This window comes from Quercus suber, unplaced genomic scaffold (genome assembly GCF_002906115.3).
Source record: "Quercus suber isolate HL8 unplaced genomic scaffold, Cork oak 2.0 scaffold_141, whole genome shotgun sequence".
Classification (NCBI taxonomy): Eukaryota; Viridiplantae; Streptophyta; class Magnoliopsida; order Fagales; family Fagaceae; genus Quercus; species Quercus suber.
This window is the reverse complement of record NW_027069602.1, coordinates 685707-757588: the sequence shown is the minus strand read 5'-3', so window position 1 is coordinate 757588 and position 71882 is coordinate 685707. Positions and strand designations below refer to the sequence as shown.

At 32.9% G+C, this 71882-nt stretch overlaps 3 protein-coding genes and 1 pseudogene across 3 annotated transcripts in view; all 4 read right to left on the bottom strand.

Moving 5' to 3' along the window:
• Positions 1 to 2385, bottom strand: part of LOC112015752 (chorismate mutase 3, chloroplastic) — a 6163-nt gene extending 3778 nt beyond the window's left edge. Inside the window, exon 1 of the mRNA XM_065776741.1 lies at positions 1995 to 2385. Within this exon, the coding sequence (XP_065632813.1) occupies positions 1995 to 2213 (219 nt within the window). The 5' untranslated portion in view covers positions 2214 to 2385. The remainder of the gene's footprint in view (positions 1 to 1994) is intronic.
• Positions 2386 to 15433: 13048 nt separating this feature from the next.
• LOC136068909 (xylan glycosyltransferase MUCI21-like) lies at positions 15434 to 19264 on the bottom strand. Its single transcript, XM_065776740.1, has 5 exons — positions 19231 to 19264; positions 18812 to 19000; positions 18298 to 18489; positions 17151 to 17450; positions 15434 to 16056 (listed from the first exon to the last, which is right to left on the bottom strand). The coding sequence occupies exons 1-5, from the start codon at positions 19262 to 19264 to the stop codon at positions 15434 to 15436; spliced, it is 1338 nt and encodes a 445-aa protein (XP_065632812.1).
• Positions 19265 to 39906: 20642 nt separating this feature from the next.
• On the bottom strand, positions 39907 to 40867 carry LOC112012238 (xylan glycosyltransferase MUCI21-like; annotated as a pseudogene).
• A 1718-nt stretch (positions 40868 to 42585) lies between these two features.
• LOC112024382 (receptor-like protein 18) lies at positions 42586 to 45104 on the bottom strand. Its single transcript, XM_065776764.1, has one exon. The coding sequence runs from the start codon at positions 43721 to 43723 to the stop codon at positions 42707 to 42709; it is 1017 nt and encodes a 338-aa protein (XP_065632836.1). The 5' UTR covers positions 43724 to 45104; the 3' UTR covers positions 42586 to 42706.
• Between the last annotated feature and the right edge of the window lie 26778 nt (positions 45105 to 71882).

The window sequence follows — 71882 nt, the reverse complement described above, 5'->3', positions numbered from 1 at the left end:
TGGGGGGGGGGGTGTTGATGTTGCAATTTGTTTTACAAAATTCTTCCACACAATTGATAGATTTGAAACTATTTTCCACACCCAGTAATTATTAGATCAAGATATATCACAGCAAACATTAGCAAATGGAGGTTGATGTTGCAATTTGTTTACAAAATTCTTCCACACAATTGATAGATTTGAAACTATTTTCCACACCCAGTAACTATTAGATCAAGATATATCACATCAAACATTAGCAAATGGACATGGTAGTTCCTTCTATTGCCTACTAGCTTAAGGCATCATGCTTTAAGAATTAAGATTAGACATTCCATCAAACCAGCTGGTGAGGCTTATTAAAAACAACTTTAACAAAAAATGAAAAACTAAAACATATAAAGTAATGTTCTATTAGTGTAGAAAGAATTTTCACAAAATCTAATCCTTGGAAAAGTATACATAAATACAAACGAGTGTGTACTCACACTGAAGCACAAGGGCAGAAGACCTTGGGGAACCACCCAACATCCTAAAGAAAGGTTCAAATGAGTTTTGGGATTTCACAAAATGAGATTATTTTCAAAAAGTTTAATAGTGGCATTCTCCAAGGTGGGGCCTTGATACAATGGCAAATGCTTTCCACAAAAGCGACAAGTAGAGGGTTTGAGTTTGGTTGCAGCCTCTCCAAAAAAAAAAAAAAAAAAAAGATAGATTTCTTATCAATCACCTCTTCCAAATTCCACAAAAGGGAAAACTTTGGGCACTGGGTACAACTTTTTTTTTTTCCCCCCAATAGTGGCACCCCCAAAATTAAATACATGGCCTCCTAAAAACAGTGGCTTTCATGTTTGATTCTTGATCAAATGTGGAACATTGTGAGAAGGGAAAAGGCAGGCTTCACTGACCAAGTTAGACATGCATTTTCTGATTCACATACTTTTCCCATACATAGTGGTGCCAAAATCACTATTCCCTTTGTTTACATACTATCCCTCCACTAATTTAACCAAAAAAAAAAAAAAAAAAAAACTAAATACACTTGACCCAGAAAGTTTTGGGTCATTTTTTTTTGGTCCCTTAAAGTTTGAGATTTTATAATTTGGTCCATCAAATTTGATTTTTTTTTTTCAAAATGGTTCTTCCATCCATGTCCATGACTAATCTAGTTGTAATGAGAGAGAGAGAGAGAGAGAGAGAGAGAACAACATTGTTTTGTAGTAGTTAATGACCAAATTAGTCTTGGACTCAAAGATGGACAAAATGACTATTTTGAAAACGAAATCAAATTTGTTGAGCCAAAATGAAAAATCTCAAACTTAAGGGACTAAAATGAAGACAACTTCAGACTTTTGAACCCTTTAAGGTTCAAAAGTGTAATTTAACCACTTTTTTTTTTTTTTTTTTTTTTTTTTTTTTTTTTGTGAATTGCATATTCAATCCTTAATTACCTTCATTTCAAAATTTTTGTTACACTTTAGTCCCTATAGTTTCAATCCTTACCGTGATTTGATGGATTGGATTATACTAACATGACAAAAAGAACTCATGCCACATCATAGACTCCACATCATCATAGTGACGTTAAGCTGAAATATTTTTTGCTTTAAAAAAAATGGGCTATTTGAAAAAGTCATATATAGAAAAAGTGAGCTTTTAAAAAAAAGCTATAGTTTGAAATATTTATTGTTTCAAATCGGGACGCTAAATAGACACCACTTTATTACGCCAACATTTTTCATCCTTTACATAATGTCCGATGGTATCATGGTAAGGACTTTTAGATACATTTTAAAGTATACCAAACACAAGGTTTAAAAGGAAAAAAAAAATCACTTTTTCAAGCAATCAATTCATTCCACTGGATAATGCTTATCAATCTTTATTCCCCAATGTCAATTACTCACCATGTATAGTTTGCAATCATACAATAAATTTAATGAGAAAAAAAGCAATTATAAGTGATAATGAGAAGAGCTTGGTGAAATAAAGAGCATGCAAGAAATTTAAGATAGAAAGACACAATTTTTATCGCACCTGATTGGAAAGGAAGAAGAAGAAGAAGTGGCAGAAGAAAAAGAAGCCTGAATAGGGCGATGCCCATTTGCAACAAAATTTGATTTAGGGGATATAAAGGTGGCTTTGGAGACAAAATGCAAAGTGGGTCTTGAAGATTTGAAGGTAATATGGGCTGGAGTGCCTGTTATGGCAACTTCTAATAGCTTGGACTCCATTGCTGCTGTTAAGAACAGAGAGAGATAAAGAGAGAGGGAGAGGGAGAGGGAGACAAGGGGTTTGAAGTTTAAAAAGAAAGACAATTGGGATAGACCAAACTAGGAAGATTTTATAGATCCTGATTTACAAGGAAAGGTAAGAGAGCAGATCAGTGTTCTGCATAATTACCATAAATAAATAGATTTTTTGCCCAAAAATAAACCATAGTTACCAAACCAAGGAAAATTTTCATTTCTTTGAGGTAAAAAAAAAAAAACTTTTTTTGTGGAAGACTTTATCTACACAGTCCACATCCAATTAGCGTCATGCTTAGTTGTCAACTTAGTGCAATCAAAATTCATCTTTTCACCAACCACACATGGTGGTTTCACGTGCGACTATACTAGTGATATTATTTAATTATAAATTTACACCCAAATATTCAGTGAAATTGGGTGTGCATTTAGGTGTCCGCAAGAAAACTATACATTTTTTTTTTTTAGTAATCTTGAGAAATTACTATGATGATGTGGCCCTTAACTTCATTTATTAAATTACATATTAAGTTATCAATCTCGTACCTCTTAAATTGTCATTTGATTAATAGAGAATAATGATGTAGCATAAGAAAATAATGAAACTAATGTCATTCTAAAGTAATTATTTAGTAATAATCAATATGACATCATACTTTCTCATCTCATATGAATGAGTATGACGGTTTCTACTAATTAAATTCATGGTAGAATATATTATTCATATGAAATGGAGTAAAAAGTCAATATATTTAGATAATACTAAATAATTTTTCATCATTTTGATAATGCAGAGCCTATAATGTGGCATTAATTTTGTTTGTCACGTCACAATTTCTCATTCGTCAAATGACAATGTTGACCTTATTAAAATATTTTTAAAATTATTAAGACTAAAGTGGAAAATTTTAAAGTATACAAATGATTTTGAAACAGATGTCAAATGTTAAATATAAAATATACAATGTAACCTTAGTTAATGATATGACAAAATTCAATAAAATCATTTCAATATGAATGAATAATGTAAAGTTGTAATTTACAACTATGTGTTTTGTTGGTTTTAATTCCCTGCCAAATTTGATTGTATTTTTATTCAATCTTTTGTACTTGTATTTATTGTGGGATTTAATTGTAAGAGTTGTGTGTTAGAGAGAGAGAGAGAGTGTGTGTGTGTGTAAAGACTCAAGCTATTGAAGAAATAAGATTTCTCGCGGGTAGCTCGCTACTAAGCATCTCGCGAAGTAATGCAAGTGCCTTGCACATGATTGGAATGCAAAGAGTTAGTACAGATGGAGACAACTGTGTTTCATGATTAGCTCGTGGCCTTCCTGCGAGATACTCGTGAAACATTCTGTTTTATCAGGCTGTGCTATTTGATACACACTTTCTATACCCATACTATATATACCCACATTACCCACAAATGTTAAGGAGTGCTTCTGAGAGAAAACTCTAGCCACAAAACTTGAGAGTTAGAGATTGTCATACTCACATTTCTTTACATAATTGCTTGTGAATTTTTTTCAACTCCTACCTCTCTATTTTCATACCATTGAGAGGTTGATAGTCCAGACACTTACCACACCCTTTCAGAGTGTCAAGTAAGGTTTTTGTGCTACTGGAAAATATTGGAAGAAGCCAAGGATGGCAGATGCAACATGGAGCTTGTTGCGGGATCCGGAGAGCTAGACAAGACACAGTTCCGAGAAGCCTTGTTGGAGTAAGAGTTTGGAGGGCTTAGGTACATCAGGTAGATTAGGCTTAGAGGGTCTCTTGTTAACCCATATATTTCAACTGATTGTCTAGTAGATCGATTACCGCTTAAAGGGCGGCGGAAAGGTTTTTTGCTGAGTTCTTAGGTTTCCTCTTCGATAACACATCGATGTGTTATCTTGTGTTTACATATGTGTTATCTTGTGTTTACATCTCTCTTCCCTACTCTTTTACATTCCATTTTACTGTTGTGTTGTCTTGATTATGGATTAAATTAGCTTGTTTGTTTATTCACTCGCATTTACACTATTCTGCACTAAGTATTAAGTTAGTGTAAAATCTATTGAGCTGTAACTTTAATTTGGAGGGTCTAAACAGCTCTTGTGTTTTCAACATATTTTCAAACTTTCAATTGGTATCAGAACTTGTGCACTAGCTGTGGTTTAATTACCTTAGTGCGATCTTTAACCCCGTTTGAGATGGACCGGTTTCAATCTTTAAATGTTTCATCATATTTTGATGGTAGTAACTATGCCTTTTGGAAAGTCTGAATGAGGGCATTCTTGTGTTCAATTGATGATACTGTTTGGGATGCAGTAGAAGTAGGATGGATTAGGCCGGAGGCCGCTAAATCCACTTAGGATAAGGCAGCACTTGTAGCAGCTAATGCTAACAGTAAAGTTTTGAATGCAATTTTTTGTGGTGTTTCTCCAGATGAGTTTCACAAGATTTCTCACATAATAGTTGCCAATGAAGTTTGGGAGATATTGGAGACCACGTATGAAGGCACGAAGAAGGTGAAAGATACTAAATTTCAGATGCTAACCACTTGGTTTGAAGAGTCGAAAATGAGTGAAGAAGAGTCATTCGACTCATTCTATAGTAAGCTGAATGAGGTGGTTATTGGCAAGTTCAATTTGGGTGAGAAAACGGAGGACTTAAAGATAGTGAGGAAAATTCTTCGATCATTGCCAGAGAGCTTCTGAGCAAAAGTCATAACTATAGAGGAAAGTAAAGATTTGGATGAGATCAAAATCCAAGAGCTTATTGGATCTTTTCAAACATATGAGTTGAGATTGCCTTCTCATAAGTTGAGTAAATCTTTTGCTCTTAAAACTATCACTGAGAGAATGGATGTTTCATCCGAAAGAGATAATGTGGAGAAGGAGGTAGCATCCCTAGCAAAGAACTTCCAAAAATTTCTGAAGATGAAAAAAAGTGGGAAACCGTTCAGCAAAAGGAAGTTTTCATCCTCTAAAGGTGATAGGAAGGAGTTTAAGAAGAAAGATGGGAAGGATACTCAATCCCCTCAAGACATTGTGTGTTATAAATGTAATGGCCATGGACATCTTAAGAAGGAGTGTCCCAATTATCTAAGAGGAAAGGGCAAGGCGTATGCGACAACACTTAGTGATTTGGATTCTTCCAATTCAGATTCAGAAGAGAGTTGTGATGGAGAAGGGAATTACTCTACTTTTATGACTACTGCTTATGTTAAGTCCTCGAAGGACTTGAGTTTGCTAGTGAAAGAGCTCAGTGAACATAGTGAAGTGGAGTCAATGGGAGTAGTAGAAGAATCTGATGCTGAAGAAGATGAAAGTGCAGTGAAACTTCAAGAAAACTATAATTCTCTCCTTGAGAAGTCAGGAGAATATACAAGGGTGGCCAAGGTAGCCGTTAAAAAGATGAAGAAGGTAGAGGAGGACTATAGAAGTCTCTTAGTGAAATATAAGGAAGCCAAATGTGAAATAGAGACACTGAATGGAGAGCTGACCGAAGCCTACTCAAAGATAAAATTCCTTGAGCTTGAGGTGGTTCAAGCCAATGCTAAAGTAGAGTGAGTTTCCTACAAGAAACTTGATGAAGTCCTCTCTCATAAAAAACCTTTCTTCGACAAAACCGGATTTAGATATACTGGAGAGAGTAGTTCAGCTGTCAATATATCCAAGGAAGTGAAGTTTGTAAAAGCCAAAGAACCGATGGTAACTACCACAAAGGCTAAGAAAGTGAAGGGGGAGAAGAATAGAAATGTGGCTAACCAACGGGTGTTGAATAAGCCTCATAACCAATCAGTGGTTAGATTTGAAGCCAAAGGAAAATCACTTCCAAAATTACAAAGAGGTCCGAGAATTCAACATTTTTGTCATCACTGTGGACTTCAAGGACACACCAGACCAAATTGTCATAAGCTAAGGGCATTGAAGAATGCAAGTGATCAGAGGTTAAGAGGACTAAGAAATGACAAATGGAATTGGGCTGTTGAGCAATCAAGAGGTCAAGATGGTGATTCTGGTGTGGTGGATGTGATGAAAATAATTGATGCATTCACCACTTGTTTGGCAAGCTTCTTTAGAAGGTTTGAAGGCCACAAAACTCGTACCCAATCCTATAGGGATATCATCCTAAACACACGTGCCGTGTGGGTGAAAAGGGTACTCATGTATAAGCATTACAACATGCTCATGCATTAATACTTCCGATATTTCCGATATTTAGGGGCATATGTTCATACATCATGACATGCATAATTCACTTTGTGTCAATTGCTTATGGTTTATAGCATGTTTCTTTTACTTGTTTTGGTTTGTATATGTTTTTGTTGATCTTACTTTATTTGGTTTGTTTTTAAGTGTGTTCAAAAATTCCAAAACCCATAAAAATTGAAAAATCTTCAAAAAAAGTTTGATTGCTTGTGTTGTGTGTATCACATGTGAGTTTGGCCTAGTACCTTCGTACTAATTGCGTAGTGCATTTTTGAACTTAGCTTGTTCTATATGCACATATATCTGTGCGGGAGAAATCTTGAAAACTATGTGTGATTGTTGTAAATAGATTTTCAAGCTTGTCATGAATGATTGGTTAATAGTCTTGATGGTCTTGATACTTGCATAGACTTGTGTCTATATATCTTCCCACATTTTCTTTTTTGTTTTTGCAGTAGAGCTCACTAAATGTTAATCTCCAAATAAAAAGAGATATTGAACTGCAAAAGCCTATCGCACATATTAGTATTTGACTACGAAAAAGCGAAAATGACTTTTCTAATGAAATGTATAGTGCTCAAAAAGCCAAAGGCTAACTCTCAATGTTTAAATATCAAAAATTTCAAGCACCGATCTTAAAAAGAGATGTATTATCCAAAAATGATCAAATATTATGATTTATGCGGAAGTCAAATGAAAAGCTTCTATGTCTTGTAATCAATTTCTTGTGGGAGATCATATATGCTCATTTCTATAATTGAGATAATCCGCTTGATTTTGTTCCAGTTGTATATGACTTGATTGAGTTGATCATTAAAGTTTCACTCTGGTCTAAGGACTATTCCACATTTGATACTCACACACAACACACAAGACTTTGTTCAAGTAATGCTTATCTTATTTGTGTGATTGTACATGTTCAAATGCGATGTGTATGCTCAATTATTTGTCGATCAATCCCAAAAATATTTTTGAGTGTTTTATATGTTTTTGAAAGTGTTTTTATACTTTCATGTCTTTAGTTTTTGATCAAAATGCATTTTTGTGTTTTTCTTCAAAAACTAGTTCAGAGGTTGTTTCACGAGAAGCTCGTGACTTAGAGCTTCTTGCGAAATATGCTTAAGGGAAATTAAAAAGTCACATTTTCATATAGAGAGTCTCGCTACTGCCTCTCGAGTATTTCGCGATTAAACACTTCTCGCGAAACGTTTTTAGGAAAAAATTGGAATTTTTTCAATTCATACAGAGACTATCGTGACTTATTCGTGACTAAAAGTTTCTCGTGAAAGTTTTTGAGCTTTAGTGGCCATTTTCGTGATTGTCTGTCGACTATCACACTACTGCCTAACCCGCGAAAAACGCGTATTTTTAGTTTTTATATAGCAGATGTGACATGTTTTCAAATACTCTTAACTTCCCTTGCACTACCTCTCTTGAACCTTTTTCAACCCAAATCTTATTTTCACTAAAATCTCACCATTTTCAAGCAAAAATCTCTGCAAAATCACTTCAAGGTATGTTTTCCTAAACATTTTTTTCATTTTTGTCTCAAATTTTACAAATTTTAGCTTAGGGTTTTAAAAAATTGGGGATTTTCGAAAATTGGGTTGGGATTCTTAATTTTGTGAAATTTTTTTCAATATTTTGATTGGGCCGAGTCCCATTTGCTGTGTTTGTGTCTGTGTTGGCCCCATGTGGCATTCTAAGCTTGTATTGAGGCAGTTTTCACCATGTTCATGCGTTGTTCATAGTTGTAGTGCATTATTGCATGTTAGGTGTTTGACAAAATGTCCTAGTGACACTCTTGTGTTAAATTAGACTCAACTGAGTTCCGATGCTTGGGTTTACTCTTGATTGAACATGTGTCACATGTTTTGGTCAAAGGGTATGTGTTTTTACACATTTTCCCAATTTGTGCCTCAATGCCATGCCATGCACACACTAGGCACGCACTAGGCATCCTCTAGGCACACCCAATGCATCACCTGTTGCACTCATATGCATCAGCACATGTACAACCCAGACACAATTACTTAATTCAGGCATTGTGCTTTTGTTTACATGTTTTAACATCCATAGCATGCTGTTTTAAGGTCATTTGCTTTGTTTTGAGTTGGTTATGCTCTGTTTAGGTTGTTTTACCTCTGTTTTGAACTAACATGTATCTAATCATGTTTTTGTGTTCTGTTTTGTGTTTTTGCACTTGTTTCTTTTCTATTCTTTGTTCCTTTGTGCAGATGTCTCCTACTAAGCATGCAGCTCCTAAGAGATCATCCTCCAAACGTGCATGCGCTGATTCTGATAACTTTAGGTCTGTTGAGGCTGATATGAAGTATAATGACTTTTATAAGGATAAAACGATCATCATGGAAAAGGTCGTACAAATGGAATCACTTGAGGACACTTTCATACTTGAAGTGTTCAAAGACAGGACATGGACAAAGCTCTTGAACCCGACTGAAGTTGTGCACTTGGAGATCATCAAAGAATTCTTCGCCAATGCCAGTGTAGAAGAAAATCACATAGACTGCTGGGTGAGACACAAAGAGTTTGTCATTACTAGAGAAAGTATTCAGGATTTCTTAGAAGTTCATCCTCCCTCACAGCCAATTACAGTGCAATATAAGGATAGATTGGGTTCTATTGAGGAGATGATAAGGATACTTGGTGGTACACCGAAGAAATCATCCATGAATACAATACCATTCTTTTTGGAGATGATGGCACTTGCTTATGTGATGATCCATAATCTATATTTGATCACCAACCTTACCACATTGTCTGCTCTAAGAACAATCTTCCTGTATGATCTCTTTACCCATAAAGAGATAGATATTTGTAGCCACATTTTCCACATTTTGAAGAGGAGCTTTGAGAAGCAAAATTCCAGAACAATTATGCCTTTTCTTTCACTGATTATGGGCCATATTACATAGACAAGGCTCAAAATTCCTAGTGGCCTCACAGTGGTTTAGAGGGACTATCCTATTGTCCATACCGCAGGGATCAGATAGAGTTTGATCAGTTCTAACCTTTTTGGCCATTCCAGTCAAAAATGGGGAGAAATTTTTGAGGGGGAGCTTGCACAGTTGAGGGGGAGCATAGCTAGCATAGCTTAGACCTTAGATACATTTTTTCATTACAGGCGGTTTAGTTTTATTTATGTTTTGATTTAAACTGTTTCAGCATCTATAACTCTTGGACAGTTGTCTTTACTACTTTTAGCTTTAGTACATTGTTATTTATTTCAGTTTAATGTTCAATGTTTGTGATCATCTCAATGTTTTGTAGCATTTTTTTATAAAACTTTTAAGATATTGCTAATATGTCTTAAGTACATAACTCTTGTGCCCTAGTAGGATCTTGTTTCCTAGATGCAAATACTTCGTGTATTTTGCATTGGTTGAGTGTTGAACATGCAATTAATCCTTGGGATTGTTCTTAATTGCATTGCGTGTCCGAATGAGCATTTACTTGCTAAATGTTCATTGTAGTCATTCTTTAATGAATGTTCTTGTATGATCAAGATATGCTTACATGTTTATAATATCTACAAACTTGATCGCATTTTACTTGTTCATATATGTACCTTGTGTTCAACTTGTCATAAGCTTAATGAAAGTTTTGTTTGTGTGCAAGTGTTTAAAGTTATAGGTATGTATAGACAAGTGCTTCACAGCTTCTAGATTAGGTGTTAGTGAGTTTTACCACTGTTCCTAAACTCACGTTTAAGTTTAGAGTCTGTTTTAGGGGTTTTGTCACAGAATAGCTAAAGTGGGAGATTGTAAAGTTGTAATTTACAACTATGTGTTTTGTTGGCTTTAATTCCCTGCCAAATTTGATTTTATTTTTATTCAATCTTTTGTACCCTGTATTTATTGTGGGATTTAATTGTAAGGGTTGTGTGTTAGAGAGAGAGAGAATGTGAAGACTCAAGCTATTGAAGAAAGAAGATTTCTCATGGGTAGCTCGCTACTAAGTATCTTGCGAAGTGATGCATGTGCCCTGCACATGACTGGAATGCGAAGAGTCAGTACAGATGGAGACAACTATGTTTTGTGATTAGCTCGCAGGTAAGGCCTTCTCACAAGACACTCGCAAAACATTCTATTTTGCCAGGATGTGCTATCTGATACACACTTTTTGTACCCACATTATATATACCCACATTACCCACAAATGTTGAGGAGTACTTTTGAGAGAAAACCTTAGCCACAAAACTTGAGAGTTAGAGGTTGCAATACCCACATTTCTCTACACAATTGCTTGTGAATTTTCCTCAACTCCTATCTCTCCATTTCCATACCATTGAGAGGTTGATAGCCCAAACACTTACCACACCCTTTTAGAGTGTCAAATGAGGTTTTGGTGCTGCTGGGAAGCATTGGAAGAAGCCAAGGATGGCAGATGCAACATGGAGCTTGTTGCGGGATTCGAAGAGTTAGACAAGACACGGTTCTGAGAGGCCTTGTTGGAGTAGGAGCTTGGAGGGCTTAGGTACATCTGGTAGATTAGGCTTGGAGGGTCTCTTGCTAACCCATGTATCCTAACTGATTGTTTAGTGGATCGATTACCGCTTGGAGGGCGGTAGAGAGGTTTTTCACCGAGTTCTTCAGTTTCCTCTTCGATAACACATCGGTGTGTTATCTTGTGTTTGCATCTCTCTTCCCTACTCTTTTATATTCCATTTTACTGTTGTGTTGTCTTGATTATGTATTAGAGTAGCTTGTTTGTTTATTCGCTCGCATTTACACTATTTCGCACTTAGTATTAAGTTAGTGTAAAATCTATCGAGCCGTAACTTTAATTTGGGGGTCTAAACAACTTTTGTATTTTCAATACATTTTTGAGCTTTCAAATAAGATTTTAGAATTTTACAATAAAGTTACACTAAAGAACTTAAAAAGGTCTTTAGAAATTCGCAACATCACTATCACATAGGTTTATGAGTAACACTATTTTAATTAATTGAATCTTAACACATAGTTGTGTGTGAAATTGGGTGGGTTAGACTTATTGTAAAATCATAATTTAATCTTTTAAATAATAAGAATAATAAATGAGGCCTAATAAATATAATTTAAAGTATCCTTACATTCTTCTCATCAATTACAAAGTTTTGTTTTGTTTTTTGTCTTTTCTTTTAATGGGAATCAATTAAAGCTTTGGCATTTAATGGCATGAAAGTTATGGGACTAGATGACTATTAATATGAAATTAGACATTAATGATTTTTTTAAGAGACAAACAGACTTTAATATTATATTACCATCTATTTGGTTTTCAAGTAAAAAAATGTGATAAGTTTGAAATTCCCAATGAATTTTAGTCTTTATAGTTTTTTAGTTGAATGAAAGTCTTAACATTTTAATTGTAATTGATTATTATTATTATTATTATTAAAGAAAAGGGTGGTAACACACATCCTATTATACACATTCAAACTGTACATAAATTGTGACTTGAAATTATGGTTTTCAAGTTGGAAACTGTTACTAATTATGTACAGTTTGAGCAAGTGTGTGATAGTGTGTATAAAACAGAATGTGTAAACCAGTTTTTACTCTAAAGAAAATGTGATGGAAGAATTTGGAATATCCTTTCCACGAATTTCCCATATGGAAAGGTATTCAATCCTTATCTAATCATTGAGATTCACGAGATGGATAGCTATCGTTACAACATATTATTTATAATGGGGAAAGAACGCATGCCATGATTCAATTTTCAAACCCCAAACCTGGATCACGGAGTAAATCTCTCCCATGACAAGCGTAAAAGAAGGACTACCAAGACAAATGTATGAACAATATTATCCACTCATACAAAATATTCCCTTAATAAATTAAATCCAAAGAGAAACTTATTAATTCTATCATCAAAGAGTCTCTTGTCGGCTCATTCTTGATGGCATTTTAGGCCTTAAGGGGGGGGGGGGGGGAGGGGGGGGCGGGGGTGGTTGGGGGTAACCCCTCACTTTTGAAGTCCTCCCCCACCCTCATTCAATTTTTACATAAATGAAATTAAATGTCATACCTAACTCATTAAATCAAAGTATATTTAAGGTATATGTTTCTAAGAATAGATAGTTAGTGTGAACTAATGCATTTTCTTCTTCTTCTTATCACTCTTATATTATAGGTAATTAACAAATGTGAGTTTCAGTTAGCTTAATTGGTAAAGTATCTGATAGTTGAATAAAAGATTTGGGGTCTTATACCAAAAATTGATTGGTGTTTTGGTTTGATGATAAAGAATTATCAAGAACGAACGTCATAAGTTGAAATATATTTAAAAAAAAAATTTATAGGTAACACATTAAACCAAAATATATTAATGACATATATTCCTAAAAATAGATAAGTAAGTCTCATTAAAAAATATATTTTTTGGTATTTGTAGAATTATACACATGGACACTATATTTTTATTCTCTAATTTTTAGAAGAAAAATCAATTTCAAATTTTGTGGTCAGGAGTTAGAAATCATTATTGCTTTTTTTCATCTATAAAAAATAAGGTTTTCTGTTAGTTTCTATTATTATTTTTATATTTTTCTTATATTTTTGTTTGAAGGGATATTTTTCTTAGGGTAAATTGAAAATTACATCCCTAAAGTTTGAGAGTGATTGAATTTTACACCCTGAAATTTTAGAATTTGGATTTTACCCCCTATATTTAGGAGTGTTTGGATTTTACTCCCTAAATGTTTGGGTTGTTTGGATTTTATACCCTAAAGTTTCATAATTTGGGGGTGTAAAATCTAAACAACCCTAAATTTTAGGAGGTAAAATCTAAGTTCTGAAAGGTCAGGGTGTAAAATGCAAATACTTCAAACTTCAGGGGGTAAAATCCAAATTCTGAAACTTTAGGGTGTAAAATCCAATCATCCCCAAACTTTAGGGGTGTAATTTGCAATTTACCATTTTTCTAATATTGACTTGTATAGAATTAGACATGTAAATTGTAAAGTGATGTTTTTGACTTTTTTCTTTAAATTATTTAAAATTGAGTAAAATTTTATATGTTTTGTAAATTTTAAAACTATTAGTTTTATCTATTTTTGCAACTCTAATTTATTTAACAAAAGATACTAATTTAGAATGTTTAAAGAATATTCACTTTGTGGGTTACAGTTAAGTCAACTGGTAAAGTCCCTTATTGTTGAATAAGAGATCTGAGATTTAATCCTCACCTACACCAAAAATTGATTAATGTATTGGTTTGATGATAAAGAGCTATTATCAGGAGTGAGCGCCATAGGTTCAAAAAAAAAAAAAATCACTTTGATTAACACTATTTAGAAAGTAGTTCATAATTTACAAACTTGCTATATAAAAAACAATTAACCAACGTAAATATACAATTATACTATCTTAACCAAAGGTTGCCAATAACATGACTGAAAAATAACTCATGACCGGAGATGAATTTAATGCATGAATTGGCAAGTGGAGTTTAGTAAATTGTGATGTGTAAACAAAATGATAGGTCAACAATAGAGCGGATGATAATTGGCCACAATATCTCTCACTTTAAATGATTGTTCAATTAAACCAATGTTGATTATTATTATTATTATTATTTATTTATTTTTATTTTTATAAAAAAACACCGATGTTTGAAGCCTTGATATTATTGAAGTCTGTCAGTCATTAGGGTAAGCCATTGAAAGAAAAGGTTAATAATGGGGCTAAATGAGTAAAATGGAAATCTAAGAAACTACTTCCTAGATTTATTTTCCATTAAAAAATAAATAATTTCCATATGGACATTTTTTTTTAGATTGATTGTAATTAGGTGCGTGCGTTGATCAAATTGGATTATGAATTTCTTAACATGACAATGCCTTAATATTAGTGAAGCTCGTTAGTTATTAGGGTGAGCCCTTAAAGAAAAAGAATAAAAGAAGGTTACTAATGGGTTAAGATAGTCAAAATGGAAATCCAGGAAATTACTTCCTAGATTTATTGTCCTTAAAAAAAAAAAAAAAAAAATCCATGCTGACATCTTTCCTAGTTTGATTGTAGATTGCAATTTTTTCTTTCAATTTTATTTTTCTTTCTTCATTGGATAATTTGATAACTATAATAGGAGATGAGGGCTTTGAACTGTGAAAATATTGGAAATATTAAAAAGTGTTAACTAATTGAGATACAAGATTCTTGACTTTTTAAAGCGAATTTGTTTTAAAATGCACGACAAATTCTCAATGATTTTCTTCATAAGATAACAAATTGGATCCATGCATTGCTGATTATCATTGCAAATAATACATGTAAAAAAAATGTTGATAAAGTGTAGGAAATGCGAGTAGGCTACTATATTTGAAAGATCTATACTCCTTTTTCACAGTTTCACCTGTTATTTAATTTTATTTTTCCTCTAGACAATGATAATAAGGAACAAAAGTTAATTATTGGATATTCAATAATTAATTAAACAAAATTCAATAATTAAGCATATGCTTCAATCTAAACGCATTGAACATGTGATTTCCTAGACCACATATCATAAATAATGAATTGCACACAGCCTAGGGTAGAACGGAAAATATAGTTGACATAATTTTCCCATTTCCTTGGTGGCTCAACTATATATATTTGGGGAGAACTTATTTAACAAAAATATAGTTGTAGTACCATCAAGAAAGATATATATATATATATATATATATATATATATTTTTTTTTTTGTAAAGTTGAACATAAATGAAATTAGCTGAATAAGCTAGAACAAAGCTGAATTCTGTACGTCTTGGTCCCCCAAATAAAAACGATAGCTAATTTTCCATGTCCATAAATTTCTTAGCCTTCTTGTGTACCTTCACCAAGTATCTCTTAAACCTCACAATATCAAGCTTCAAATTTTGGGTCCTCATGTATACTATAAGCATCTGGATTCTTTAGCACCAAGTCGTTAGCCCCATATATTTCTACTAAGCTGCTTTCTTTTGTTTTTACCTTGTACTCCATGTATTCCAATCCCAAATTCTTTGCTGGCCCTTTAAAACTTATATTCGAAGGCAAATCTACCCCAATTGGCACCAATTGCACCAACACTGCCCTTGGCCATTGCATGGCTAGAGTGAACTAGCTTAAATACCTTAGCCAAAGATGTGTGTGTTGTTGTTGGGTCAAGAACATTCACATGAAATCCCACTTCCTCAATTGCCTTTACAACTTCTTTTTTGTTTAAAATTGCTCTACCCACATCAAGTTTTCGAATTACAAACACAAGTTGTGGCCTATTATAAGATGTAATTAGCACATCATCACCACCTTTTTTCTTGTATGAATTTTCTAGGAAAACTCGAAAATCATTGAGGGATTTTGGGTGGTGAGGTAGTAATGTGGGATCCACAATCATGGGCCCATGTTTTATTAGCCCTATGATTGCTGATGGGAAGCAATGTGTGATTCTCTCTTTCTTGATATCAATGATTGGATAGTGACTGAATTGAGAGAGAATTTCAGCATACTTTTGGGGCCACCATGGATCATTGCAATCAGAGATCACAAGTGTGACATCTTGATTGTAGAAGAGAGAATTGATGGTGATGAAGAGGGGAACAAACCCATCACTGAAATCATGGAAGAAGTTTCCAGTGTACCCTCCTGCGCTGAATACTAAGGTTGGACTATTGTGTGTGACTTTACATTGAGTGCTGTGTGGAGCTGAGGTGAGAGCAGGGAAGAGGATCTCGTACCGTACCGGCCGGTACGGCCGGTATATACCGTACCGGCCGGTGAACCGGTACACTTACCCCCCTCATTTCGTACCGGATTTAATACCGGACGTACCGGCATTGTACCGGCCGTATCGGCGAATTTCGGGTGTTCCGGCCGGAAAATGAATACCGGCCGAAACACGAAAAGTCCCATTTGTAAGGAAAGAAAACAGAGAAAAAGGAGAAAAGGAAGAAGACGATGACGAAGCAAGGGTTGCGCCGTGAAGCAACTGCTTCTTCTTCTTCACTTCTTCTTCTTCTTCTTCTTCTTTCCTTTTTTTCTTCTTCTCTGTCGGTCTGTCCGTCTCCCTCTCTTTTTTTTTTTTTTGCCGAACCTTTTTTTCTTTTTCTTCTCTGTCCGTCTCCCTCTTTTTTTTTTTTTGCTGAACCTTTTTTTCTTCTTCTTCTTTGCCGGTCTGTCCGTCTCCCTCTCTTTTATTTTTTTGCTGAACTATGTGTCTGGTTTCTCTTCTTACTTTCTCATTCTTTGTTTTGTATTTGTTTTTGAAGTTTCCTAAGCTCTCCATGTGACTATAGTACACTGCCACCAGCTGCCAAGCATTGGAAACATTGAAATGTTTTAATTTTTGAATAAAAGGTGAGCTCTCCACGTTAACACTTTCCACCGCTTCTTTTCAACTTTGGCCTTTGAGCTCAAATGATGTGACAATAATTTACGTGTATTGCCATATTGCTACAGTATTACAACAAATTTATATTTTGACAATGCTAATATTATAACATTTTAAACAATTTTTGTTATAATTTATCGTGTGAGGAGTTGTAAGTGATGAAAATGTGAACTCACATACACTCACAATTTTTTTCACCCCACACATACAGACACATACATATATATAAACAACTTTTATATTTATTATAATATACACATACATACATACATACATATATATATTTATTTATAAATATAAAAAATAGCGGTAAATCCGAAACGGTACACCAGTATTAACCGGTATCCGAAATATATCGTACCGCTGACCAAACCGGTACAGTCTCCGGTACGGTATTGACTCCCTTGGGTGAGAGTCAACTCTTTGACTGTGGACATTGCTCCTTTGTCCCATTTTCTAGGGTATGGTCTAGTTTTCAACCATATGGGTTGTTGAGTAGAGTTGATGGGGTCCAATGCATAGAGTGTTGACGTGATTGGTTCTAGCAGTGCGGGACCATCGACTGAACACAGATCATAGTAAGCATGAGAACGGTTGCAGGTGATTTGTCCAGCTTGTTCTAATTGGCTCTGCGAAAATACGACTCTAAAGCGATTTAATTCTGTCAAAAAAAGAAAAAAGAAAAAAGAAAAAGGAGAAGAAGTAATGAATATCACTATCAATTCAACATACTATGGTTGATTCTCAAAAAAAAAAAATTCAACATACTATGGTCGGTCAAAATGCGACTAATAGTGTTGGGAACATAATTTGACTTCCTATAAACCACTCTAAAAATAAGTTCACGAGGTGTGATGTCGAATGCCATGCCATAGAAAAATTTAAGTGTGTTTTTCACATTACCAATAGATTTTGAGGTGAAGTGGTATAACTCACAATTTGACAAATGGTATCAGAGTCAAGGTCATGAGTTTCAGTTGTGATAGTATTATTGTAAGAAAGAGATTGTTGGGGGGCTACAAGTCATCTCTTTACAATCACTCTAAAAACAGATTCGTGGAGTATGATATCGAATGCCATAAAAAATTTGAGAGTATCTTTGTTATTATCAATTGGTTTTGAGATGAAGTGTCACAACTTACTGTTCGAAAAATACACTCATAATCAATCATATCAAAATTAGAGTACAAAAGTTGTATTTATAGACTTTTTCATGTATTTATTATAACAGAGGACTTTAGTATGGATAAATTGACTTGATTAGATGAGAAAAATGATTTTTTTTTTAAATTTTTTTTTATTGTTATACACAAAAATTAGAAACACAAATAAGTAAAAGCATTTGTTGTCCTGCATTTTGGTAGTTTTGACAGAGAATAAGGGCATTTGTGTTATGCAAGCTTATGTGAAGCAGAACTTCAGAAGAATTTTGAAGTTTAATTCATCCAAAAAGAAAAACCAAAAAGAAAGAAAGAAATAGAAAGTTTAAGAGGGCATATGTGATATACCTTGAAAGATTGTCAAATTCGTTATAGCTGTGAGACTGAGATGGACATAGATAAACACCAAAAACGACAAACATGTTGCAGTTGCTAAACTTAATCTCTTCATTACTTGCATATAGGAAGCTTCGGATATATCTTTAATTAATATGTTGATGAAAAAAATGTCTGGACTCTCCGGCAATTTTGAACGTTCATCTGAGAAAAAAAGGTGAAAAATAAGTCCAGAAAAAAACTAACTCACCTTAGTAAAATAATAAATTAATATATATAATAGGGGAACTCTTTAGCTTCTACATTTTTTATACTTCAAAGAATAATCATATTGAAAAATAAAAAAAGACAAATTGAAAATTTTAAAGCTGCCCCATTGAGGGGAAGTGGACTTAAAAGTCTTCTTCGAGGATCTTGACTTGAGGAGAGAGTCCCAAGAAACCCCATCCACAAAATGGGCTCGGCCTAGGGGTTGAGAAGGGATGAACAAGCCTTCCATTGAGAGAAGATCAACTGGGCCCATTACCGAGATAATTTGTGAAACCTATCTTCCCAAGGAGCACATGGCCTAACCGAGAAGTAGCCATTTGCTTAGCTGATGATCTCCCTTTTTCAGCTACTTTCCTGAGGAATACATAGAGGAAAACATAGAGCCCAGTGTAATAGTTACCTCTGCATTTAAGGCCCTCCTCACCTAATGCAGCCACATTGAATGCTGAATAATTAGTTTGAACAATGAAAACATCCCCAAAAGTCTATTTTCATGATCAAAGAATGACAAGGGAAGGTGTTGATAAGACAAGTATCTCCCTAAATCTAGTTAATAACTGGACAACAGGAAGAAGAGAAGAATGACTATTAAAGGAAGAGGAGGGCAACGGGAGAAGGGTCCAAAAAAAAAAAAAAAAAAACCTAAGGAAAGAGAAAAAAAAGAAGAGTCTTCACCTGTATTCATCCTTTGGAACCCCTCTTTATACATCGGGAGTACGATTCTTATATATAAAAGTCTTGATTTTCTTGTCTTTACCTTTGAGCGTCTTATTAATCTTCCCATTGTGAATTTCTGTCTCCCATACATTATAAATTAGTTGTGTTGATCTTGAACTCAAGGCTAATTCTATAGCATTGTGTTTTTTACCCCACACCCATCAAATTCTACTCTCACAAAATACTATACCCCATAGATACAACCACATAAAAGGGCCAAATTCATTCTGAAAAGAAAATATTAAATAAAAAATAAAGTAAAAAAAGATGTTTTAAAAATCAAATTCTATATGTAAAATCAGGACATGTGCTATACACTCAAAATATAACTAGTTCTTGTTACTATAATTTCAAAATATTAATTTTTAATTAAAAATAATAGAGTTTCTGAACATGCATGTAATACAAGTGAAAGAACTAGTTATTAATAGTTATAATTAATTGTTGATAAGATTAGTAATATTACTATCAAGATAAATAAGGGTCCTCCAAAAGAAAGAAGTGGAAAAATGAAATCTATTCATGCTTCAAAATGTCTAATTATTTTTGGTTTATATTTAAACATATATATATATATATATATATAACTGGGCTCAGAACGAAGAAGCAGAAGAAGAATTCAGGCGCTAAAAATCTGATTTGGAGAATTAACGTATGTATGTAATGTAAGAATTGTGCTCTTGGGACTATAATAAAATTAAAACTAAAACCTCAGATTAGTTAGTACATGAAAATGACCAGGCTTTCAATTAACAACTATGGTCACTGTTTAATTAAGGTCAATTCACAGAAAACAGCTTTGATTACAAATTCAAAGAAAACACCAATGGAAAAGAATGAGAACTAGAATGAAAAAGAAAAATATTGATTAGGAGATTAGAGAAGAAAATAATCAAAAGATAGAACTAAAGTGGGATGTAGGAAAGGGGTTGATCAAGCTTACTTGAATGTGGGTGCCCTCCAAACAACACAATTGAGCTCATAAAAGTAGGCACTACAAAATGTATTCTACATATCTATTTCTACACAAAGAAGCCTATTGTCTGGTTTTAAAAGAGGGTAAAATATATGTACAACTCATTAATTTGGTGCATTATGTTAGGATTTTCAATTAAATTTAAAGGCATAGCTTCATTGAATCCAATTATTCTTGGGAATAACAACACTGTTTTTCTTTTATTAGTCAATGCAACCATGTGTTTTAATATAATTGAGAACCATGTTGGGTACACTGAATGTAGATTACATTTGGAATAGTAATCTTTATTAATGGGAATAGAAAACATTGTAATGGAATATATTAATAATGATGTATAAGGAAACTCTATATTTTTGGAAATATATTAATTTTAAAATCTATTATATATACTAAGGAATATCTATTACATCCATTTTAAAAAGGAATAGCTATTCTTTAACTTAAAGAATAGTTATTCCAATGTAATAACTAATCCATATAATAAAGATACAACCAAATGACCTAATTGCAATTACACATGAATAACTATTTCATTACAGGAGCTATTACAGCATACCAAACGTACCCCTAATGTATTACATTTAAGTTTTTATTTTTTATTTTTTATGTTTCTAATAAAAAAGTTATGTCCTTTATAAAAATAGTGGGGATATGAAATTTAAAGAATTTCTATATATAAAGGCCAATTACATTTTAGAGAGTTTGGTTTCAAATTAATAGTTTAAAATTATTTAAAAATAATTATTTACATTGCCACCATTTTGTCTTTTTATTATTATTATTTTTATATAGATATTATAGGATTTGAAACTTATTACATTCTTTTTATATGAATTTTTTTTAACTGTTAAGTCATCAATGAATTTTTTTCTCAAAAAAAAAAGAAAAGAAAAGAAAAGAAAAGAAAGAAGAAGCCATCAATGAATTTTGGCTTCTTTCTTGGTATTTGTAAGATTTGAATTTAGATTGGTTAATGTTGTGCTTGGATCTTCATAGTCGATAGGGGCATCAATTAGAGGTGGCGAAATCTGTTACATTCTGCGAACCAAACATGACGTGAAGTTAATAAGTTATGGGTTGAGGCTTAACAGATTTTAATAAAAAGGTTTCTATCATAGTTTACCCCTCTAAATAAATACAAACATGATCAGAATATAGTCCAAAATTCGACTAGGAAACTTGTGGATGAAATAACCTTAAAATTTGTCTCATTCTTAGGAAATTTATCTATACATTGCAGTTCATCATTGTATTCCACTTTCTGTAAACTTATCAGATTTAGAGAGAGGTTGTCTTTGCATGTATTTTCCCAAATTGCTACATTATTCTTGATGCAAATTGCTACTTTATACTTGATAAAAAATTGCTACAACCTATTTTCTGAGGATTCCCCTAGTTAGTCAACCTTTCATTATGCTACATTTCCTAATCTTTGTTGTGTATCTGTTCTTTGGTATAGTTATTTGGTGTGACAAGAGGTGCAAAGGGGAACTTCTTGATTGGCTTGATGCCCCTTGTCTCCTCTCTTCTTTATATTTTTTTGATAGGTAAGTAATGCATTGTTATTAATTAGAGAGAAGAACTTTTGAGTTCATGATGATGAACACAAAGGAGCAAAAATACAAAATACAAAAGTATCATATGGACAGTGTAAGCGAAGCTAGAAACTCAAGCATGGATAAGCAATGAGTTGAACCCCAAAATCTAGACGAATCAAAAATAGTGCAGTGAAACACTCTTTTTAATTGATCCTAAGAGACTTTAGTGTCCTCAAACAAACTACAATTCTGCTCCTTTCAAACAATGCACATCAAACAACCCAGTATCAACTACCAAATTCCAAACATCAGTTGTATGCTTCCCGAACCATATATATATATATATATATTTATCATATATATATATATATATTTTATCTATTATATATTTGGTTGTTGAATACAAAATACATTAGATGTTTCATTACATAAAACTTATAAAAATAAAAAATACTTTTAATTAATGACACATGCACTTAACATACACCTCATCACAATCATCATAATGTATTAACAAAATGACTTAAATCCTAATGATAATTATTAATTACATATCCAAAATTTAATGAGTAAAATTAATTACTGGAACTTGCTAATGAATTTTTTTTTTTTTTTTGAGAGGAAACNAATTATTTCATTACATCAATTAGTTGGGGGGACCACAATTTAGCTCCTACAACCACTCTAAAAACAGGCCTGTGTGGTGTGATCTCGAAGGCCATAAAAGACTTGTGTGTATTTTCCTCATCACTAATTGGTTTTGAAGTAGAATGACATAGCTCACGATCTAACAAATAGTATCAGAGCCAAGGTTATGGGTTTGAGCCACAGGAGTGTCATTGTGAGAGAGGATTGTTGGGGGAATTACAATTTACTCCCTACAATCACTTTAAAAATAGGCCTGCGTATGTGATGTCGAAGACATAAAATTAAGTGTGTCTTCCTCATCATCAATTAGTTTTGAGGTAGAATGACATAACTCAAAATCCCAAAAATTATATATTCATACTTTTTTTTCTTATTCTTTCTCCTCTCTGTCAGATTCAAGTTTAAAAATGTAGTTTTTCTAGACAAATAAATTAAAAGGCTTTGATTTTTTTCCCCTAATTGTTGTGAAACTCTAAAAATCAAGACATAATGGACCAATTTCATTAAGTTGATATTAAATTTTCTTTGTAATTTTTCAAATTTGAACTTTCTCTCTATCTACACGTATACACTTAGATTAGTCTAGAGCAGAAATTTTATTTTTATAAAAATCTCTCTCTCTCTCTCTCTCTCTCTCTCTCTCTCTCTCTCTCTCTCTCTCATAATTTACTAGTACAAAACTAACCAAAGAATTAGAATGGAGGATAAAAGATTTTAGTCTTTGCTTAACTCGCAAGTTTTTGATATACTAATATGGTTATTCATTTATTCTTAAATTTTTTTTTGGGAACCTTTTTATGTCCACCTATATGAAATGTATTTAAAACTAAGTTGTTCTTGTGCTTTAAACAACTTCAACTACCCAATCAAACGAGAGAGAGAGATATGTTGGGTGTAGTAGGCAATGGTGATATCGTATTGTGTATTCATTCTCATGTTAGATGAGGAACCTGAGTGTTTGATCTTCATCTGATGTAAAACCTTTGTTTTCATGTAATATAGAAATGATAATTTCTTATAAAATTTAGAAGCACTAGCTCCATTTCATTATTAGTTTTGTGTCAGCGATTTTTTCCTTTAAATTTTACTACTCCACCTTACATAATAGTCACTCTACAAGAAATTCATTTAGTAAACATATTTAACAAACTTCTTATGCTTATCTCAAAGCTTTCGTTTTTGTTTATCTCAAACTCTGAATTATAAACAAAAGAATTAAAAAATAAATACAAATGCAAAATACACTTATTAAATCATCTAGTGTCCTTTCAATATGCAGGACCATTATCACTATCCCTCTTTCTCCATGAATTTCTTGGCCGTCTTGTACATTTCCTTCAAGTACTCCCTAAACCTAACCAAATCCAACTTAACATTTTGCTCCTTCAAATATATGCCTCATATCTTTTTTTTTTTTTTTGAGAGGAAACACTGTAATTTTATTGATCAAAACCTGACTCAGCATGGATTACAGGAAAAAGGTGTGAAGGAACATCCTCTATTCACACCGATAACTCCCTAACATGTCTTGCATGTCTATCAATGTTTTGGGCTGCCTTGTTGGCCTATTTTAGCTTATGATTAAACTCAACTTTTGGGAATTGCTTTGCTTTGTCCTTTGCTTCATCTAATAAGTGTCCATACTCTACCAAGGATAATTCTTCCTGCCTTAGACCATCAATACTGATCTTTGAGTCACTTTCAAGGACAATAGATGAAAGATTGAGATCAAAAGCAAACTTTAGTGCTTTCTTTGCTGCTATCACTTCAACTGCAATGATGGAGAAGGGCAGTTGGAAGCTCTCTGACATGGAGGCCATTACACTGCCTTCCCCATTTCTGACAATAACTCCAACACCAGCAAGGTTGTCTTCTCTAAACACTGCCCCGTCAAAATTTACTTTGATTTTCGACCAAGGAGGAGGTTTCCAGATAAGTCGAGGTGGAGGTTGGCTAAGCTGATTAGGTGGACGTGGAGGTATGGTGCCTCCAAAAATACAGTCTACATGATTTTTTGACAACGTCTCCACCCGTAAGTTCATTGAATCCTTCCAGAATAGCACAAGCCCTCCTCCTCTGTTGATTTGAGGGGCACAGAACATGTGATCAAATTTCAAATTTCGCTTAATACTTTTTAGCCTTGCTTCATCCGCTCATGTTTCAGCAATGAATATGATGGAGAGATCTTTTGCCTGGAAAAAATCTCCAAGCTCTCTCTCTATCACCTAGTTCTCAAGCCCACGATAGTTCCACACTAAAAGACTCATAGATCTTGGTAGGGCTGCACTACAGCCTCCACCAATGTATTTGTGCACATTTTGGATCCATGAAGGACCTGAAAACGTTTGTTAGGAGAGTTGGGGCCATTTGCTTCACTGAGACCTAATTTTCTCTTCCTTTTAGGTACAGGTTGTGGTTCAGACATTCCTGGACTACATTGCCGTAGTAGGCATTTCCAAGTTCTGAGATTGTTTGTCGTGCCTGTGATTTCAACCGTTGATGGAAGGGTCGGCTAGGGTTTTTTCACTTGATGAGGAAGTACGTTGAATATTTTGAGAGCTAATGCAATTTGCATTGAAGCAAAATTCTCCAGCATTAACTTCCGTGATTCTAGTAGCCTCTTTTTTCTTATCGGTTATTGCCATTTCTGAGCTATCATTGTTTAATTTTTGAACCAAGATGGATTCTGAGGGAAATACCGACTAATTATGGTGCAATATTAATTTCTCCTTTAAACTGGCAATCAAACTATCATCCACCTGTAGGCCACCTGTAACGCACTCCTCTTGCACATTAACTTCAGCATTCAACTCCATAGAGACAGAATTAATGCTCTCCCCCGATCCTTCGGTATCCGCGTCCTTATGGCTAAGGCCGCTCTCGCCGCTGCATGGGCAGCCATCTTGGCTTTTTTCTCCCTGGACTTGCTGCTTCGTTCCTCATAATAACTCGGAACATAAACCAAATCCTTGCCGGAGGATTTGTACGATGGAGCTCATAAAAAAGAACCAAATTCTTGCTGTTCCGTTGTCAAAGCACCTTTGCTCTGAATCCATATGTCACAGTCCCTATTATCATAATTTAAATGTCCACACTAGTAACGCATACTCGGTAAGCGTTCATACTTGAATTTTACCCAGTGTTTGCTCCCATTTGGTAGAGTAATCACCCTTCCTCTACACAGAGGACTTGTTAAATCAACCACTACTCGCACTCAAAAAAAAAAACTGCCTCCGTCATCATCAGTTCTCCCGTTCGATTTTTGAATATCTCCAACGGTTTCACATAGTTTCTCAGCCACTTTCCTTGATTGAAAACTTAATGGGATGTCATGGACCTGCACCCAAAAAGGGACTTTCTCGAAAACAAGCTCTCCAATTGGAGCATCATTCATATAACGTTGCACGACAATCAAGTGCTTATTGAAGCTCCATGGTTGACTCTTCAGAATTTTGTCCACTTCTGCCAGATTATTGAAAATGAAAAGTACTATTTCCTTGGTTACGAATTTTGAACCCGTTATCTGTCTTCCATAGTTGTTTGAAAGTTCTTGCTACTGCCTCCATCTGAAGAAAGTGTGAGGTTAAGAATTTCGCTGCAATAATGAACTCTCCTTTCCTATGATCCTCAGGAAGGATGAAGTCAAATTGTTCTTTGTTCGACAGAGACATGTTGTTCCAACTCATGGTCAGTTGCTCCATGGCTATACTATCAAGTTTTTCATGCAGCAACGTGAAGGAGAGTAAAAGAAAAAAACTGTTTCCCACGATTAACCCCACAACAAAATTGCCACTAGCTTTAAGAGCAGGGGCGGAGCCAGAGGGGGGCGAGGGGGGCACCTGCCCCCCCTGACTCCTAAAATATCCTTGCATTTGTAGTCTACTCTAGTTACTCCCTGGCATAGAGAAAAAAAGAAAAAGAAAAAAAGAACTCCCACTTGAAAGTGACAGGAAAAAGAAAGGAAAAGGAAATTACTCTCAAAGAACAAACCATGTACCTTTTCACCAATTTAACTATTCGTATAAGTTATAAGCAGCTTTTGTCTGTCCCAGTGTTGCACCTATTTCACTATTTTTTTTATTTATTTAATATCATTATTTCAACAATTTTCATGATATCTTTCAACATTTTATTATTGAGTGATGTTAAATATATTACAAATTTTATTACTTATATTTTACAAATTGGCATCTCACCAACCACAAAAAAATAATTTCAAACATATATTTATTATATTGTTTAAGTAACACTAATCACATTTTTACCATATCAGTTAGTAAAATTTGTAGTAGCTATGACTATGAATTGGTTATTTTTGTTTATTTATTTTAATACTATAAAATATATTCATATTTTCTTGTAATTATTTATTTATTTTGTTATTATTATTGATTAATATTTTTTAGATTAATTTTACTTTTAATATTAATTTTTTAATTTTGCCCCCTCTAAACTAAAATCCTGGCTCCGCCACTGTTTAAGAGTATACCTGATACTCCTAAAGAAAAACAGAAAAAAAACCAGACAAACTCTCCTTCGCGGAAGGGACTAAACTTCTACAGAAATTTGATCTTATTATTTATGAAAATATATTAATTTATATGTAGATTAGTGGGAATATGCTCGTGCCGATTGATTAAATAGGCTGCATGGAATTTTCAGTACAAAGTTGAAAGTGGATTTGGCCAAAGAGAAGAAAGTTTTTTTTTTTTTTTTTTTTCCTGGGGTTATTTGCCATTGATTATTATTGTTTAATCTGACTTGTTGTTTTGATAATCATCTTAAGACAGAAATTGCTATAGGTCCTACAACTTTTTACTAAAATTCAGTTATAAATAGTGGTAATTAAAAAGGAACTTCTATCACTCACAAACATTGAAGCACCTTAACCTCCTAACAAGTTTCACTTTGTGTTTGAGTTTCTATGATTTTGTACCATTGCAACTGAAACTATTCTACAAATTAATACAACATTGTTTTGATTAGACCCTCTATCATTAAATATGAGGTCCCCTTTTCCATTGAAAGCTCTGCCTCTCGTGTAATTATCTGCAATCAAGAATTTGAAAATTGGCTACCAATTTTAATTACCCATGACTCAATTTTCCGTCTCCTACACTTCACAAATTTCTGTCCATTCATAGTACCCATGACTCAATTACGACAACGAAAGAATATCCTAAAATGCAAGGAGCTTGTCGTTGACTCAATTATATTGATTGGGAAACTTAACCAAGAAAATTGAGCAGGGGTTTCATCACATTCACAAAATATTTTGTCAAGAGGACTTGTACAAAAGCTAGTTAATATATATGGCCTTTAAAGTCAATATATTATCTTTCAAGATTAAGGCTCTGAAAATTGTAGATAGAGATAGGATTTGACTCATTCTTTCTATTATTGCTAGATTGAAATTTTCGTAAATAATAGCTATATATGATGTTCCTCAATATTTTGTGGGTGTGTATGTAGAGAAACCTACCCTAGATGGGATTTTGGTAGATAATTATGGTGTAAGGAGTAGTTTACTAGGATATAGTAAAACATACCATTTCCTAAATCATAAAGATGGTTGTATTATAAGATTTTGTAATGCAAATTAGTAACAAGTTTTACATTCTCGTTTCTCAAAAAAGTTCTACATTCTCTTTGTTTCTATGATTTTGGACCATTGGAACTAAAACTATTCCGCAAATTAGTAAAACATTTTTTATTAGGTCCTCTCATTAAATATGAGGGCCCATTGTCCCTTGAAATCTCTGCTTCTCATGTAATTATCTGCTATAAATAATTTGGAAAATTGGCTACCAATTTAACTTTTTTGCCTGGCCTTTCCTTGTTAAACCATATACTCCAAGCAATTGTGACCACTAACCCTATCAACTATTGGATAAACTTGCCAAGCCATTATAGGCCTTTAGGCAATCGTTAAAATTTAAAAGATCCCCCTTTTAAGATGAAAATGGGATCGAACTGCTGGTGGCTATCGATCTTCAACTACCTAAAAGGGTCACTATAGACAGTATGATATATATTAAATTAAATTATTGCTTACACATTGTGAATATAGCAAAGATTTGCAGCTTTCCAAAACTTAATTTTATTACTAATACAAGCCGAGAGCCTTCAAATCTCCTCTTCCTGACTTGCTAGTACTACACAACCGGGAGTGTTCAAACAAATGTGTTTCTTCAAATATATATACAACCGTTCCTTTTAAAGCAACTGGGTCTCCTATTACCATGTCGTCATTGTTATAATTCTCTATCAAGCTACACTCCTCAGCTTGTATCCGATATTCCATTTACTTTTGACCCCACATCCCTAGCCAATCTTGCATAGCAAATCTCCACCACTCATGCAGTCCCAAGCGGCACCACTTGCATAAACACCGAGCCAGGCTTATACCAATCATTGCATGGCTTGAATGTATCAATTCATAAACTTAGTGCCTAGTGGTCATAAGGGTTGGCTCAAAAATAATAATCATATTAAAACCAACCTTTTCATATTCAAATTTTACTTAATTTTGTTTGAAATTACAAATACACGACGTGTACCACCATTACGATGAATCAACACAAGAATTGGCCTAGATTTTGAAGGGTTAAATTTAGAGAGATGCTTTTGGTTTGGAATTTGGCCCATATGCTTTGTCAATTAAGGCGTGAAAATGTGTGAACAAATCTTGCATAGCAAATCTCCACCACTCATGCAGTCCCAAGCGGCACCACTTGCATAAACACCGAGCCAGGCTTATACCAATCATTGCATGGCTTGAATGTATCAATTCATAAACTTAGTGCCTAGTGGTCATAAGGGTTGGCTCAAAAATAATAATCATATTAAAACCAACCTTTTCATATTCAAATTTTACTTAATTTTGTTTGAAATTACAAATACACGACGTGTACCACCATTACGATGAATCAACACAAGAATTGGCCTAGATTTTGAAGGGTTAAATTTAGAGAGATGCTTTTGGTTTGGAATTTGGCCCATATGCTTTGTCAATTAAGGCGTGAAAATGTGTGAACTTTTTTAGTTTGGTATTAATTTAGGGTCCATAGTAATCAAACCATGGGATATAATACTCACACCGGCAAAAATGAAACAAAGACTCAAGGGACGGAGCTAGAATTTTGAATTAGGGGGGCGGTTTTACTGGTGATTGTGTACAGTAGTTTCAACTTCTAACTTTGCTACTACTTAGCCTAAGATTTTTTATTTTATTTTTGTGTGTGGGTAAGGACAAAATTATTTTTGTTTAGAATTTTTTTTAAAGGGCATGATTGTTTATTTTGGATAAAATTGGTTAATTGAGCTTAATTTTTTTAGTTTTACTATTGATAATTTTTGTTGTTGAGCTACTTTTTTTGCAGGCTTGTATATTTTGTTTTAGATTTTAGATCTATAGATTTTTTTATGGTCACTAAAATGAGGAAAATGCTAAAATTATATATATAAAAAATTATAAATTATTGATATGATAAGTGGTTACTGGTAAGTAAAAAAATGATATGAGTGATTGACCAATTATGCGAACCAATAAAAATTTGCTACCAAAACAATTTGTAAAAATATTGTAAAAAGTTTGTAAGTATAGTATTACGCTTAAAAGAATTAATAATATTGTTTAAGGGAAATAAAATGTAATTGTATATAATAAAATTACTAAAATTAATACACATATATATAATAATATTTTTAAAAAAAAAATATTGGGTGAGGCCTCTGGTCTAATTCGCGGTATCATTATCAAAGTTTATGATAGGATATTTCTATAAAAAAAAATAAATAAATAAAAAATAAAAAAGTTTATAATAAGGTATTAAGTGGAAGTACATAATATTTTTGTGTACTTACTAATTAACTCTCCAATCACGAACCTTTGATGTTACAAGTACAACATATTGATCAGGGAGGATTGAATGGTGATGAAAAAGCCATAATTGAGGTCATGGAAGATGTTTTCAGTAAATCCGCTAGCACTGAATACTAAGGCTGGAGCCTGTGTTAGATATCAAATTTTGGGCCTGGTGGGCCTTAGATGAGGGTTTCCTTACCCCTTTGGTTCTGGACATTGTGCGAGTCTCCAATTTGCATAAATATTTAATATATGGTTTACTTCCTAACTATTTAAAGTATTTTTTATTCGTGTTTTTGCACAAATTTTTTTTTTTTTTTAGAGTGCAAAGTGAATAGCCTGTTCTACGAAGTACTGAATGACAATATTCTTTATACTAGTAGCTGTAGCTGAAGCTGTAGGCCTGTAGCAGAAGAAGGCAATGAAAATCAAAATGGTCAAAAACCTCCTCATTCTCAAAGCTTTAAAAAAAATTCTATTCCCCACTAATTAATTACCTTTCACTTTTTCCTTTCAGCTCACCAAGTAGCTACTTTACTCCGTTTCTCTGTTTTTTATTCCAATCAGGAATACACAATTCATTCAATAACTGTTTTTCTCAGCAAAATTTTACCCTTTATTTTATATTATTTAGGGTAAAATACTATTTTAGTCTCTAAATTTTATCAAATGTATTTTTTTTTTTCATTCTTAAACTTTGAAAAGTTTTTTTTTTCCATCCTTAAACTTTGTAAATATTTTATTTTTACAATAATTTAAAGAAAAAAATTGCAGAATAGTTTTGGTTCCAATGGTACAAAATCATAGAAACTCGGACACAATGTGGAACTTACTAGGAGGTAAGGTGCTTCAATGTTTGTAAGAGATAGAATGCCCTTTTTTATTAACACTATTTAAGACTGAATTATAGTAAAAAGTTGCAAGACCTATATCAATGTCTGTCATAAAATAATTATCCGGTTATTATTCATTTATTTTTAGCTATTGGGTTCTAGTTAGCTTAAACTGTGGATTCCAATTAGCTTAATTAGTAAAGTCTATTGTAGTTAAATAAGAGATCTAAAATTTGGTTCCTGCCTATACCAAAAATTAATCGGTGTGACTTAGTTGGACGTCATTGGTTGGAACTCAAAAAAAAAAAAAAAAAAAAATTCTTATGCAAATTCAAGTTTTTAAACACAACCGTTTGGAAATAATTACATGAGAATCAAAACATTAAAATGAAGATGGTCTCTCGTATTATTTTAGAGGACATTTCCGAATTCTTGTTAGCAAATTATTACATGAGAAGAATATTCAAACAAAGATAATTCCTCATATTTTATAAGAGGACCAAGTCATGAATCAATGAATGTAGTTGCATTTGCAATTTGAAATTCGAGACAATGCAAAAAAATTGGTGAAAATTTGGTGAAATTACCACATTAAAGGTCATTACATTGGTAAATTGAAGTAATGAATGTAGAATCTTTTTTTCTTTTTTCCTTTTTTTTTTTTTTTTTGGTTATAAATAATTTGAACAACAATCAGAGGTGAGAGATTTGAATAGTAGTTCTCCTAGTAAAGAAGAAAAAGTTATACTATCAAGTTACAAAACTCTTGACAATGACAATAGGCATTAAGAATATCAAATAAAATGATAGTAGTTCTCCTAGTAATGATTTTTGAAAATTTAGTAATTAAAGGGGCTTGCTGTAATGAGGGTCGAGATTTTTTGCACTAATGAAACCTGAATAGATTAAATGCCATACTTTTACACACAATTATGATTTCACATAGGTTCTACTTTTGCAATTTGCTCACTTTGTCAAGATCATATGATAGAATACAGAACACCTAAATTTGTTTGACTAGCTAGGTTGAATGTAATCGCTTAATTAATGAAAGTTTTTAAAATTTTAAAACATGGCTAGCTAATGGAAAATACTTTTGCTACATGTGATAAATATATAATTATTCTAGAATTTTTTGTTTTATATTTTATGATATTTTTAGGGTTTACAAAATCTAGAATTATTCTAGAATTTTTTGCTACATGATATATGAAGATGCATTACAAAATCTTATAATACAGCCATCTTTATGATTTTTTTTTTCCTGGTAATTTAATAGTTATAGTGGGGAAGAGGTAGGAGGGATTAGAACCATGAATGTTATGAACACACAAGTAGATACATGCCAACCTATTAAGTTACAAGCCTGCAACCATCTTTAAGATTTTCTATTTTAAAAAATTCTGCTACTGATGGTTTGCCAAGACAACATGTTCATTAAGGAATTGGTATGTTTTATATCCCAATAAACTACTCCATGCACCATAATTATTACTTAAATCACCTTATCTACCAAATTCCCATCTAAGGCAGGTTAAAACGTTGAGAAACATCATATGTAAGCTATTATTTATGAAAATGTCAATCCAGCAAAAACAAAGAGTGTATTAAAAAAGAAGATCAACTTAGAAAATTTCGTCTTACTAATCTTTCAGCAGTCTTATCATTTCATCTAAAAAGAATAAATGGTGAATTGTAAGAAGATAATATTGGAGGAACATGAACAATAACACAAAAAAACAAAAACAAAAAAAAAAAAAAACAAACAAACAAACAAAAACAAACAAACAAACAAACAAATTTAAGTCAACAAACAATAATAGAAAGAATGATTCAAATTCTATCTCTATCCACAAATTTCAGTGCCTTAATCTTGATAGATAATGTATAGACTTTAAAAGACAGTATTACCTAGCTTTTTTGCAAGTCCTCTTGACAAAAGTCTTTGTGAATGTAATGAAATCCCTGCTCAATTTTCTTGGTAAGTTTCCATGTCAGTGCTAAGTCCTTCCAAATGAACTCCCAACAACTCCATTAACCATTTACAATCAATGAAAAAAAAAAAAAAAAAAACCTTTTTTTCGTTGGCCAATCCACTTTCACCATCGTATTGAAAATTCTAAGGGGGGCTAGGACCCACCACTTTGGACAATAAATCAATCATGTAACATGCCATGGATTAATTGACCTGCAAGACCATCTGTTAGGGCAACACAATTAATGGGAGAACAAAACTATATCAATACATTTTGTGAATTCTTCTATTAAAAAAAAATAAACCATTTTATGAATAATAAGTTGGTACCACCATATCTTTAGTATTAATGAGTTGGCAAGCATATTTCTACTGATCTACATATAAATTAATATGTTTTCATGAATAAATGAATTGGATATTATATTGCAATATTTTTTTTTTTTTTAAGAAACAAACACACACACACAAAGAAGAGGGAAAGGGTTATATTGCAATATTTAAATGGTAAATATTTGGGGTAATTTTGATTTTACCTCATCATGTTTGGATTTAAGTCATTTTGTTATTATGTTGTGATCAGGTAAGTGACATTTGTTCATTCATAATTACGTTGTTTTGAACCTTATTAAATCCATGTAAGATATTATTTTGACTGCATTGCAATGTACGGTGATGAAGAGGAAGATGAAGCCATCATTGAAGTTATGGAAGATATTTCCAGTGAGCCCGCCCGCACTGAATACTATTGCTAGGGCCTATGTATTGGATTTCACATTTTGGGCCTGATGGACATGAGAAGAGGGTTGTCTCTTTGATTCGAGTCATTGTGTGTGTCTCCTGCTTTCATGGATCGGGCCGAACTTTTTCCACCATGGGCTTTTGTGGGGTCGAGGTTATGAGGTCCACTAGAACAGTACAAATGTTGGGTCCAGTACTATTGGGCTATTGATGGTCAAAATGTCATAGTGTTTGTGAGAATGGTCACTGCTGATTTCTTTTGATTCTGGGTTTCAATTTGATTTGGCTACCGACTGTTTCCTATTTGCAAGTTGCAACCATGAAGAATTTGACAACAAAACCACAAAAATAAGCTTCGAACTACAACATTATTTCAGCTCGTGAACCAAATTTATTACATAAGACATCTTCTTTTTAAAAAAGTGTTATGTCCATAATATTTTTACAACACTTTTACAACAAATAATAAGTGACAAGTTGTTATTAGTTAAAACTTGAATCTGCAACTTAAATTATTTTTTTACCCATTTATGACATCTAATAACAACATACCATTTAGAGTTTGTTGTAAAAGAATTGTGAAAATGTTGTAAACATAAAATTTCTTTTAATAAATAAAAAAACAAGTAGAATGCAATGATTGGAGTGTCTTTCTCTACCTAGATGAGACAGTAAATTCCAAGTCCGAGCCTGCAAGCAAGGGAACCGGTAAGCTATAGTTGTTATCTCAATCCCGGAAGAATACTAGTAAGCATTGAGCCAAGAGTATGGGAAAATTAATTGCATAGACCTTGGCCCAGGTGAAAAAAAAGTAATATTGATGATTGCTTGCTTTATATAAATTATTACTAGGACATAAAAACCAGTCCGTTGGATTTTTTGCTTGAAAGAACAACAAAAGTATAAATTGTTATTTAGTATAAGGCTGCTATGGCTTCATAAATAAATTGTTCTTTTTTTTTTTTTTTAATAATTTAGTTAGCATCAATAATTTGTTCCTACTGACTGGGGAATCACACTTTATCAATTATGTTTTTCAGTAATATGCCTAAAATACATGGTTGGTTTACGTCCTAATGATTTAAAGTATTTGATGTTTAATTCTCCAAAAAAAAAATAATAATAATAANGTGCAACAAAGTCTCTAAATTGTTGATGATTTCCAATCTTTGTCTTAAATTGCTCTGCTACCTCATTGAGATTGCTTTGGCTAGAGGATTTACCAGATGTTATTCCTCTGTTTTAGCAGAGGATGTATCTCGTTTCAATTGCGTTGGGTCTTAAACTCTGGCGTTGGGGTAATTCCTTGACTGTGTCTCATGTGTCTAGGATGAGTTTTAGTTCTTGGCTGTGTGCTTTGTTGGTTTTAGTAGCTCTAGCTACTGGCTATTGGCTATGTGCCTACTGCTGCTGAGGGCTGTGTGATGTACTGATGTCTGTTCGATTTAGGCTTCTTGCCTGCCTTGTTTTTCTTTGTACCATTTGTTAGCTTAATACAATCCTAACTGATTCATCCAAAAAAAAAAAAAAAACCAATGATGATCATTTAGTAAATTGTTACTTTAAGAATTAGTAATAGTTGGGGCTTCAGACAAGTACCGCTAGGTTCTTTTTATCACCCACTTTCCTTTTTCTCAAACAAAAAAAAAAAAATTTAATAAATAAATAAATAAATTTATATTATGGAAAATGAATAATTATGTAAATATCTCATTCATATAAGTTTGGCCCAATTGGAATAAAGGCAAGCCAAATTCACGGTTCCTCACATAACTCAATATTTTAAATTTTGTTTCATTCTAGTTGTTTTTTATTGTGTGCAATGCACCTGACTTACTTAAAATACAATCACTTAACAACAAGACTCTTCACTTTATTGTGACTGAATTTGATCACAAAGTGTCTACGTGACATCAGAGATTATTAAGAAAGCAAATGCAAGTGCTTTCACACAACAAATGAAGAGATTGTAAAAGAATTTTGTGACACATACCGGTGATAGATAGAAGTGAAGCTGAAAATTACCAACAAAATTACCATTACTGCGAGGAATGTTGATTCTCTCTTCTTCATATTGCTATATGATCCAAGCTTGGTAGATTATTTCGATTTTGATACCAATATTGAAGCTTCCCTATCTATTCATCCTTTTCTGGGCATTAACTATAAACAAACAGATATCCCCACCTTGCTAGCTCTAAAGCTCATCAAATTGAAACTCTTCAATCTGAAACTTCAAGCAAAATAAAAAGTGTTAAACAAAGGTATTATTGAAGAACAAAGAACTCTAAAAATTCTGTAAATCTTTTGCTCAATCTGATGTCTGATTTCTTGACTTAAAACTTTCTATGAAGAAGTTTTGGGGAAAGAGAGTGAAACCTCATGGAAGAGACGTGGGAAGCATTAGGAGGGTGCAAGCTCACACGTTAGGCTGTGATTTAAAAGAGACAGCCAAATTACATTAGAAAATCATTAAGTAATGTGATGTAATGTCGATCGTGGGTTAGAGTGCATTTTTCTTCACATAATTTTTTTTTGTTGATATTATTTTCTTTTTCTTCACATAATTGAACGACATTTTTTTTGAGAAGAAATTGAACAACACTTGGTTGAAGCAAAATGTTATTGACATAATTTAAAGTTTATATTTGTGCATAATTGGAGAATAATTGTATTATTTAAAACACGTCAAAGATATGAACCAAATATTTTATGCGCATCCCATGAAAGACCATGTTTGAACCTTGTAGAAACTATAATCTATCCTCTCGTAAGATCTAAAAGATCTGTGGTTGAGGGGGAAAAAAATATTAATCTCCCCCTTACTTTGATTATATTAATTGAGTTACATCTCAACCAATGCTCTCTATTAGAATGAATGGGCCTTTATCCATCTTTGCCATCCAAAAGTGAACAAAACCTAGGTATGGAAATAGCCGAATAGGTCCAACCCTATTACATTCATAAGCCTATTGGGCCAAGTTGTAAGCACAAGCAATACTAATTGTATTTTTTTAATCAGTAAGAATAATTGGATCTCTTCTTATTACAATGGAAATATCCCACAACATCAACAAATCTTAGGTCACAAATTTTTTGGGATCGGTTATAGATCCTTAACAAAATAATTAGTGTCAATCACATATCATTAATTGTTAAACAGTAGTCCAATCTAGTCCAAAAGACGACAATTCAAAAGACTTCGTAGTCCAAAAGATTTAGTTGTTGCTGATGAGGACCACAACAGTTTAGTCATAAGCTCAGTGTATCAAAGTTCATAAATTTCAATCCTATCCTATCTATAAAAGGAAAAAAACAAAAATCATTCTAAAAAAGAAACCGATCGAAGAGAATATAGAAGATTTTGGCATTTTGCAACGCATACCCGACTAATCTTGGTTGAATGAGTAATGTTCATTCTCAACATGGGCCATAAATAAAACTGAAACACCAAGAAAATCATTAACATTGAGAGGCATGTTGAATCTTTCTTCTTTCATATCGCTATTTCCAAGCCTTATTGGTATACAATTTGAATCTACATACATACCAAAAACCTAGTCGACTCTCTAATTCATTTTCTGTTTATTCATATTTTTTGGATATCAAGAATGAACAAATCCACCTCAATTGCTGGTTTCAAAACCTCTTTAGTTGATATTTGATGATCTCCAATCTGCATATAGTAGATTCCACTTAATTCAAGTGACGAATGATGAGTACACAAAAAATAGAGTAGACAAAATTAACTGTGCACTAAATAACTCAATTGATAAATTCTTGTATTATAAAAAATGAGATTTTTAATCATATCTTACCTATACAACAAAAAAGAGCAAACATTTTAGTTTTAATTCTATCATATCTATAAACAAAATTGTCTATGAAATAATTAGAGATATATATGAGACAATATAAATTGGAGACATAAATGATAGGACTGAGAGAAAAATCTTTACCTGACTAAAAATTTCAGGAATGTGAAGAGAAAAGAATTACTCTACGCAGTTGTTAAATCTTTGGCCCAATCAGGGCTCTTATTTCTTGAATGAAAACTTTGTATGGACATTGAGATGTGATTCGATAGAGACAGCTAAAATTATATTTGAAATGCATTTAAGTAAAGAAAGCACACCTACCAAATAAAAATTTTCTTGATGAATCATATGTTTTTAAAAGGTCAAAAATGATTTGCCATTTATAGTGTAACGTAAATCATGCATGGGATAGTTGTTATAAAAATTTAAAATAAAATCATGCATGGCTTAGGGTTGACACTTGATAGCAGTAAGTAGCTGCTCAAGTCTCACTTAGGGTGACAATTCGTGTTCACGTGTCAGGTTCATGTCATGTCAGTTCATGAGTATCCGACTATATAGGTCAACACTAACCTGACATGTTTATTAAATGGGTCAATATTTCTTAACTCTAATACGAACCATTTATTAAATGGGTTGGTTGTGTCGACATGCTTATTAGATTTTATCAAAATGAAGAAAAAAAATTAAGAAAATAAAACAAAAAGATAAATATTTTTAATATAAAATTCAGAACTAACGAGTAACTGTATCATAAATAATCATTCAAAACTAAAGCATATTCCAATATCACAAATAATCAATCACAATATGTTAAAAAAAATAAACCACAACAACTAATAAGTTTATATACTTAGAGTTTGAAGGGTATAATGGTAAAATGTCATTTAATTAAACATGTTAGACAAATCAAACTGGTTCTATATGCTGAACGCTAGCCCAACCTGTTTATTAAATGGGTTAGTCATATCAACCCGAATATGACATGAACTCATTAAGCCTTAACTCATAACCTATTAATTTCATGTCGTGTTGTGTCGTGTCGTGTCGTGTNCCTCCCCTACTCTCACTCTCTCTTGTTTGAATTATTTAAAATTATCATTAAGAAAAAGAATTATCTAATAAAGTTAGGGATGGTTCTAGTTAACTGAACTAGTAAAATTATTTATTGTCGAATAAAAATCTTGGGGTTTGATCTCCACCTAATTACACCAAAATATAATTGGTGTCTTGACCAAATGATAAAGAGAAATCATCATGGAGTGAACACCATAGATTTAAAATGCTATTTTATACATTAAAAACAACAACAACAACAACTTTAGGTGAAAAAAATCACTCTTATTTACACTTGTTAATTTAGTAAATTGTAATTAGAACAATATCACTTTAACTGTATCATTAATTGCACTTTTATTAACATTAATCTCAATATTCCATCTTAACAATTATGAAAAAAAAAAAGTAAAATATTGTATCCCTACAATTATTTATTATCTAAAAGGTGACAAAAAAATATTGGTGAACTTGGGGTCCGTGGAGTGGATTGGTTTGAAAATAACAGGTGCATCACTAGCTGTTCTATCTATGTCCTAAGACGAAGGTTGAGCAATGACTCATGAGGTTAGGTTATAATATGGTTTGAAAGATTTTTTTTTTTTTTTTTTTTTAAGAAAGAAAAAAAGTTAAATTACAAATTATTACCTCTAATTGAGCGTAAAATTCAATTCAGTCTTATAATTTCAATTTTGTTAATCAATTCAGTCTTTTAATTTTTAATTTTATTCAATTCAGTCCTCAAACTGTGTACAAATATCAAGAAAAACACACAGTTTTATGAGTGTAAATAATAAAATTATTGGCAAATGTATTTTTTCTAAAAAAACATTGTGCATTACAACTATTTATTGAATATTTAATATTTTTTGACAAACGACTTTAGGCACACATTAAAATTTAAAAGACCGCCTTTTAAGATGAAAATGGGATCAAACTGTTGGTGGCTATCGATCTTCAACTAATTAAAAGGGTCACTACAAACCGTCTGATATCTAGTAAATTAAAATATTGCTTACACATTGTGAATATAGCGAAGATTTGCAACTTCCTCAAACTTAATTTTGTTACTAATACAAGCCAAGAGTCTTCTTACTCTATTGAAATTTTTTGGTGTTTCTAATGAAATTTTCCAAAATTCAAATCTCCTCTACTTGAATTGTTACTATTACACAGGTCCTACTTGCTGGCAAAATTTATTTTAGTAAACCCTGAGTATTCAAAAAAATGCGTTCCTTCAATTATACACTCGTAAGTCACAAGGGACCAATATGTTCCTTTTAAAGCAACTGGGTCACTTATTACCATGTCATCCTTGTTATAATTCTCTAACAAGCAACTCTGCTCAGCTTGTATCCTATACTTCATTTACTCTGACCCCACATTCCTAGCCAATCTTGCATAGCAAACCTCCACCGCCCATTCAGTCCCAAGCGGCACCACTTGCATGAACACCGAGCCAGGCCGGAGAAAAATTTATTGTGTTAAGGGCTGCACCACATATACCAATCATCACATTGCTTGAATGTATCAGTTCATAAACTTTGTAGATAGGGTTCATAGGTGTTGGCTAAAAAATAATCACATTAAAACTAATCTTTTGAGCTTCAAATTTTACTTCATTTTGGTTCAAAAGTACATGAGCTGCACCACCCTTACAACGAATTAACATAAGAATTAACCTAGATTTTGTAGGGTTAAATTTAGAGAGAGAGTTTTGATTTGGAATTTGGGCCATAGGCTTTGTCAACTAAGACATGGAAATGTGTGAACGTTTTTTAGTTTGGTATTAATTTAGGGTCTATCGTGACCAAACCATGCGATATAATATTCTCATTGGCAAGAGGAAAACAATCCAATATAGTATAATTATTTGGGTTTATGATAAAGTATTTTGTGACAGCACGTAATATTTCTGTCTACTTATTGACGCACCAATTAAGAGCCTTTGATATCATAAGTACAACATCCTGATCAGGGAAGACTGAATTGATAGTGATGAAGATGGGATGAAGCCATCACTGAATTCATGGAAGATGTTTCCAGTGAATCCGCCAGCATTGAATACTATGGTTGGGGCCTTGTGTTAGATATCACATTTTGGGCCTGAGATGAGGGTTACCCATTTAATTCAGGACATTGTGTGAGTCTCCAATTTGCGCGGATATTTAATGGTTTACTTCCTAATAATTTAAAGAGATTAAATTCAATAAGGACAAGGTGTAAAACCTTTTACTTACACCATCCAATAAACAAATGCTACGTCAGACTTTTTAAAATAGAGCATCAAAGGCTAATACATCTGGTAACACCTGATTAAAGCCCAAAAACCCCATTCATCGTCTCTCTCAGACCTATTCTCTGACCACAAAAACCATTAGCCATGGCTGAGCAACCCTTGCTCATTGCTGTCGTCGCTCACCAGTGGTCACCATCATTGATCTCTTGTCCATACCGTTCTTTTCTCTCTCTCTCTCTCTCTCTCCTCTTCTTTGTTCCCACTGCCTCGCTCCTTCACCGGTAACCGCAACTGCCATGATCGGCAGTGCCTTGCTCCTTCACTGGTAATCGCAACTGCCATAAGCGACAGTGAATCTCATCTTATATGAATGAAACTCAAATCTTTAGTGGGATTGTTCTAACCTTTGAAATAAATAAATTAATTAATTAAAAATAAGTAGAAGAAGAATAAGAAAAATTGAGTTTCAGATTCATATTTGGAGTGATGGGTATGGGTATAAATCTCAAATCTCAATGTATCTTAGTGTGATTGGGTATGATTTCGTATTTGGAGTATTGTTAATCTAAGTTTTCCTTTTTATTTCATTTGTTTATTACAGATTACTTAGAAGACTTCCATGGAAGTCTTGGACAAAATCATTTTAGTTGAGTTTTGTCATATAAAAAAACATTTCAGTTTCAAAAGGTTTGAGGCAACTTCTCCAATTTGGTGAGGCAGTGTGTTCAGACTTCACATAGCAATAGGTTTTCTTTTTTATTTGCCTGTTTGTTTTTTTAGTAAATATTGAATTATACTGGCTTTTAATGGATTGTCCAGCGAGGTAGTGTGGCGGCAAATGGAGGTCCAGCAAGGATTGTGGCTGGAGATGTAGGAGCTGAGGAGGGATTGAGATTTTAGGAAAAACGTGAAATAGGTTTTGATTATTTGTTTGTTGAGTTGTTATTAAGTGTATTAGGATGTATTAATTTTACAATGAGTTTAAGTAAAAATTTGATGTGGCATTTACTTATTGGCTGGTGTAAATGAAAGGGTTTACACCCCGTCCTTATTAAATTTAATCTCTAATTTAAAATATATTTTTTAGGTGTTTTTGCAAAGTGAATAGTCTGATATAGGAAGCATCGAATGGCAATATTCTTTATATGAGAATAGAATTTAGCAATGGCATTGGTGAAATATAAAGTTAATGGGACATACAGCAAATAATATCTAATTGGGATAAAATTTGACATGTGTGTTAAGAGCATAAAGAACACGTAATTCAATGGTAAGATTTTCAAATTATGTAGTCATGTTAGTTTTTTTAATGTAAGTTGTTGCCTTAGTTTAAAACCAAGTTTGTAGCCCAACTTTGTCCTATATATAACAATAATCTTGAAACAATATACTGGTACATACTGGTACCAAAATATTCTATTCTAATAGGCAATCCGTAATAGTCTTTGAAATTAAATTCAAAACTTTGTTTTAACCACAAATCACAACTCTAGATTGTCCCTTGAGCCATATTTTTTTTATTTCGAGAAGTGATGTAGTGATTTGTATTAAGCTATAGTGAGATGGTGACATACTTATATGATATTGGTGCGCATGCTTTTTTTTTTCATAATAAAATATAATTCCAAGAGTCTTATAATTATTTCATTACACTCAACAAGGCTTAACTTATTACACACCTAAATACAATTATTACAATCGCTGTAAATCTATAGCAAGTGCCTCTGCTATTCTTAATCTTCACGTATGTAAATTCACTCCAAAATTTCTCACAAGCCAATGTGTCCTTCTTGAGGTGACAACATGTCCAGTAACCAATCCAATTACCAATCCACAAGCATATCCTATCACTACCACTTTCCAGCCAAATCCTTTTCCCAATGATGATTCATTTCTCATTTCAGAAGTTGGTATCTCATTATTTCCACATTTCTTTGACAATTGAAAGCCACACAATCCAATGTTTCCCTCAAAAGAGGAACTTTGAAACGTCAAAAATTGCCCACCTTGTGGAATTGGACCAAAAAGTTGATTTTGAGAGAGGTTTAAATACTCAAGAAATGTGAGACTTGTTAGTTGCTGAGGGATTTCACCAAAGATGCTATTTCGAGAAAGATCCAAAGATTCAAGCTCAACTAGATTTCCTAATGATGATGGGATATGGCTCAAAAAGTTATTGCCTGATAAATTGAGTACAATTAGTGCCTTGAGGTTCCCCACGCTCTCTGGAATTTCTCCATAAAACCAATTGTTTGACAGATCAATAGCTGTGAATATGGTCAAGATTTTTACCAATTCCAATTCTACTCCCTTATTCACTATAGTCAGTGAGTCTGTATAGTAACTGGAAGTGTCTGCCATGTACCTTGATTGTGATTTATCGTAGCTAGTGACCCTTGAGATTGCACTCCAATTTTGAAAGAACTCTGATGGTAACTTGCCAGAGAAATTATTGTGAGAGAGGTCAATGACATGTAGCTTGGATAAGCCAAAATTTACATGCGGATCCCATATAGGACCATGGAATCTATTTGCTCGCAAGGCAAGAATCCTTAACTCTGGTAAAGACTCCAACCAGAAAGGGAATCTATCATTCAATTTGTTATTTCCAAGATTCAAAACTTCTAGCATTTTACATTTGACTAGCGATCGTGGAATCTTGCCATGTATTTGGTTGTGATTCAAGTCAAGTGTCACCAAACTACATCCATTTTTGAATGTTTCAGGCAAGTTTCCCTGAAAGTGGTTATTTTTCATAGCCAATACTACAAGAGAATTGCTTAAGTTCAGCAAACATTGTGGAATCTAACCAGTCAATTGGTTATTAGACACATCAAGGACTTTTAGAGCATGCACCTTACATATTATTGGAGGGATACTTCCAGTAAAGTTATTTTTTGAGGCAAAAAAATAACTTGTAGAAAATGGGGGAATCGGAAATGATTCAAGGAACATGTTGGAACTCAAGTCTAAAAGGTACATATTTTTCCATGGAAGAACTACTGGTGGTTGCTCAAATTTGCTTAAAAGGTTAAATGAAAGATTTAGGTAACTCAATGTCTCTTTTCCAACATTCCAAAACCATTTAGGTATTTTACCTTCAATTTTGTTGTTGGAAAGGTCTAAATCTGTCAATTCATTTTGGGCTTCTAGAAAATCAGGAAATTCAGTCAAATTGCAAGAAAACAACCGCATACTTGAAAATTTGGGGAGGGTTGAATTGATATTTTCTTTTGAAACCAATACTTTGTTACCTGAAAGATCGAGACTGCGAAGCTCTTTAAGCTCAAAGAAATTGTTCAACTCCACCTTGCCCTTTAAGTTGATTGAAGAAAGATATAGCCCTTGTAGCTTAGTGAAATTGACAATTGACCTTAGAATCGATTCATTCATTTTGTTTTCACTCAATCCAAGGGTATGTAACGGTGATAAAGAGTTATTTTGGAATTTGAGAGGGAAAATGAGCTGATTTTGACCTAGATTTAGTGAATACAATGAAGGGATTGTAAACAAAACTGAGGGAATGGCCTCTGTGAGTGAGTTATGAGACAAGTCAAGCATAGACAAATTAGAAAGTCTACCTATTTCGGATGGGATTGGGCCTTTCAACTGATTTCTGTAGAAATCTATGAAACGAAGGGTAGTAATATTTGTTAGCCAAATTGGGAAGCCACAGTCAAAATTGTTCTGCGAAAGGCTTAAGTCTTCTAGTTGTGTAAGATTTCCCAAGAAAGATGGTACTTCCCGATAGTAAAGGATATTGTCAAGTCTCAAAGAAGTGAGTTTTGCAAGTTTTCCCACCGTAGATGGAAGCTGACAATGAAAATTGTTATATGAGAGGGAAAGATAAGTAAGCTGTGATAGGTTTCCAATAGACGGGGGAATTGCCCCTGAAAAATTACTTGAATCAAGATCCAAATAATTCAAGGACTTGAGGTTTCCTAATGTAGATGGAAGCTGACCATGGAAATTGTTAAATGCAAGGGAAAGATGAGTAAGCTGTGATAGGTTTCCAATAGATGGGGGAATTGTCCCTGAAAAATTACTTGAACCAAGATCCAAATAATTCAAGGACTTGAGGTTGCTGAAGGAACTGGGCAATTCACCGGAAATATTTGTATTAGAAAGATCCAAATAATTCAAGCAATGCTCTCTATTAGAATGAATGGGCCTTTATCCATCTTTGCCATCCAAAAGTGAACCCAAACCTAGGTATGGAAATAGCCGAATAGGTCCAACCCTATTACATTCATAAGCCTATTGGGCCAAGTTGTAAGCACTAAGCAATACTAATTGTATTTTTTTAATCAGTAAGAATAATTGGATCTCTTCTTATTACAATGGAAATATCCCGACAACATCAACAAATCTTAGGTCACATTGGTAAGAATCACAATAATTATTTCATTACACTCAACTATATATATATATATATATTATTGGAATGCTTAAATACAATGGTAAGAATCACAATAATTATTTCATTACACTCAACTAGGCTTCTCTTATTACACACATAAATACAATTACTACACTAGCTATAAATCTATAGCAAGTACCTTCGCTAGTGTAAATCTTCACCTACGAAAGTTCACTCCAAAATTTCTCTCTAGCCAATTCATCCTTCTTGAGGTAACAACATGTCCGGTAAGGAATCCAATTACCAATCCACAAGCATATCCAATCACTACCACTTTCCAACAAAATCCTTCTTCCAATGATGATTCATGTCTCATTTCAGAAGTTGGTATCTCATTATTTCCACATTTCTTTGACAACTGAAAGCCACACAATCCAAAGTTTCCTTCGAAAGAGGAACTTTGAAATGTTGAAAACTGCCCACCTTGTGGAATTGGACCAAATAGTTGATTTTGAGAGAAGTTTAAATACTCAAGAAATGTGAGACTTGTTAGCTGCTGAGGGATTTCACCAAAGAGGCTATTTCGAGAAAGATCCAAAGATTCAAGCTCGATTAGGTTTCCCAAAGATGATGGGATATGGCTTGTAAAGTTATTGCTTGATAAATTGAGTACAATTAGTGCCTTGAGGTTCCCCAAACAAAATTAATTAGTGTCAATCACATATCATTAATTGTTGAAACAGTAGTCCAATCTAGTCCAATAAGACGACAATTCAAAAGACTTCGTAGTCCAAAAGATTTAGTTGTTGCTGATGAGGACCAGCAACAGTTTTAGTCATAAGCTCAGTGTATCAAAGTTCATAAATTTCAATCCTATCCTATCTATAAAAGGAAAAACAAAATCATTCTAAAAAAGAAACCGATCGAAGAGAATATAGAAGGATTTTGGCATTTTGCAACGCATACCCTGACTAATCTTGGTTGAATGAGTAATGTTCATTCTCAACATGGGCCATAAATAAAACTGAAACACCAAGAAAATCACTAACATTGAGAGGCATGTTGAATCTTTCTTCTTCATATCGCTTTTCCAAGCCTTATTGGTATACAATTTGAATCTACATACATACCAAAAACCTAGTCAGACTCTCTAATTCAAGTTTTCTGTTTATTCATATTTTTTTGGATATCAAGAATGAACAAATCCCACCTCAATTGCTGGTTTCAAAGCCTCCTTTAGTTGATATTTGATGATCTCCAATCTGCATATAGTAGATTCCACTTAATTCAAGTGACGAATGATGAGTACACAAAAAATAGAGTAGACATAAATTAACTGTGCACTAAATAACTCAATTGATAAATTCTTGTATTATAAAAAATGAGATTTTTAATCATATCTTACCTATACAACAAAAAAGAGCAAACATTTTAGGTTTTAATTCTATCATATCTATAAACAAAATTGTCTATGAAATAATTAGAGATATATATGAGACAATATAAATTGGAGACATAAATGATAGGACTGAGAGAAAAATCTTTACCTGACTAAAAATTTCAGGAATGTGAAGAGAAAAGAATTACTCTACGCAGTTGTTAAATCTTTGGCCCAATCAGGGCTCTTATTTCTTGAATGAAAACTTTGTATGGACATTGAGATGTGATTCGATAGAGACAGCTAAAATTATATTTGAAATGCATTTAAGTAAAGAAAGCACACCTACCAAATAAAAATTTTCTTGATGAATCATATGTTTTTAAAAGGTCAAAAATGATTTGCCATTTATAGTGTAACGTAAATCATGCATGGGATAGTTGTTATAAAAATTTAAAATAAAATCATGCATGGCTTAGGGTTGACACTTGATAGCAGTAAGTAGCTGCTCAAGTCTCACTTAGGGTGACAATTCGTGTTCACGTGTCAGGTTCATGTCATGTCAGTTCATGAGTATCCGACTATATAGGTCAACACTAACCTGACATGTTTATTAAATGGGTCAATATTTCTTAACTCTAATACGAACCATTTATTAAATGGGTTGGTTGTGTCGACATGCTTATTAGATTTTATCAAAATGAAGAAAAAAAATTAAGAAAATAAAACAAAAAGATAAATATTTTTAATATAAAATTCAGAACTAACGAGTAACTGTATCATAAATAATCATTCAAAACTAAAGCATATTCCAATATCACAAATAATCAATCACAATATGTTAAAAAAAATAAACCACAACAACTAATAAGTTTATATACTTAGAGTTTGAAGGGTATAATGGTAAAATGTCATTTAATTAAACATGTTAGACAAATCAAACTGGTTCTATATGCTGAACGCTAGCCCAACCTGTTTATTAAATGGGTTAGTCATATCAACCCGAATATGACATGAACTCATTAAGCCTTAACTCATAACCTATTAATTTCATGTCGTGTTGTGTCGTGTCGTGTCGTGTCGAGTTCCCAAGTCGTGTCCAATTTTGCCACCCTTACTCTCACTCTCTCTTGTTTGAATTATTTAAAATTATCATTAAGAAAAAGAATTATCTAATAAAGTTAGGGACGGTTCTAGTTAACTGAACTGGTAAAATTATTTATCGTCGAATAAAAATCTTGGGGTTTGATCTCTGCCTATTTACACCAAAATATAATTGGTGTCTTGACCAAATGATAAAGAGAAATCATCATGGAGTTAACACCATAAGTTTAAAATGCTATTTTATACATTAAAAAAACAACAACAACTTTAGGTGACAAAAATCACTCTTATTTACACTTGTTAATTTAGTAAATTGTAATTAGAACAATATCACTTTAACTGTATCATTAATTTCACTTTTATTAACATTAATCTCAATATTCCATCTTAACAATTATGAAAAAAAAAAAAAGTAAAATATTGTATCCCTACAATTATTTATTATCTAAAAGGTGACAAAACAATATTGGTGAACTTGGGGTGCGTGGAGTGGATTGGTTTGAAAATAACAGGTGCATCACTAGCTGTTCTATCTAAGTCCTAAGACGAAGGTTGAGCAATGACTCATGAGGTTAGGTTATAATATGGTTTGAAAGATTTTTTTTTTTTTTTTTTTAAGAAAGAAAAAAAGTTAAATTACAAATTATTACCTCTAATTGAGCCTAAAATTCATTCAGTCTTATAATTTCAATTTTGTTAATCAATTTAGTCTTCTAATTTAATTTTATTCAATTCAGTCTCAAACTGTGTACCAAATATCAAGATACAAATATCAAGAAAAACACACAATTTTATGAGTGTAAATAATAAAATTATTGCAAATGTATTTTTTCTAAAAAAACATTGTGCATTACAACTATTTATTGAATATTTAATATTTTTGACAAACGACTTTAGGCACTCATTAAATTTAAAAGACCCCCTTTTAAGATGAAAATGGGATCAAATTGTTGGGCTATCGATCTTCAACTAATTAAAAGGGTCACTACAAACCGTCTGATATATAGTAAATTAAAAAATTGCTTACACATGTGAATATAGCGAAGATTGCAACTTCCTCAAAATTAATTTGTTACTAATACAAGCCAAGAGTCTTCTTACTCTATTGAAATTTTTTGGTGGTTCTAATGAAATTTTCCAAAATTCAAATCTCCTCTACTTGAATGTTACTATACACAGGTCCTACTTGCTGGCAAATTTATTTTAGTAAACCCTGAGTATGTCAAAAAAATGCGTTCCTTGAATTATACACTCGTAAGTCACAAGGGACCAATATGTTCCTTTTTAAGCAACTGGTCACAGCATTCCCATCAGGTCTCTCATAAAATATCCATTTTAACACATCAAAACCTACTTTATCATTTTACCACATCATTTTTACAATTTCTCATTTATCAGATGTCTATTCTTCAATCTATACATTTAAAATAATATTTACAACACAAAAAATAATATATTTAATTCCTCCCATCATCAACAGCAACAACACCAGCAACAACGCACAACCACCACCACCACTGCCACCAACAACCACAGCAGCAACATCACCGACAGCCACCCGGCACAAATCCATATCCACCAATGCCACCTTAAAAAAAAAAAAAAAAAAAATCCAAAACAACACCACCAGATAATAAACCTCAAAACCCATCCCAAATCAAACAATCAATCCCAAATCATTTTATCCTNCTATTGAAATTTTTTGGTGTTTCTAATGAAATTTTCCAAAATTCAAATCTCCTCTACTTGAATGTTACTATACACAGGCCTACTTGCTGGCAAAATTTATTTTAGTAAACCCTGAGTATTCAAAAAAATGCGTTCCTTGAATTATACACTCGTAAGTCACAAGGACCAATATGTTCCTTTTAGCAACTGGTCACAGCATTCCCATCAGGTCTCTCATAAAATATCCATTTTAACACATCAAAAACCTACTTTATCATTTTACCACATCATTTTTACAATTTCTCATTTATCAGATGTCTATTCTTCAATTCTATACATTTAAAATAATATTTACACACAAAAAATAATATATTTAATTCCTCCCATCATCAACAGCAACAACACCAGCAACAACGCACAACCACCACCACCACTGCCACCAACAACCACAGCAGCAAATCACCGACAGCCACCCGGCACAAATCCATATCCACCAATGCCACCTTAAAAAAAAAAAAAAAAAATCCAAAACAACACCACCAGATACATAAACCTCAAAACCCATCCAAATCAAACAATCAATCCCAAATCATTTTATCCTCCAATCCATTTCTCAAACCAGATTCAACCCCAAAATCAACCATAAACCACTAAAGTAAAACTACGCACACAAATCAGGAACAAACGACAAGTAAAAGATTCAAAATTTTCAGCATATAGTTTACCATGACGGACTCGCCGTTTTCAAGGCAGTTGATGGATTCGGAACTGGAAGGAGTCTAAAGTGAAGGGAACTCTTTCGCCGGCGCTGAAGCAGAGGAAGCAGGAGGAGGAGGAACATAGCCTTCCGGATACGACACGTCGTGTAAGCAAGCAACGGGTTCTTCATCGTTGTTGGCGGAGGGAAGCGGCGAGTCGCTTTCTCTGTGCTTTTGTTTCGGCGGAGGTAGAGGTTCCGCTGCGTCGATTTTCTCTTCAACGAACCATGATTGCTAACGGCGGCTTGATCGGTGAGCTTGATCGGTGATCGGCGCTTGATCGCTGTTGATTTGAGGGTGAGGAGGGTGATCTGAAGAAGAAAGAGAGAGAGAACATCGACTGGAAGAGAGAAAATAACGAGAAGAGTGCTTGATCGGTGATGCTTGATCGGTGATCGGCGATCGGCGGCTTGATCGGTGATCGGAGATCGCTGTTGATTTGAGGGTGAGGGAGGGTGAGCTGAAGAAGAAAGAGGGAGAGAACACCGGCTGGAGAGAGAGAGAAAATTATGAGAAGAGAGAGAAAATGTTGAATTAAATATTGAGAGGAGAGAGAAAATGTTTAATAAAAAATTAATATTTAGAAATGGCATTTTGGTCCGTACCGTCTCAAATATGAGACGGTACTGTAGCATGTTGCATAATTATAAAACATTTGAAATACCTGATGAAGCTTAAACAGTAACTTTTGGTGTGCCAAATGCCAAATATTTGGCATTTGGCACACCTGATGAGAGTGCTCTAAATTACCATGTCATCCTTGTTATAATTCTCTAACAAGCAACTCTGCTCAGCTTTTATCCTATACTTCATTTACTCTGACCCCACATTCCTAGCCAATCTTGCATAGCAAACCTCCACCGCCCATTCAGTCCCAAGCGGCACCACTTGCATGAACACCGAGCCAGGCCGGAGAAAAATTTTATGTGTAAGGGCTGCACCACATATACCAATCATCGCATTGCTTGAATGTATCAGTTCATAATCTTTGTAGATAGGGTTCATAGGTGTTGGCTAAAAAATAATCACATTAAAACTAATCTTTTTAGCTTCAAATTTTACTTCATTTTGGTTCAAAAGTACATGACCTGCACCACCATTACAACGAATCAACACAAGAATTAACCTAGATTTTGAAGGGTTAAATTTAGAGAGAGAGTTTTGATTTGGAATTTGGGCCATAGGCTTTGTCAACTAAGACATGGAAATGTGTGAACGTTTTTTAGTTTGGAATTAATTTAGGGTCTATAGTGACCAAACCATGCGATATAATCTTCTCATTGGCAAGAGGGAAACAATCAAATATAGTATAATTATTTGGGTTTATGATAAAGTATTTTGTGACAGCACGTAATATTTCTGTGTACTTATTGACGCACCAATTAAGAGCCTTTGATATCATAAGTACAACATCCTGATCAGGGAAGATTGAATTGATAGTGATGAAGATGGGATGAAGCCATCACTAAATTCATGGAAGATGTTTCCGGTGAATCCGCCAGCATTGAATACTACAGTTGGGGCCTTGTGTTAGATATCACACTTTGGGCCTGAGATGAGGGTTACCCATTTAATTTTGAACGTTGTGTGAGTCTCCAATTTGCGTGGATATTTAATGGTTTACTTCCTAATGATTTAAAGTATATTTTGTTGCTATTTTTGCAAAGTGAATATAGTCTGATCCAGGAAGTATCGAATGGCAATATTCTTTATATGGGAATAGAGTTTAGCAATGGCATTGGCAAAAGATAAAGTTAATGGAACGTATAGTAAATAACATCTAATTGACACAAAATTTGATATGTGTGTTAAGAGGATAAAGAACACGCAATTTAATGGTTAGATTTTCAAATTACGTAGTTGTGTTAATTTTTTTAATGGAAGTTGTAGCTTTAGTTTACAACTAAGTCTGTAGTCAAACTTTGTCCTATATATAATAGTAAAACTGAAACAGTACACCAGTACATACTAGTACCAAAATATTCTATTCTAATGGTCAATCCGAAATAGTCTTTGAAAAGAAATTCAAAACTTTGTTTTAACCACAAATCACGAATCTAGATTGTCCCTTGTGCCATATTTTATTATTTCGTGAAGTGATGTAGTGATTTGTATTAAGCTATAGTGAGTTGGTGACATACTTATATGATATTGGTGTGCATGCTCTTTTTTTTTGTGTACAATAAAATATAATTCTAAGAGTCTCATAATTATTTCATTACACTTAACAAGGCTTAACTTATTACACACTTAAATACAATCATTACAATCGTTGTAAATCTATAGCAAATGCCCCTGCTAGTCTTAATCTTCACCTATATAAGTTCACTCCAAAATTTCTCAAAAGCCAATGTGTCCTTCTTGAGGTGACAACATGTCCAGTAGCCAATCCAATTACCAATCCACAAGCATATCCTATCACTACCACTTTCCAACCAAATCCTTTTCCAAATGATGATTCATTTCTCATTTCTGAAGTTGGTATCTCATTATTTCCACATTTCTTTGACAACTGAAAACCACACAATCCAAAATTTCCCTCAAAAGAGGAACCTTGAAACGTCAAAAATTGCCCACCTTGTGGAATTGGACCAAAAAGTCGATTTTGAGAGAGGTTTAAATACTCAAGAAATGTGAGACTTGTTAGCTGCTGAGGGATTTCACCAAAGATGCGATTTCGAGAAAGATCCAAAGATTCAAGCTCAACTAGGTTTCCTAACGATGATGGGATATGGCTTGTAAAGTTATTGCTTGATAAATTGAGTACAATTAGTGCCTTGAGGTTCCCCACGCTATCTGGAATTTCTCCATAAAACCTATTGTTAGAGAGATCAATAGCTGTGAATATGGTCAAGATTTTTACCAATTCCAATTCTACTCCCTTATTCACTATAGTCAATGAGTCTTTATAGTAATTGGAAGCGTCTCCCATGTACCTTGATTGTGATTTGTCGTAGCCAATGACCCTTGAGATTGCACTCCAATTTTGAAAGAATTCTGATGGTAACTTGCCAGAGAAATTGTTGTGAGAGAGGTCAATGACATGTAGCTTGGATAAGCCAAAATTTATACGAGGATCCCATATAGGACCATAGAATCCATTTACTCGCAAGACAAGAATCTTTAACTCTGATAAAGACTCCAACCAAAAAGGGAATGTATCATTCAATTTATTCTTTCCAAGATTCAAAACTTCTAGCATTCGACATTTAACTAGTGATCGTGGAATCTTACCATGTATTTGGTTGTGATTCAAGTCTAGTGTCCTCAAACTACATCCATTTATGAATGTTTCAGGCAAGTTTCCTTGAAAGTGGTTATTTTTCATAGCCAATACTACAAGAGAATTGCTTAAGTTCAGCAAACATTGTGGAATCTGACCAGTCAATTGATTATTAGACACATCAAGGACTTTCAGAGCATGCACCTTACATATCATTGGGGGGATATTTCCAGTAAAATTATTTTTTGAGGCGAAAAAATAATTTGTAGACAATGGGGGAATAGGAAATGACCCTTGCAACATGTTAGAACTCAAGTCTAAACGGTACATATTTTTCCAAGGAAGAACTATTGGAGGTTGCTCAAATTTGCTTAAGAGGTTATAAGAAAGATTTAGGTATTGCAATGTCTCTTCTCCAACATTCCAAAACCATTTAGGTATGTTACCTTCGATGTTGTTCTTGGAAAGGTCTAAAGTTTGCAATTCATTTTGGGCTTTTAGAAAAGCTGGAAATTTAGACAAATTGCAAGAAGACAACCTCAAATATGAAAATTTGGGGAGGGTTGAATTGATATTTGCTTTTGAAACAAATACTTTGTTACCTGAAAGATCGAGGGCTGCAAGCTCTTTAAGCTCGAAGAAAATGTTTAACTCCACCTTGCCCTTTAGGTTGATTGAAGAAAGATATAGTCCTTGTAGCTTAGTGAAATTGACAATTGACCTTAGAATCGATTCACTCATTTTGTTTTCACTCAATCCAAGGTTATGTAATGGTGATAAAGAGTTATTTTGGAATTTGAGAGGGACAATGAGCTGATTTTGATCTAGATATAATGTAGACAATGAAAGGATTGTAAACAAAATTGAGGGAATGACCTCTGTGAATGAGTTATATGACAAGTCAAGGTAAGACAAATTAGATAGTCTACCTATTTTAGCTGGGATTGGCCCTTTCAACTGATTTCCGTAGAAATCTATTAAACGGAGTTTAGTAATATTTGTTAGCCAAACTGGGAAGCTGCTGGCAAAATTGTTTTGTGGAAGGCTTAAGACTTCTAGTTGTGTAAGATTTCCCAAGAAAGATGGTACTTCCCCATAGAGATTATTTGTGTCAAGATCTAGATAAGTGAGTTTTGCAAGGTTTCCAAATGTGGAAGGAAGCTGACCATGGAAATTGTTATATGAGAGAGAAAGATGAGTAAGCTGTGATAGGTTTCCAATAGAAGGGGAAATTGTCCCTGAAAAATTACTTGAACTAAGATCCAAATAATTCAAGGAATTGAGGTTGCTGATTGGACTGGGCAATTCACCAGAAATCTTTGTATAAGAAAGATCCAAATAATTCAAGTACTTGAGGTTGCTGATTGAATTGGGCAATTCCCCAAATAAATTTGTTTCGGAAAGATCCAAAACATTCAAAGACCCAAGGTTGTCCATTGAATTGGGAAATTCCCCAGAAAAATTTATTGCACGAAGATGCAATTTCTTTAGGGAACTACGAAATTGAATTTTGGGAAGAAAACCAATGAGTTCTCTGTTATATGACAGATCAATGGATTGTATCCTACGCAATAGGAAAATATTCGGAGGAAATTCACCCTGCAAATTGCAGTCAAACAAAGTAAGAGAAGTCAAAGAAGACAAATTTGCCAGGAATTGAGGTAGTGACGATGAAATGTTCACATCGCCTAGATGAAGTTCTCTCAAATATGTCATGTTCTGGACAAGTGCTTCAAGATCAATTCTTCTGAGATCCAACAATTTCTCATAATAATCACCACCAACAGAGTAAATAAAATAATTGAGAGAGAGATCAAGTGAAACCAAATTGGATAGCCATGAAATTTCTGACGGGATTCGGCCATGTAAGAAGGAAAAAGAGAGGTTGAGATGCGTCAACCTTACAAGCTGGCCAAATTCAGATGGGATTGTGGAGGAAGAGAAGTTGTTGGAGTCAAGGTTGAGTTTCCGAAGGTGACTTAAACTGAAGAGACTGCTGTTGGAGTTGAGAGGCCCATAAAGCCAACTGTTGCCCAGGTCTAAGCCAATCACCACACCATTCTGTGTATCGCATGTGACCCCATCCCAGGAACAGCAATCACTATCTGCCTTCCAAGACTTCATCTTTGGATAAGAACCATTATAGTAATCATAGTAATCAGAATAATTCCTTTCAACAAATTCTTGCCTTAGTTGCAGCAAATGAGCACTTTGGTCAGGGAGGCAATGATGATGAGAGGAAGTATTAGAGGATGTTTGAGAGAGAGAAATTAAGAACAAAAAAGTGGCAAGGAATAAAGGCAGGTATTGATGATTCATTTTCCCCATACTAAACATCTTTACAGCAGAGGAAGTAAATGGAGAATTGGGTGGCAAGTGTTACAAGCGATAAAGAAGCGATGATATGAGTGGATATTTATACACACGATAGTGCATATAGCGTGCGTTTGGATTGCAAGGCAAGTTGCGGCACGTTTTCGTTTCACGTTTTCTCCTTTTTTTTTTTTTTTTTTTTTTTTTTTTTTTTGCCGGCTTTTTTGACTTTGGGAGACAAATTTTACTGTGCATGTACTGTGTGTGCACTGTTCACTCACTGTTCACACAATATTTAATATTAAAAGTGGGTCCCACAATACTATTCACACATTTAAAAATTATTTTGCTACAGTGTTTTCAGCAACAATCAATTTTTAGCAACTTTCAGCAATAATAAGTGCTATCCAAACGGACCCTATTAATGGGAATGGAAGCCAAGTTGAAAGGACTAACGTAATTAGATATTTATCTTTATTTTTATTTATTATTTTTTGTGGTCTAAATCGAATTGGATTTCACCATATTGATTGAAAAGGACCGTCTGATATAATTAAATCATAACAGCTATCAGTATTGACTGGAATTTTCTTTTCATTATACACCGTTAATATTGAAGGTGCTCATCTGATTCCTATTATTCTAGAATCCATCAAAAAGTGCTCATCTTTCCATACGCCGTTGTGTTAAGTGTTTTATTTGTTATGGGTTTGGGCCTCCTTTACTAATTCCATATTTACAAACAATGATTATCTGTAACGAATTGTTGGGTGATAAATATTAATAAAATGTTATAAATATTAGCACATATTCCAGATGTAATGGCCAATCACCTGATAAATCGAAGTAATGGAGGACCTAATAACATTAGGAATGACGAATAAATGTTTTCTCAAAAGGCACATTCTATTGAAAAGTAATTTTAGCGGTGATACTTTTTGGTTGTTGAGGTAACAAATATCTTATCAACAAAGTGGAGGATATCTGGTATAATAACCAAAATTCATAAATCACATTCTACCAACACCTATTCAAGCTGGCATGTCTACCAAAAAAAAACAAACAAACAAGTTTAAGGAACATCATATATATAAGAATAATTTACGGAAACCTCACTTCAACAATGATAGACAACGAATAAATAATTAATAAGGCTAAATATTGTTTTTGAACCTAAAGTTCTTATAATAAAGAAATTTTTCAATAATTTACGGATGAAAAAAAATAACTTTTTACAATATTTGGGAATTAAAAATGAACTTTAAAACAAAAATTGACAGTATAATATTTTTAATAGTTTAGGAGGAGTGAGAAATGAACTTTTTAAATTTAAAGAAGAAAAAAAAATCATGTAAAATTTAGGGATAAAAATAATATTTTAGCCAAAAAAAAAAAAGAATAGGAAGTTTTCTTCTTATTAATATTTTCATAATCATCATTAATTTCATTTTAAAAGAATAAATAGTGAGTGTAAGAAGATAATATTAGAACATGAGGATTAATCTCCTCTTCCCTTCTTCCTTGGACCAAAACTTAAACATGAGAAATAGAGTAAAGTGAAAATCACTACACAGAAGTAATACTAAAATTTTTGGTCATCAATCATAGACAAAATGAGTCAAATCCTATATCTCTATCTAAAATTTTCAGTGCCTTAATAATCTTGGCAGACAATATATTGACTAGGTTTAAGTAATGACAAAAGTTTTGAGGATTTTATAACCTTGCTTAATTTTCTTGGTAAGTTCCTCCCTTGTCAATCTTCTTCCTCTCTTTTTGTCCTTTTCCATATATCATACTTTGCGTTTGGAGGGACCAATGGATGGGCTGGAATTTGTCATCTTGAAGTGTAGAAGACGGAAATTTGGGTCCTGAGGCCTTTAATTTGATATAAACTCCTGCACCAATTTTCCAAATTCTTGTTAGGAAATAGTTACATGAGAATCAGAGGATCTTTTTGAATTCTTGTTAGCAAATAATTCAAAGAGAAGAATATTCAAACGAAGATGGTTCCTCATATTCTATGAGAGGACCTAGTCGTGAATCAATGAATGTCATTATATTCACAATTAGACATTTGAGACAATGCAAAATTTGATACCGTGTTAAAGGTCATTATCATTTGGTAAATCAAAGTAACGAACATAGACTCTCTTCTTTTTCTTTTTCTTTTTTTTCTTTTTTTTTTTCCCCCTTTTTTCCTTTTAATATTTCAATAGTTACAATAATCGGAGAAGAGAGATTTGAAACATTTTTTTTTTTAAAATTTTTAATATTGGTCCTTATTATTTTCAATTTATAATCAATTTGGTCTCTACAATTAAATTATTAACGGAAAATGCTTACACGACATTAAAAAATTACACCTCATCATTTGTAATAATAAAAAAAATCAAAATCCTTTTTTTCTTTTAATCATATAAAAAAATTTGTGGAACATCATATATAAGAAGAATTTACGAAAACCTCACTTAAGCAATGATAGACAATGAATTAAAAAAAAAAAAGGCTAAAAATATTGTTTTCTAACCTAAGGTTTGTATAAATTTTGCTTTTCCTCCCCAAAATTTAAAATGTTCTTTTTTCATCCTTAAATTTCTTAAAGAAAATTTTCAATAGTTTAAGGATGAAAAGAAAAATTTACAATAGTTTGGGAATTAAAAATGAAAATTGACAAGTATAATTTTTAATAGTTTAGGAGGAGTGACAAATGAGCTTTTTAAAGTTGAGGGACGAAAAACAAAATTCTTACAATGTTTGGGGAAAAAAAATATTTTAGCCAAAATTTTTTTAATAGAATAGGAATTTTTCTTCTTATTAATCTTTGGCTAATCCCATCAGTAATTTAATTTTAAAAGAATAAATAGTGAGTGTAAGAAGATAATATTAGAAGTAACATGAGGATTAATCTCCTTTTCCCTCTGTCTTGGACCAAAACTTACTTATGAGATAATAGAGTAAAGTGAACAACACTACACGAAATTAATACAATTTTTAGTCATCAATCATAGACAAAATGAGTCAAATGCTATATCTCTATTTACAGTTTTCAGTGCCTTAATATTAATCTTGGCAGACAATATATTGACTAGGTTTAAGTAAAGACAAAAGTTTTGAGGATGTTGTAACCTTGATTAATTTTCTTGCTAAGTTCCTCCCTTGTCAATCTTCTTCCTCTCTCTTTGTCCTTGTTCATAGATCATACTTCACGTTTGGAGGGACCAGTGGAGGAGTTGGAATTTGATTTTTTTTTTTTTTTTGGGTGTTGTTTGGGCTTAATTTTTGCTATTGGGCTAATTTTTTTTTATAGCTTTTAAAATATCAATAATATTGTTGAGGGGGCAAAGTACAATTTTATTGAAACAAATGGCTAAAAATAATATATTATATATACTCAAAATAAAAATAAAAATAAAAATCTGGGTTGGGGGGGGGGGGGGCAGCACTAACCCCCACATCCAGCAATAACTCCATCCCTAAGTCCTGCAGCATTTGACGCCACGTTAAAACTTATTATCATTTGGTAAATCGAAGTAATGAATCTAGACTCTTTTTTTTTTTTTTTTTTTTTAATAATTCAACAGTTACAATAATGGAAAATCAAGATTTGAACTCGTTAGGAGAAGAAAAAAGTTATACCATTGTGTTACAAGACCTTTGACAACAAAAGCAAGAACATCAAATAAAATGTTTTTAAAAAAGACTTAAAAAATCTCATTTTCATTCGAAATGATATTAGTAACGGATTTTTTTTTAGGTGACAAACATCATATCAACAAACCCTTTTAGTAATGAATTTGCATATTTAGTAATTAAAGGATTTTGCTGCAGTTAGAGTCGAGGTGTTTTGCACTAATGAAGCCTAAAATTTTTTAAGCCATACTTTCACACTCAATTTTCCACCCAGCTAAAGATTGTATTAACTAGCTTTTCTACATGTCCTCTTGNGTGGAGGAGTTGGAATTTGATTTTTTTTTTTTTTTTGGGTGTTGTTTGGGCTTAATTTTTGCTATTGGGCTAATTTTTTTTTTATAGCTTTTAAAAATATCAATAATATTGTTGAGGGGGCAAAGTACAATTTTATTGAAACAAATGGCTAAAAATAATATATTATATATACTCAAAATAAAAATAAAAATAAAAATCTGGGTTGGGGGGGGGGGGGGGCAGCACTAACCCCCACATCCAGCAATAACTCCATCCCTAAGTCCTGCAGCATTTGACGCCACGTTAAAACTTATTATCATTTGGTAAATCGAAGTAATGAATCTAGACTCTTTTTTTTTTTTTTTTTTTTTAATAATTCAACAGTTACAATAATGGAAAATCAAGATTTGAACTCGTTAGGAGAAGAAAAAAGTTATACCATTGTGTTACAAGACCTTTGACAACAAAAGCAAGAACATCAAATAAAATGTTTTTAAAAAAGACTTAAAAAATCTCATTTTCATTCGAAATGATATTAGTAACGGATTTTTTTTTAGGTGACAAACATCATATCAACAAACCCTTTTAGTAATGAATTTGCATATTTAGTAATTAAAGGATTTTGCTGCAGTTAGAGTCGAGGTGTTTTGCACTAATGAAGCCTAAAATTTTTTAAGCCATACTTTCACACTCAATTTCCACCCAGCTAAAGATTGTATTAACTAGCTTTTCTACATGTCCTCTTGACAAAAGTTGGTGAATGTACTGTAACCCCTGCTCAATTTTCTTGGTAAGTTTCCCTGTCAATTTCCATCCTCTCGGCCTTATGTCAATTTGCACTTTAGGAGATTCTTCCGTTGTCGTAGTTGGTGGGGTTTGGCCTTTGGAGGATCTATGAAAGGACTGAAATTTGTTTTTAAGCCATAATTTCACACTCAATTATCATTTCATGTAAGTTCCACTTTGGAAATTTGCTCACTTTGTCAAGATCATAATAGAGAGCAGTTAAATTTTCCACCCATTTTGTTTGACCAGGTTGAATGTAATCGATTAATAAAAGTACTTAAAATTTGAAATCCTCAATTTTCCACCCAGCTAAAGACCGTGTTAACTAGATTTTCTACAAGAAAATTGAGCAAATTTTCTTGTTAAGTTTCCCTATCAATTTTCATCCTCTCGGCTTTATATCCATAGTCCATACCTCCAATGACAAACTCCTTGCACTTTTTAGGAGATTCTTCCGTTGTCGTAGTTGGTGGGGTTAGGACTTTGTAGGATCTATGAAAGGACAGAAATTTGTTAAGTGTAAGAGACGGAAAATTGAGTCATGGGTACTTAAAATTGGTAAACAATTTCCAAATTCTTGATCAATTACATGAGAAGCAAAGCTTTAATGAGAGAGGACCTAATCAATTAAACGGAAAAGGGGACCTCATATTTAATGAGAGAGGACTTAATCAAAACAATGTTGAATTAATTTGCAAAATAGTTTTAGTTCCAATGGTACAAAATCATAGAAACTTGGACACAATGTGGAACTTGTTAGGAGGTTAATGTGCTTCAATGTTTGTGGGAGAAGGAAGGTCCATTTTTTATTTCCGCTATTTATAACTGAATTGTAATAAAAAGTTGTAGGACTTATAGTAATTTCTGTCATAAGATTACTTATTCTTAGCTATTGCAAAAGTCATGATGACTATCACAAGATTGAACCAATTTGCAGAGTTTGGAGAGATGCAAAATTTATTTGGCCACATGAATAGAGGCATTTCTTGGCCAAATCCACTAAGAATTTTAAATATTTCAAATCTATTGCTTTATAATCCAAATCCTAATCAAATTTAAGTTTTCAAACGCAACCATTATGAAATAATTGCATGAGAATCAGGACATTAAAGTGGATTTTAGAGGTAACATTTTTTTAGGTGACAAATACAATATCAACAAACCCATGTAGTAATGAATTTGAAAATTTAGTAATTAAAAGTTTATAAAAAAAAAAAAAAATAGTAATTAAAAGGGCTAGCTTTAGTTAGAGATTTTTTTTGCACTAATGAAACCTAAAATTTGAAAACAATACTTTTACACTTAATTATCATTTCACATATGTTCTACTTTGTCAAGATGGTATTATCATAGTTATAAAAATCTTACCAAACCACCAATTAAATCGTGAAAACCCTAAACTAAAGCATTATCTGGAATGGTTTAAATGTAATCTCTTAATAAAAAATTTTAAAATTTTAAAATTAACTAGCTAATGGAAAATACTTTTGTTACTGGTGATAAAATATTAATTGTTATAGAAATTTTAGTTTTAGATTTTTTGGTATTTTTGGGGTTTTAACTTGTTATATACATGATAGTATATGAAGATGCATTACAAAATCTTATAATACAACTATTTTTATGATTTTTGTTTTTATTTTTATTTTTTATACTGCATTAATTACAATAGGGGAGGGTGAGTGAGGATTAGAACCTTGGATTCTATGGACATATCAAGATGTGTCAATTAGTTAAGCAACAACCATCTTTAAGATTTTTAGTTTCCAAAAATTCCGATGGTTTTCCAAGACAACATTTTGATACAGAAATTGGGATGTTTCGTATCCATGTACAACAAGTACTTACATTTCCACGGACATGCACAATCATAAATTTCCACCCAAAAAAAAAAATGTTGAGGAACATCATATGTAAGCTATTATTTACAAAAATCTCAATCCAGAAAATTTAAAAAAAAAAATAAAAAAGAAAAAAAATAAAAAGAATCAGCTTAGAAAATTTCATCTTACTAATCTTTTCCCAGTCTTATTATTTCATCTAAAAAGAATAAAAATTGAATTGCAAGAAGATACTATTGGAAGTAACGTGAACAACACTGCACAAAAAAATAATACAAATTTTAGTCATCAATAAATAGTAATAGAAAGAATGAGTCAAATTCTATCTTTATCTACAAATTTCGTTGCCATAATCTTGACAAATAACGTATAGAGTTTAAAGACAGTATTGACTAGCTTTTCTGCAAGTCCTCTTGACAAGCTCCTTTTGTCTTTAGGAGATTCTTCCTTGTCGTAACTGGTGGGTTTTGGACTTTGGAGGGACTATGAATAGACAGAATTTGTCAAGTGTAGGAGACAGCAAATTGAGTCCTGGCCTGGGTACATACATTGGTAACCAATTTTCCAAATTATTGATGGTAGATAATAACATGAGCAACAGAGCTTTCAAGAGAAAATGGTCTGGAGTACATGTTTTCTTTATACAGTTTTGGCTATGACACTGATGTGATTTTCTAGTCACTTTCTCAGTACCCTAGTGATGCAAATACAGATAAAGTAGAAGAAAATCGAGTTCTACTTTTGTTTTAATAAATTTTTCCTAAACTCGATATTTTAGAATCCAAGTTGTATTTAAAAAAAAAAAAAAAAAAACTTTATGAAAATACTTTTGATACAGGTAAAAAATATATTAATTATTCTTGAAATTTAAGTTTTAGATTTTATGGTCTTTTCAGTTTTTAACTTAATATACATGATATATGAAGATACATTACAAAATATATATGAAGATACATTACAAAATCTTATAATATAATCACCTGTATGATTTTTTTTTTTTTTAATAATTCAATAGTTACAATAAGAAAGAGAGAAGGGGGATTAGAATTTTGGATTTCATGGACATATTAAATGAGAGGACCTAATCAAAAACAATGTTGTACTAATTTGAGAATAGTTTTTGTTCCAATGGTACAAAATCATAGAAACAAAGAGAATGCAGAACTTGTTACGATATTAAGGTGCTTCAATGCTCGTGAGAGATAGAAAGTCTCTTTTTTTCCACCATCTATTTCTAAATTGTAGTAAAAAGTTGTAGTGCGTACGTACCTATTGCAATTTCTGTCATAAGATGACTATAAACAAAAATAAATAAATAAAAGGAAAAAAAAAGTTTTATTAACCAATAATAATCAATGGAAAATAACCCCAGAAAAATAACCTTTTTCTCGTTTTGGACAATCCACTTTCAACTTCGTACTGAAAATTCCAAGTGGCCTATTTATAAGTTGGCAAAAGCATATTCCCGCTAATCTACATATAAATTAAAATGTTTTCATATATAATAAGTTAGAAGATTAAATTGCAATTTGCACGGTTAATGTTTTGGGGTAATTTTGATTTTAGCCCCTTAAGTTTCAAATTTTGGATGCATAATTATCATTTGGAATTAAGTTATTTTATTAATATATCGTGATGAGGTGTCTGTTAAGTTTCAGCCAAGCTCAAATGACTTCTTTTTTCGTTTTGTTTCATTTAAAATTATGTCTTTTTGAACCTTATTAAATCCATGTAAGATATTATTTTCACAACATTGCAATTTACATCCTAAAAAAGTTTGGGATAATTTTATTTTTTATAATTTAATAGTTATAACAGGGAAGGGAGAAAGGGGACTAGAATTCTGGATTTCATAGACATATTAAGAGGTGCCAACTAGTTAAGCAATAACCATCTTTAAGATTTTTATTTTCAAAAAATTCCACTACTGATGGTTTTCCAAGACAACATGTTGATTAAGGAATTATTATGTTTCATATCCTAATAAACTACTCCATGCACTGTGAGTACTTAAATCACCTTATCTATCAAAATCTCATCTCGTGTAGGTTTCTCCACACGCGCGTGCACACACATACACACGCAAATTTCCACCCAAATAAATGTTGAGGAACATCATATGTAAGCTATTATTTACAAAAATCTCAATCCAGCAAAAACAAATAGCAAATTAAAAAAGAAGAATTAGCTTAGAAAATTTCGTCTTACTAATTTTTCAGCAATCTTATCATTCATCTAAAAAGAATAAACGGTGAATTGTAAGAAAATGATACTGGAGGAACGTGAACAACACAAAAAAAAAATATATACATATATATATATATATATATTCATCAATAAACAATAATAGAAAAGAAATGATTTAAATTATATATCTATCTACAAATTTCAGTGCCTTAATCTTGACAGATAATGTATAGACTTTAAAGACAGTATTACCTAGCTTTTCTGTAAGTCCTCTTGACAAAAGTTTTTGTGAATGTAATGAAACCCAGCTCAATTTTCATGGTAAGTTTACACGTCAGTTTTAAGTCCTTCCAAATCAATTCCCAAGTCCCAACAACTCCATTAACCAATTACAATCAATGGGAAAAATCCCTTTTTTTTTTCCTTGGCCAATCCACTTGGACCACTTTCACCATTGTACTGAAAATTCCAAGGGGGCTAGGACCCACCATTGGACAATAAATCAATCATGTAACGTATCATGGATTAATTGACCCACAAGACCATCTATTAGGGCAACACAATTCGTGGGAGAACAAAACTATATCAATAGATTTTATGAATTCTTCTATTAAAAATAAAAACCATTTTATGAATAATAAGTTGGTACCACTATATCTCCAACATTAATGAGTTGGCAAGCATATTTCTACTGATCTACATATAAATTAATATATTTTCATAAATAAATAAATTGGAGATTATATTGCAATATTTGAATGGTTAATGTTTGGGATAATTTTGATTTTACCCCATAATGTTTGGATTTAAGTCATTTTGTTATTATGTTGTGATGAGGTATTTTTTAAGTGTTAGCCAAGTGACATTAGTTCATTCAAAATTATGTCGTTCTGAACCTTATTAAATCCATGTAAGATATTATTTTGACTACATTGCAATATACGGTGATGAGGACGGGGATGAAGCCATCATTGAAGTTTTGGAAGATATTTCCAGTGAGCCCGCCCGCACTAGATACTATTGCTAGGGCCTATGCGTTGGATTTCACATTTTGGGCCTGATGGGCATGAGAAGAGGGTTATCTCTTTGATTCAGGTCATTGTGTGTGTCTCCTATTTTCATGGATAGGGCTGAACTTTTTTCACTATGGGCCGAGGTTATGGGGTCCACTAGAACGTTGGGTCCATTACTGTTGGGCTATATATTGATGGTCAAAATGTCATAGTATTTGTGAGGACGGTCACAGCCGATTTCTTTTGATCCTGGCTTGCTACTTGATTTGGCTACCAAGTGTTTCCTATTTGCAACCATGAAGAATTTGACAACAAAACCACAAAAATATGCTTCGAACTACGACATTATTTCAACTTGTCAACCAAATTTATTACATAAAAGACAATTTTTGTTTTTAAGAAAAGTGTTATATCTACAACATTTTTACAATACTTTCACAACAAATTATAAGTGGCAAGTTGTTATTGGTTCTAATTTGAATCTATAAGTTAAATTACTTTTTTGCCTATCCATAACAACCAATAACAATCTACCACTTAGAATTTGTTGTAAAAATCTTGTAAAAATATTGTAAATATAACATTTTTTTCCAAAAAATAAAAAAAATAGACTGCAATGATTGGAGCGTCTTTTCTACCTAGGCATTATCATAGTAAATTCCTAGTCCAAACTTGCAAGCAAGGACCGGTAAGCTATAGCCGTTATCTCAATCTCATAAGGAGACTAGTGAGCATTGAGCCAAGAGTATGAAGTTTTCCCTAAGCACTTCCCATTATGGTAAAATTAATTACATAAACTTTGGCTCGAGTGAAAAAAAAGTAATATTGATGATTATTTGCTTTATATAAATTATTAGGACATAAAAACCAGTTCGTTGGATTTTTTGCTTGAAAGAACAACAAAAGTAAAAATTGTTATTTAGTAATTAGTATAAAGCAGCTATGACTTCATAAATAACTTGTTCCTTAAAAAAAAAAATGGTTAGCATAAATAATTTGTTCCTACTGCCTGGGGAATCATGCTTTAACAAAAAAAAAAAAAAAAAGGTTAGCATAAATAATTTGTTCCTACACAATAGATTTTATGAATTCTTCTATGAATTCTTCCATTTTTTTTTCCTTGGCCAATCCACTTTCACCATTGTACTGAAAATTCCAAGGGGGCTAGGACCCACCACTTTGGACAATAAATCAATCATGTAACATATCATGGATTAATTGACCCACAAGACCATCTATTAGGGCAACACAATTCGTGGGAGAACAAAACTATCTCAATAGATTTTATGAATTCTTCTATTAAAAAAAAAAAAAAAAACCATTTTATGAATAATAAGTTGGTACCACTATATCTCCAACATTAATGAGTTGGCAAGCATATTTCTACCGATCTACATATAAATTAATATATTTTCATAAATAAATAAATTAGAAATTATATTGCAATATTGAATGGTTCATGTTTGGGATAATTTTGATTTTACCCCATAATGTTTGGATTTAAGTCATTTTGTTATTATGTTGTGATGAGGTATCTTTTAAGTGTTAGCCAAGTGACATTAGTTCATTCAAAATTACGTCGTTTTGAACCTTATTAAATCCATGTAAAATATTATTTTGACTACATTGCAATATACGGTGACGAGGAGGGGGATGAAGCCATCATTGAAGTTTTGGAAGATATTTCCAGTGAGCCCGCCCGCACTGAATACTATTGCTAGGGCCTATGCGTTGGATTTCACATTTTGGGCCTGATGGGCATGAGAAGAGGGTTATCTCTTTGATTCGGGTCATTGTGTGTGTCTCCTATTTTCATGGATAGGGCCGAACTTTTTCCACTATGGGCCGAGGTTATGGGGTCCACTAGAATGTTGGGTCCATTACTGTTGGGCTATATATTGATGGTCAAAATGTCAAAGTATTTGTGAGGACGGTCACAGCCGATTTCTTTTGACCCTAGCTTGCTACTTGATTTGGCGACCAAGTGTTTCCTATTTACAACCATGTAGAATTTGACGACAAAACCACAAAAATATGCTTCAAACTACGACATTATTTCAACTTGTCAACCAAATTTATTACATAAAAGACAATTTTTGTTTTTAAGAGAAGTGTTATATCCACAACATTTTTACAACACTTTCACAACAAATTATAAGTGGCAAGTTGTTATTGGTTCTAATTTGAATTTATAAGTTAAGTTACTTTTTTGCCTATCCATAACAACCAATAACAATCTACCACTTAGGATTTGTTGTAAAAATCTTGTAAAAATATTGTAAATATAACATTTTTTTCCAAAAAAAAAAAAAAAAGACTGCAATGATTGGAGCGTCTTTTCTACCTAGGCATTATCATAGTAAATTCCTAGTCCAAACTTGCAAGCAGGGAACCGGTAAGCTATAGCCATTATCTCAATCTCATAAGGATACTAGTGAGCATTGAGCCAAGAGTATGAAGTTTTCCCTAAGCACTTCCCATTATGGTAAAATTAATTACATAAACTTCGGCTCGAGTGAAAAAAAAGTAATATTGATGATTATTTGCTTTATATAAATTATTAGGACATAAAAACCAGTTCGTTGGATTTTTTGCTTGAAAGAACAACAAAAGTATAAATTGTTATTTAGTAATTAGTATAAAGCAGCTATGACTTCATAAATAACTTGTTCCTTAAAAAAAAATGGTTAGCATAAATAATTTGTTCCTACTGCCTGGGGAATCATGCTTTAACAATTATGTTTTTCAGTAATATGCCTAAAATACATGGTTGGTTTACTTCCTAACGATTTCAAGTATTTGATGTTTAATTCTAAAAAAAAAAAAGGTATTTAATGGTTCACCAGCTATATTCAATGGATGAATCCAAAATGTTTTTTTTTTGGTGGAGGTGTTTTCGCAAAGTGATTCTAGCATGTTCTAGGAATTACTTAATGAAAATATTATTTATATGAGAACCGAATGTAGCAATTGCTGCATAATTTCCAGTCTTGTGTTAAATTGCTCCGCTACCTCAATGAGATTGCTTTGGCTAGAGGATTTACCAGATGTTCTTTCCTCTGTTTTAGCATAGGATGTAGCTCATTCTAACTGCATTGGGGCTTAAATTCTGGCGTTGGGATAATTCCATGACTGTGTCCCATGTCTAGTAATATTTGGGACAACAGACAAGTACCGATAGGTTCTTTTTATTGCCCATTTTCCTTTTTCTCAAAAAAAAAAAAAAAAAAAAAAATCTATATTATGGAGAATGAATAATTATGTATCTATCTTATTCATATAGTTTTGGCCCAATTGGAATCAAGATTTGCAAGCCAAGGTCACATAATTCAGTGTTCTAAATTTCGTTCCATTCTAGTTATTCCTATCGTGTGTGCAATGCCCATAATTGACTAAAAATGATTGTATAAAATCACTTAACAATGACACTCTTCCCTTTATTGTGACTGAATTTGATCACAAAGAGTGTATTGACTCTACATGACATCGGAGATTATTGAGATAGCAAATGTAAGTGCTTTCATACAATAAATGAAGAAAATGTAAAAGGATTTTGCAACACATACCCTGAATAGTCATAGACGCTTAGTTGAATGTGACACTTATTCTCGATACAGGTGATAAACAGATGTAAAGTTGAAATGCCAAAAAGTAATATTATTGCTAGGCATGTTGAATCTCTCTTCTTCATATCGCTATACGATCCCAAGCTTTTCTGTAGATTATTTCGATTTTGATACCAAGATTGAAGCTTGCCTATCTATTCATCCTACTCTGGGCATAAACTATAAACAATCAACTATATCCCCACCTTGCTTAGAGCTCGTACATGATGAGAACGAAGAGTGTATTTCCTTACTAGAAATGTCACAAATATGAAGAGCAAAGAAGTCTTAAGAAATTTGTAAATCTTTTGCTCAATCTGATGCCTGCTTTCTTGAATTAAAACTTTGTATGGAAGAAGTTTTGGAGAGAGAGGGTGCAACCTCATAGAAGAGACGTTGGAAGCATAAATTAGGAGGGTGCAAGCTCACACGTTAGGGTGTGATTTAAAAAAGACAGCTAAATTACATTAGAAAATCATTTAAGTAGAGAAAGACATCCTTGCTTAATCCCCCTAAAAAAATGAGGAAAAAAATAGAATCCAAAATACCCAATCAAAGCTCAATGATTGTATTATTTGGACAATCCACTTTCAACTTCGTACTGAAAATTCCAAGTGGCCTATTGAATTATTAATAAGTTGGCACAAGCATATTCCCACTGATCTAGATATAAATAAAAATGTTTTCATAAATAATAAGTTAGAAGATTAAATTGCAATTTGCACGGTTAATGTTTTGGGGTAAGTTTGATTTTACCCCCTTAAGTTTCAAATTTTGTATGCATAATTATCATTTGGAATTAAGTTATTTTGTTAATATATTGTAATGAGGTGTCTGACTTTCAGCCAAGCTCAAATAACTTTTTTTTTTTTAATTTAAAATTTCTTTTTGAACATTATTAAATCCATGTAAGATATTATTTTGACAACATTGCAATTTACATCCTTAAAAAGTTTGGGATAATTTTAATTCAACGAATTTTGGTTGCAAACTTGGACTAAATTAATAATAGGAAAACAACATAAATCTCTGTAATGTGCAATGCACACAACTCATTTCAAATGATTGTGTAAAGTCAATTAACCACAAGACTCTTCCTCTTATTGTGACTAATTTGGTCATGTAGAGTCTACCTGATAGGCAGATTATTGAGACAACAAATGTAAGTCCATGTTTGATTAAAAAGATACAGCTAAATGCCTAAATTACCCAATCAAAGCTCAATAATGATTAATCATTTTTCTTCACATAATTGAACGACACTTTTTTTTTTGAGAAGAAATTGAACAACACTTGGCTGAAGCAAAATGTTATTGACATAATTTGAAAGCTTACCTTTATGCATAATTGGAGAATGATTGTAGTATTTTTTAAATCTCGTCAAAGATATGAACCAAATACCCACGCTGTTTCTCAAAAAAAAAAAAAAAAAAAACCCACGCTAAGATCACATAAGTCAACCAACATGACATACAATGCATCCAGATAATGACACGTAGTTGGGGCAATATTATTAATATGACAAATGTTTTATTTGTACACTTTTGTGTACATAACTACATATTTTATGCGCACACACGGAAAAAAAAAATCGACATATTAATTGACTTTCCCAAGCCAAAAACAGAACTTGAAAATTTTGACTAGTGTCAACATGCTAACAACATTAGCCTATGGACCAGTGATGTTCAACAAAAACAAATTAATAAGTTAATTTTTACATGGTATATTTGAGTTCAATAAGCTTTTGGCAGTTAACTTAGTATGCCCTTGCCCAGAGTATTTTGACAATTTACTTAACTTCTAGTTATTCATTAGTATCAGTGATGCCTTCGGCCCTTCAAGGGATACCATGGAATTCAAAATTCAAAATTTGACAGCCAAAAATGTTCATTTCATATATGAATGTCTAATTTTTTTTCTTTTTTAATTATAAAAAAAAAAAAAAGAAAAAAAAAAAATAAGGAAAGAATAACTACATATCTATCCTCTAGGTAAGAGCCCTCTCTTGTGGAGTTGTCAGAAGATTCCTCAGGGTTCCGAATAGATCAAGCTAATCTCTAGGTCATTGTCAATGAACAAAAAGGAACCCAATGGACCCAGACATCATAGAAAGCCTACAAACCATGTTTAAAGAAGAAGGGCGAAAATAGGTAACTAATTTTTTTTTCCTAACTATCTAGTTAGTTGTTAAGGTTTTGAAACTATTTTTTTTACTAGCATCTCGAGTTTAAGAAACTCGATTTAGGGTCTATAAATCGAGTTTTTGGGACTCGATTTTCATGAGTTGTTCACGTCTGATGTGGCATTTTTTCCACATGGCGATGACGTGGAAATCGAGTCTCTAATACTCAATTTACAAAGCAAAAAAATTTAAAAAAATTTGAAGTCTCTTGCGCGGCCTCACCTCACCGGATCAGATCATATCAGATCTTAGAGAGAGAGAGAAAGAGTCAGATCAGATCAGTTGAAAGACTTAGGCTGCACAGCCTGAGCTCGCGCAACCCATCCGCCGCGTGGCCAGGCCTCGTGATCTCACGCTGCATGGCTAGGCCTCACGAGCTCACGCCTTGTGAGCCTACGCCGCGTGGCCTAGGCTTACAAGGCCTAGCCGCGCGGCAGCTGGGTCGCACACGCCTCGCGAGTCCACGTCGCGAGGCCTGACGCCTGGCTGCACGGCGGTTGGGTCGCACGAGTTCAGTCCGCGTGCGACCTGGGTTCTTTCCTTCTTCTTCAGCTTTTTTTTTTTTTTT

Excerpts from the sequence above, each read along its gene's own strand:
- LOC136068909 (XM_065776740.1), bottom strand. The coding sequence starts at position 19,264 with ATGTATAAAGAGGGGTTCCAAAGGATGAATACAG. Across the intron at positions 18,490-18,811 it reads AGGTTTCACAAATTATCTCG|ATGAACGTTCAAAATTGCCG; the intron begins GTAATGGGCCCA and ends TTTTTTTCTCAG. Across the intron at positions 16,057-17,150 it reads CTGTACCGGTTTGGTCAGCG|TATTCAGCGCAGGAGGGTAC; the intron begins GTACGATATATT and ends GTCCAACCTTAG.
- LOC112024382 (XM_065776764.1), bottom strand. The coding sequence starts at position 43,723 with ATGAAAAATAACCACTTTCAGGGAAACTTGCCTGAAACATTCAAAAAT.